Source organism: Lygodium microphyllum, chromosome 3 (assembly GCF_053477565.2).
Source record: "Lygodium microphyllum isolate KBCC chromosome 3, Lygodium_microphyllum_v1.1.10, whole genome shotgun sequence".
Taxonomy (NCBI): Eukaryota; Viridiplantae; Streptophyta; class Polypodiopsida; order Schizaeales; family Lygodiaceae; genus Lygodium; species Lygodium microphyllum.
In genome coordinates, this window is record NC_141137.1 from 12,392,782 (window position 1) to 12,454,305 (window position 61,524).

General features: G+C 40.5%; 1 protein-coding gene across 3 annotated transcripts; it reads left to right on the forward strand.

Annotated features, from left to right (window-relative positions):
- Positions 1-23,115: 23,115 nt before the first annotated feature.
- Positions 23,116-42,091, forward strand: LOC148038055 (amino acid transporter AVT6A-like). 3 transcript variants are annotated; one of them, XR_015688924.1, is made up of 6 exons: positions 23,118-24,053; positions 24,147-24,302; positions 26,256-26,465; positions 26,559-27,024; positions 41,223-41,415; positions 41,678-42,091. XR_015688924.1 is itself a non-coding variant. In XM_087668417.1 (5 exons), the coding sequence occupies exons 1-5, from the start codon at positions 23,663-23,665 to the stop codon at positions 41,338-41,340; spliced, it is 1,077 nt and encodes a 358-aa protein (XP_087524543.1). In that variant the 5' UTR covers positions 23,116-23,662; the 3' UTR covers positions 41,341-41,569. The 3 variants fall into 3 exon arrangements, 2 of the variants coding, with proteins under 2 accessions (XP_087524543.1, XP_087524529.1); XM_087668417.1 differs by lacking the exon at positions 41,678-42,091 and having other exon boundaries at positions 23,116-23,843; positions 24,201-24,302; positions 41,223-41,569; XM_087668403.1 differs by lacking the exon at positions 41,678-42,091 and having other exon boundaries at positions 41,223-41,569.
- Positions 42,092-61,524: the final 19,433 nt, after the last annotated feature.

Here is a 61,524-nt window from a genome sequence, read left to right on the forward strand (position 1 = left end):
TTCTTGCTCTTGCTCTCCCACCATAGCTCTCGAGTCCAACCTTCGATCCATCACTCCCTTTCAAAAGTTCTTTCTAACTCATCAATATAATAATTACTATGTGGTAGTGGAGCAAAAGCTAGTCATGTAGTCGAAGGTACATGAACTAGCATAGGCATAGGGGTAGAAAAATGGGTGTAGACATAGGAGCTAATGAAGGTACATAAGATGTGGGAAAAACACCTAGTAGGCATAGGAGGTGTAGGCATGGCAAGAGAAGGTACAAGAGTGGGTGTAGGTAAAAAGACTAGAGCTACAAATGGAGTAGAAGAAGGCAAGGTAGCAAGAGTGATAGTAGGTGATATAATGCCATTTTGTAGTCGTGACTTCCACATCTATCACTTCACCAATGTGGTGATAGTGTCTTTTGCATCTTGCTAGTCAGTCTTCAAGCCCATAGGTTGTAGCTTGTCCTCCAAAATATCTCCTAGCTGTGCTTGCAGCATGGGATCGGCCCACCTGTAAGAATAACTCCACCTTTTTAGGCTCTAAGGCCGCTCGTTCTACAACATCTGTCTCATTGAATTTGGACTCAAACTCCCGAAGAATCTCAATTGCAACCAAACCCTTGTTTGGCTTATGGACCCACTCGTGGAAGTTGCACCTTGTATCCATCCCAAGATCTTCCAAAACATATTCTTCTTTTGACGCCTTCTTGAAAGTAGCCTAGATAGGACTCACAACATACAATTTATTAATGCGCGGCTTCAAGGAAGAGGTAACCAACCCCACAAAAAACTGGCTCATCATATGAGTAGGCACACTGAAGAATTCCATATTTGACTCATAAAGCTTCAAGTTGCTTGTAACATTGTAGCCATCAAAAGCTTTTGCTAGCTTTTGATTGCCTCCATGGCCCTTAGAGCAACAACTTCATAATGTGCATTGGCTCGCAACTGCATCTATTATACCATATGCTACTAATTGTGTTGTTGTTGTTGCTCCATAAGTGTACAAAGAAGTTGCTTCTTCTCTTCAGATACAGAAGAACATGAAAAAGAAGTTGAGTCTTCCATCTTGCTGAATATGATTTTTGATGCCGAGAAGTTCTTAAAAATAGCCAAAAATTATGAATATCCAGGGAAAAATAGGCTTCGTCGAAGGTGGCGGTGGCAATCGGTACGATTTAAAGTGGCAATGCCCCAGAAATGCTTAAAAGAGCCACTAGACGGCGGTCAAAGAATTTTCATAATTTTTTTGCGTGCGAGACAAGACCTTGGGAGATGCCCAACAGTGGAGGACTTCAAGATGGATGCCCAGGAATTTTCAGATCAAGAATTGGACACCAGACGTGGAAGAGGGAGTGCCCGGGAGGCCAAGCCCAAATTGGCAATAGGTGGAAATGGACTTTAGGAGAGCCTAAAGGGTGTGACCCTTTGGGGCTCCCCTTGGGAGCCCAAAATTTGGAAAACACGAGATGTAGAGAGAGGGCGCCATCATCACGAATGGAGGGAGAGATGGATTCTGGGCCTGTGAACAACCCCCCAACTGATCTCATGGCTGATCTTCTTCCTATCTTCGCTCTCCATCGCCGGTTTTTGCTCCTCCATTGGTTGCCTAGTTGTGGAGAACAAAAACCAGTCTTTCTCTCTCCTCCCTCTCTATCCTGCATAGAGGCTAGTCATGTGCAAGAAATCAAGAAGAAGAGGGGCTGAAGAATGCTTGTCCAGCTGTGATCGGATTGCTTCAAGATGAAGTGGAGGCTAAGTATAGAGGTTCAGTATTGAAGAATGGTTGCTGGTTGGTCTGTGGGCTGCTCGAAATAATCATTAAAAAACCCGCAACATGCAAGACACGCGGTATGCTTCAAATTTACAAAGAAATTTGATTGTTTTTGTTGTTTCATGGTCCAAATGTTGTTCATATGCGATGAAATTTTGTTTAAACCTTGTTTGCATCATGGTTGAGGGCTGGAATTACAAAAATACAGAACTCGTAATGATTTAGAGCCGTTTTTAATTCTTTAAAACCCGTAAAATATCATTTTTAATGGAAATTAGTGGTTTTTTTAAATTTTGAGTTGGAGAAAAGGGATGGAAATGCAATAAAATCAGAGAAAATGTTAAGTTTCAGTCAAAATGATAAGCCGATACAAATAAATCAGAAAATTCCTATTTTTCATGAATAATAAATAGCAAAAATAGCAAAAAATAGGAGAAGTTGGGGTTTTCGACTCAAAAAATATGGAAAAATAAGATTTATGTGCGTGAATGTTTGACAAGGTTGAAGCATGAGGTCAAGCCTCAATTTGGCCTTGTCTTTGTGTTATAATATATATTTATCATTTTTTATATACAAAAATAATACAAAACAACCATTTACACCTATGCACCACAGCAACGCCTAAACGGTAAGGGGGAGGGGGAGGGATGAAGTTTGTGCAACGATCTAATAGCTGAAAAGATACAAATTCTGATTTCCCTCTTTGTGCATAGCATTTAGGGATCGTTCCATAATTAAATATAGGCGACTAATAGCACGAAAGTTCCGGTGCTAGTCCCTAAAGCAGCGCAATACGTAACGCTTAGTTAAAATTCATGAAAGGGCTGTTTTCCGCACCCCACATGGCTAGTTTTTTAATCATAAAATGGTTGTGCACAATTGTCATACACCTTGCATCAAGCATGCCATGTGGTATCTCCTGGAATGCATTGCACTTGTTTGCTAAACTTTGACCAACGCTGAGAGGACAAGAAACCCAAGCCGTAGGTTTAGATGGGTGCTTCCGTTGGGGAAAGTTTTGTGAGGCAAATCAAAATCTCTTGGAACGCTGAATTATGAAAGAGTGGATTTTGTGCATTATGTTTTACATGTTGAAGTGATGCATCTTAGGGCTAATCCCCGAGGTATAGGAGAGTTACAGTGGAGTCGCGGCAATCAACCGAGAGGTACTTCCCTATGTGTGTATTACGAGGCATTATGCCTATATATTATGGGATCTCCCTCCAAGGAGAAGGGAAGGTAAACGTTGGACTACATATTGGATACGAATGCAAAATCGTCATAAGCACTTAGTGCAAAGTGAGTTTTAGATACTCCTAGCCCGCCAAGCCGTGTGGTGGGGTTGTCTCTCGTATGCATGAGGTTCGACTAGTACCATAGCCAGTGCCAGTCCATTTTAGGTCCCATCAGTGGTGCATCTGCCAGGAGCCGCCAACAAGTGGTGGTTCTCAAATCTAGGGTTTTTAGGGACCAAATAGTTGTTTTATGTCCTCTGACAAGGACCGTCAAGCCGAAATACAGAAAGCAGAACATGCTGAGAGGACTAGACGGCGGTTGGAGATCGTAAGTCGTGATTCTCCTCAAAGAAGCAACCCGTTGCACATAAATGGCAGTGGTTCTAGTAACTTAGGTGTTACGAGTAGCTGTTTAAGTGCAAGTGGAAGTCTTGGTACTTCCCTATTTCCAGTTAATCAACCCACAACAAGTGGGGGTGTGGTGTTGCCTACACAAACTCCTATTGTCCATCCGGTTGTAGCCATGGCACAACCTATCATGATTCCAGCAGTATACCGGATTTACCGGCATTAGGAGCACCGTTGCCCATTTTCCATGAGTTAGCAGAAGAAGATAGAGAACTCCATATTAAGGAGTTTCAAACGCTCATGTTCAACTATCGAATCCAAGGTGAAGGACACCTACTGATGTTCTTTAACATGACGTTAAAAGGAAGAGCGACAGTGTGGTACCACGGTCTAGAAGCTGGAACCATAACTAGTAGTGCCCGATTCTTTACGGCTTTCCGTAGAGAGTTTATCCCTGAGAAGGGTGGATAATATTGGTTGCGTGGTCTGAACGTAACACGCCAAGAGCCAAATGAGAATGTCCAGGCAGATGCCAAGAAACTAAAGCAAGTTCTTCGCAAACTTAACGCTTATATTCCCATTCCAGCGGGCTGCACAGTTGCAATATTTCCTACATGGATTGGATTTTAATATCCAAGTGCAACTGAGTAGTGTTTCTTTGGCCGATATTGACACTGCCATTACCCAAGCAGAAGGAGTAGAGTTGCGCTTACAAGCGGGTTATGCAACAAGGATAAATTGGAATGGTAATAATTTGGCCTTGACCAATGGGAGTCAAGGGGACCCCATGTTAAATACGGGTGACAAAGGGAGTATTATGTCGAATCTGCCTATGTTACCAGCTCCTCCTAGCATGACTATGCCTATGGCTAGTCAGGCAGCCTCACTAAATAGTAGTGGGAACCAAACAATGAATCCTAATGTTGTCCCAATTGGTCAACGGCTAATTCCTAATCAAGTGGTTAGGCCCATGGGGCAATAGACTGATGATTGTGGCTATGAGTCGAGTACTTCTAATTTCCTTGGTGAAGTTGAGGACATAATGAAGCACTACACTGATATGATCTCTGAACAGTATCAACAAATAGCTGTGGATGTCAATTTTCTCAAGAAGCAATAGAATTTGATAGGGAGCCGACGCCCTGAAGAGGGTGGCCCCTCAAGATTCAATTGTAAGTGGTGTGGGGGCCAACATTTCCCTAGGAATTTCCCGAATGTCAAATGTGATATTTGCGGGAAGTCTGGCCACTTAGCTGCTACCTGTTGGAGTAAGATCAATTCTCTCCAACCAGGTCTAGTTAACCACCGTGCACAAGGGAATAATCTCCAGCAAGATGATGGACCAAGGCAAATACTACAAAGAGGAAAGGCTGTTGTAGAGGAGTTACCTCATGGTAGTAGAGTCAACCTTATTGAGGCTGTACGTGTCAATGATGCTGAAACTTTTAATCTACGAGCCATAACAAGAGGCCAAAAGATTAAAGAGGGTGATAAAGGAATTGTAAAACCTGTCGAGGGAAACCCTAAACAAGATGTTAGGGAAAAGTGAGTCTTGAATCCTGATAAGGAAGGTGGACCGTCAAGACCTGTTGGTAGTAAAGCCAATCTTGATGAGGATAAAGGATTGCCAAGAAAGAAGGTAAAGGCTAAAAAAGAGGCACCAAAGTAGATGAAAAGACCAAAGGAGAGAATGGTGTGACGCGAGAAGAGAACTTTGGCTAATTATCACGACTTTGATCTAGCAAGTTCCCTTTGCGAAGTCAAACCAGACGTGAATTTCCTGCAATTGATTAAACTTTCTCCAGGAGTACGCAAGGAATTCAAGAAAATCTTGCATATAGGGTATATAGTAGAACCTTTGGGCATTGCTAGAGTGGGAAAATATTGGTTCGATCATGCTGAAAAGCATTGCCCTAGGGTTCCAGCATATGTGAATGGAATATTGGTAGAGCACGCTATCATGGACACTGGATCCTCCATCAATATCATAAGTTCAGACTTGATGGAGAGGTTAGGTCTAGAGATCCAAAAAGACAGCTCTACACTTCTTAGGATGGCTGATGATAGTCTAAGACAACTAAAAGGCTGCATTACTAAGGTCCACGTTACAGTTGCAAGCGTGGAATGCTATCTGGACTTTAGGGTGATAAGGTTTGTAGGACGTCCTAGCTATCGAGTCTTGCTAGGTAGGCCATGGATTCTACGAACAGACTGTCAAGTCGATATACCCACTGATCGAGTGATTCTGGGTCGAGGTGCCCATCATGTAATAGTGGATACTTACCCTAAGTCTCCTCAAAGTGAGAGAGCTCCACTATCCTCTACTAAACTAGAAACAGTAGATGATCCATCTGGTAGTGAGATGTCATCAAGCGATGGATCTAAGGAAGGGTCCACTATAGAGGATATTTATCAGATAACCTTGAATGAGCCGATAGAGCCTCATGATCCAATAAGAGATGTGGACATTATTGAGTTGGATCTTGGTACGCTAAATGATTCACAGCCAATTAAATTAGGGTCCATGCTCAGTTCAAAAGAAAGAGAGGATTATGTGTCCTTAATTCGAGAGTTCCGCGATATCTTTGCTTGGAGCTATGACAAACTTCGGGGTATTCCTCCCACTCTAGCTGTGAATACTATTCCTGTAAAGGAAGGTACCCACCCTATACGTCAGAAAGTAAGGCATATGCCTTTTGAATTAAGGGACGGGTTGTACGAGGAACTACAAAAGTTGCGAACAGCGGGTTTGATCAAGAAGAATAATAATAATCAAATCCGTCTTTGTGTAGATTTTAGAGAGTTGAATAAGCGGATTGTTAAATATTACTACCTGTTGCCGTTTATTGACCAAATTTTGGATCAACTAGCGGGTAGGGAAATCTATTCGTTTATAGACTGCTTTGCAAGGTATAACCAAATGGCGATCGTTGAGCAAGACAAGCTAAAAATGAGGTTTGTTATAGTCTTCGGTACCTTTGCGTACCATGTGATGGCATTTGGGTTGTGTAATGCACCTGGTTCGTGGCAAAGAACAGCCGAGAAGACCTTTGGTGACATCTCCCCAGAGGAGCTGAAAGTATTCATTGACAATCTGGGGGCAGCCATCGTAAGGGATAGACAGTTGATCATTTTGCGGAAGTGTTTTGAGCATTGCAGACAGTTTTGCATAGCTCTTAACCCACGGAAGTGCGTCTTCAAAGTCCCTTATGGGCTCTTGTTAGGCCATGTGGTTAGTTCTGTAGGGATTGCAACTAATCCTGAAAAGATCAAGGTCATAGTCGCCATGAGTCTGCCACGTACTCCAAAGGAAGTGCATAGCTTTCTGTCATCGGTAGGGTATTATCGGAGGTTTATCAATGCCTTGGCAGAAGAACATTGCCACTGACAAACCTTTTGTCTTTTAATTGTCAGTTTACATGGAGTGATGCTTGCAAAGTGTCTTTTGATTATGTGAAGCAGGAGCTTGCCAAAGCACCTGTTTTAAAAGCACCAAAAAGAGGCGAAATGTTCTATATATTTTCAACAGCAACCATGTATAGTATCAGCTGCTATTTGGCCCAAATTTGGGAGGAAAAGTGGTACCATCCGATAGCTTTTGCTAGTCGAAAGTTGGGCATATCGAAAATTAACTACGCCTATATGGAGAAGTTGTGCCTTGCAATGGTATTTGTGACCAAAAATTTCAGGCACTATATTCTTTATGAAAGGGTGGTTTTTTATACGAAGGTGAAAGGGCTTCGATTGTTGTTGAATAAGTTACAGCTGCCCGATCATTTAGCAAAGTGGTTAATCACTTTGCAGGAATTTGATTATGAGATTAAGAGCAAGCCACCGAAGCATCAGGGCATTGGAGAGTGTCTTGTGGATTTCGGAGAACCAAAAGAGGTCTTGGCTGAAGGAAGTGACATGGAGACTTTGTTCAAGATTGATACGGCATTTATTCCATCTTGTATGCTGCTATAATGCACTATCTTTCTACGGGAGAGACTAGAGCTACTTTATCAAAATCGGGGAAGAGGAAAACTAAATAGCAAGCATTGAAATTTTCCTTGATTGCAAGCACATTATATCGGCAGGGTATTGATGATATCTATTGCCGATGTGTGATGCCTGACGAGGTTCCCTTTATTTTGGAAGAGTGCCATGACTCCGCTTGTGGAGGACACTTTGCTCGGCGGTTAAGGGCACAGAAAGCTTTAAGAGCTGGATATTGGTGGCCGTCCATCTTCCAAGATTCCTTTGAGTATGTTAAGAGATGTGATACCTGTCAAAGGCATGACAGCAGAGAGAATAGGAAGCGTCCACTTATGCCTATCATGGCTATCCTTCCATTTGAGAAGTGGGGCATTGACTTTGTGGGTCCTATCACCCCGTCATCTACTACTCAGAAGAGGTACATTATAGTAGCAACTGATTATTTTACAAAGTGGTTAGAAGCACGGGTGACGAGGCAGGATAATGCAAAAGAGATTGCCAGTTTCCTACTTGAGCAAATCATCTGCCGATTTGGTCTGCCAAAGGAAATAGTATCGGACCGCGAAACTCACTTTTTAAATAAAGTGATTAAGAGTCTGACTAAAGCTTGGAAAACCAAGCATAACAAGATGACCCCCTATAATTCGCAAGAAAATGGACAAGTCGAAAGTACCGATAAGTAGCTTGTGGGTATCCTATCCAAGATAGTATCCGAAATGAAGCGGGACTGGGATACAAAATTAAATGTGGCGATTTGGGCGTATAATACGATGTTTAAACGAGCCACTGGCCACACCCCATTCAAATTAGTTTACGGGGAGGAGTGTGTCTTGCCCTCAGAAATTGAGTTTCCGACCATAAGATCTGCAATCAATCATTCTCTAGGTGATGAAGATGCCCTATTTGAGCGGTTTATGACTATAGCCCACTTGGACGAGCTCGAATTGCAGAGTTTGTTGCACCAAGAGGTAGCTAAATGTCAGATGAAGCAATTGCATAATTTGAAAGTGAAGAAATATACTTTTAAAAAGGGGCAGTTAGTCCTATATTACGATGTGCGTAGGGAGCTATTTCTAGGAAAGTTGGAACCTCGATGGGATGGCCCTTACAAGATAGTTCGGATAGGTAAAAATAATTATTCTATTAGCTAATCTACAAGGAGTGGAATTTAAGAATAAGGTTAATCTTAATAAGATTAAACTTTATTATTTCTAAATATGCTAACGCGCTAAATGCATTGCAAGTCCATGTTGGGGCTGATTTGAGACCTGCAGGAGAGCTTAATTTGGTTGATGGGGTCGTTAATTCCTTATTTGGAGCACCCATATTGTAAACGCCCCGAACAACGTAGTATGCTTAACAATTATGATATTCGCTTGTTTTCGAGATTTAATATAAAAGAGAATGAACACGTAAAGCTGAAAATGAAAATTACTCACAAAATTACAGCCATGAAAATGTAAAAGTAATGGAGACAAGATTGAGGGTTGAAGATGCCCCCCCCCCCCCCCCCCCCCCGAAGGAATGTATTTCTGCTCAACCCAAGTCCCTTAGGGAAGAGCTCAGTTACAATCAACCTGAGAGTGAGAAGAAGTAATTCTCACTCTCACAAGATCATGCAAAGATGTACAAACACACATGCATTATCTATTATGCAATGATAAGAACTGATTTCTTTACAGCATGAGAGAAGAAAAAGGGGAATTAAGCCTTTCTCCATCGTTGATCAGCAGTACATGGATAGGGCTTGCTTCTTGTAGCTAAAATGGAAGAAAGAGCTCGAGAAGGAGGTGCTGTAATGAATTTACAAGCTTGCTGTCTTGTAAAACAGCAGTGATAGAAGAGGGAATATGGAGGAATTTGATAATGGAGAAGTGGGGGATGATGATGGGGATGGATGGGGCCAGTTTCTGGCTATCTGTGGGTGCTGTACATGAGTTTACAGCAAAGAAAAATGATGTTGAATGAAGAAAAACGAGCTCTTATTTATAGGAGAGGGGAGAGCTAGTACAAAAGGGGAAAGTGGAGTAGCAGAAGACAAGTGTCCAGCCACATGTCATGAGATGTGACAAGTGGTGGGACACTTGGAAACTTGTGTGACAAGTGTCTTGACACTTGTCTCTTCTCTATGGCCTTCCTTTTTGGGTTGAATACTGTCAAGAATAGAAACAACCAAATTTAGTAAGCACAGTCAGAGTACAGAACTTACTATTTTTAGAATGACATCCTTATTTTTTAGGACTAGCATTTTTAGGCTAATTCGAGGCTCCTAAATTTTTAGGGACCTCCTAAAATTTAGGGACCCCCCCAATATGGGTGTCATATGAAAGCTTTTTTCGTGTACATCGCAAAAATGGTATTCGAATCTTCATGTGACTTTCCTATGCAAAGAGATGTGCATTTCAAGCTTTCAGCCCACACATGCACATTATACAAGCATTTCATGATCATGCCATCTTGTTGATTGTAACTGTTTGTTCTGGTGGATCTAGCCCACACTTCAAGGCATCAATCCTTTCTGTGTGCGAGTCTAACCCTGATATGCGTGAGTTCTAGTCACAGGTGCCCAATCGGGTCATATAGGTGGAAGTGTGAACTATCTTTTCTCTAACCCACCGCGTGGGTCCACCATAACCTGTGACCACTCATCAGTGGCCAGCTCCAATGCACTTTTCTTTATATCTAATTAGTGCAAAGGAAATAAATTTAATAAATCATTATATAGACAAATTAATGAAAAAGGATACAAATTCTGTTTCTATAGAGTTGTGACACATATCTCGAGCAAAGATATCATAAGGGGGGGCTTATTTGGTGGAGCAAGGGATATAAAGTGATTGAGCAAGAAGACGGTACCTTTGTGTGGGAAATTAAAGTTTTAGGCCATCACTACCTACAAATCTTAACAAGCATCCCTGTTGAGTTTAATGAAGAAGGTGCGATGGAGCCATCAGTTCATCCGCTAAATATGGTGAACTTTGACTATCATAATTACGAATAGGGGAGTTCTTGATGGCTAGCTGTCTAAACCCATTATGGACGTATACATTATACTTTGATGGAGCGTCCACCCAGGGGCCCTAATAGGAAAGGAAGTGTTGGAGTAGTTATCTGCGATCCCCGACGTAGAGTTGCAATGAAATTAGTTGCTTATCTCGGGGTAGGATTTACTAACAACATGGCGAAGTATAAAGCTCTGATTATGGGATTGAATATTGCTAAGAAAGGTGGCATTAGGCGATTGTTAATAAAAGGGGATTCCCAGTTGATCTTGAATAAGCTAGATGGCACATATACAGTCCGGAATCTTCTCCTTCGTATGTATCATCGAACTGCTATAACCCTACTTGATGAATTTGAGAGCATATCTCTTTAGCTGATTCCATGTTATTGGAATTAGTTTGCGGATTCTTTAGCTAATTTTGCTTATGAAGAGGACCTCTTTTTCAACTGTTGTCCTAGTCCGAATGTCATTATTGATAATGAGACAGGACCTAGTCGCTTGTGGGGAATGTTATCAGACTACGCGTTATATGGCAAGCGATGGTTGAAATGGGTAATACAAAGAGTAGCCGAGACCCATCTTCCATTGTTATCTTGGACCCATAGGTTGATCAGACGACATATTATGCGTATGTCTCTTGCTATATATGTAGGAGGTATGGGCCATAACTTGATGCATTTAGTTTAGGGCTGCGAGCCCTATTTTCCCCTTGGAATGGAGTGTATTTGCGTATATTTACTTTTTTTCCAAGGAGGGATCTCTATGAGCTAGTTGTTTGTTTCATTAGGCCAAGAGGACCTGCTGCTTTAAGTAGTTAATGTCTGATTTCTTTAGGCCAAGAGGGCCCGTTGTTTTCAGGTTTTAATAATCTATCTCTTTAGGCCAACAGGGCTAGTTAGTTTGCAGTGAAATGCACTATTTCTTTAGGCCAAGAGGGCCCTATCTTTGTTTGGTGTAGGTACATTTAATGTTTTGTTATTTTAGTGATTGCGCCATACAAGTTGACGAAGTCATTGGAGGGAGTTGCTGTGAAGAAGCTTCTTGTGGCCATTCCAGGTGGTTTCGTCCCCTTTTCGAGTTTTTCCCTTAAGCAATTAATGATATATGTGCGGGTGAGGGTTACTTTCTTTTGTTTGTTGGGGACCAGCAAAATCAAGGCATGAAGTCCTAAGTTTAGGTTAGGTATGTCTAGGGGAGGTCTGAGTAGTCATTGCCTCCTGCAAGGCATTGTCAAGCATCGAAAGACCTGTTTTAGATGGGAGTTCTAGTGGCCCTATTCTGCTGACCTGCTAGGCAGCCGTTCTAGGAGTTCTTGTTAGTTATGAGGCAGTTAGAGAAGTCTATTAAAATAATGATGGAAAGAGATAAAAACCCTAAAGATTTGAAAGACAATATATGAATATATGGAGGTGTGTAAAAAGGGATTTTACCCCTATAAAAATAGAAAAGGAAAGAAAGCAAAATCCTTGAGCTGTTGTTCATCACCATGCGAAGGCTTGGTAGGTTCCTGGGGATGAGACAAGATCTGAGACTGATGCCTTGCCCTTCCTTGGGGTGACATCTTGCCATAAAACAAAGAATAACAGAAGGTTGGAGCGAAAATAAAAGTGAGCATTAGAAAAGGATTCAGTGTCGCCTTGCGAGGGCTTGGTAGGTTCTTGGGTACCGAGATCGGACCTGAGGCCGATGCCCTGTTCTCCTTGGGTCACTACACTCAATCCCCTCCTTTTTACACGCCCGAGTATGGAAATTGAGAGGTTAAAAGAGTAATGTGCTAAAAGAAAATATTTTTTTATCAGGCTATAGGAGTCCTCGCCTAGTAGGAGCTCCTGGTTGAGTTGTCCTTAGTCAGGTAGGCAGTTTAGACCACCACTTAGGACGATCTCTTTGATAGTTCTTTTTAGCTTGGCTGTGTTGGAGCAGCTGGTTAGTGACTAGCATCAGGCCTTCTATCAGATTATGCTGGGCCTACTCCTCATGGATTTCATGCCTTGGTTTTGTCAGGAGGTAGGATATGAGTTGTGATGTGTTGTGTTGTGTATTTTTTGTATAAGCTTGATGCTCCTTTTTATTGTTTATGTGCAGATAGATCTATTCATGGAATTCGACGGGCTGAGTCGCCCTATCCCGTGGTCACCAATGACAAATGATTTTTTATGTCAAGAAGTGCTTAAAAATAGTAAAAATTTACAAATATCTGGGGAAAATAGGCTTCGTCGAAAGCAGCAGTGGCAATCAGTACAATTTTAAGCGGTAATGCCCGAGAAATGCTTAAAAGAGCCATTAGACGGAGGTTAAAGAATTTTCATATTTTTTTTGTATGCGAGACAAGACCCTGGGAGATACTTAGCAGTGGAGGACTTCAAGACGGACGCCCAAGAATTTTCAGATCAAGAATCGAACACCGGACGTGAAAGAGGGAGTGCCCGGGAGGCTAAGCCCAAATTGGCAATAGGTGGAAATGGACTTTAGGAGCCCAAAGGGTGTGACCCTTTGGGGCTCCCCTTGGGAGCCCAAAATTTGGAAAAACGTGGGGGGGGAGGGGGGGTTTGCGTTTTTTTTCACGAGATGCAGAGAGAGGGTGCCATCATCACAAATGGAGGGAGAGATGAATTCTGGGCCTGTGAACAACCCCCCAACTGATCTCATGGCTGATTTTCTTCCTATCTTCGCTCTCCATCGCCGGTTTTCGCTCCTCCATTGGCTACCTGGTTGTGGAGAACAAAAACTAGTCTTTCTCTCTCCTCCCTCTCTCTCTTGCATAGAGGCTATTCATGTGCAAGAAATCAAGAAGAAGAGGGGCTGAAAAATGCTTGTCACGGATTGCTTCAAGATAATGTGGAGGCTAAGGAAAGAGGTTCAGCACTAAAGAATGGTTGCTGGTCAGTCCGTGGGCTTCTCAGAATAATCATTAAAAAACCCGCAACACGCAAGACACGCAGACAATTTTACAAAGAAATTTGATTGTTTTTGTTGTTTCATGGTCCAAATGTTGTTCATATGCGATGAAATTTTGTTTGAACTTAGTTTGGATCATGCTTGAGAGCTAGAATTACAAAAATACAGAATCTGTAATGGTTTATAGTTTTTATTAATTCTTTAAAACCCGTAAAATATCATTTTTAATGAAAATTAGTGGTTTTTTTTAATTTTGAGTTGGAGAAAAGGGATGGAAATGGAATAAAATTAGAGAAAACGTTAAGTTTCAGTCAAAATGATAAGCCAATACAAATAAATCAGAAAATTCCTATTTTCTATGAATAATGAATAGAAAAATAACAAAAAATAGGGAAAGTTAGAGTTTTCGCGCTCAAAAAATATGAAAAAATAAGATTTATGTGTGTGAATGTTTGGCAAGTTTGAAGCATGAGTTCAAGCCTCAATTTGACCTTGTCTTGGTGTTATAATTTGTGTTTATCGCTTTTTATATACAAAAATAATACCAAACAACCATTTACACCTATGCACCGCAGCAACACCTAAATGGTAAGGGGAGGGATGAAGTTTGTGCAACGATCTAATTGCTGAAAAGATACAAATTCTGATTTCCCTCTTTGTGCATAGCATTTAGGGATCGTTTCATAATTAAATATAGGCGACTAGTAGCATGGAAGTTCTAGTGCTTGTCCCTAAAGCAGCATAGCATGTAACACTTAGTTAAAATTTATGAAAGGACTGTTTTTCGCACCCCACATGGCTGGTTTTTTAATTATAAAATGGTTGTGCACAATTATCATACACCTTGCATCAAGCATGCCATGTGGTATCTCCTGGAATGCATTGCACTTGTTTGCTAAACTTTGACCAATGTTGAGAGAACAGGAAACCCAAGCCGTAGGTTTAGACAAGTGCTTCCGTTGGGGAAAGTTTCGTGAGGCAAATCAAAATCTCCTGGAACACTGAATTATGAAAGAGTGGAGTTTGTGCGTTATGTTTTACATGTTGGAGCGACGCATCTTGGGGCCAATCCCCGAGGTGTAGGAGAGTTGCAGTGGAGTCGCGACAATCACCCGAGAGGTGCTTCCCTATGTGTGTATTACGATGCATTATGCCTATATGTTATGGGATCTCCCTATGAGGAGAAGGGACTCCATATTGGATACAAACGCAAAATCCTCATAAGCATTTAGTGCAAAGTGAGTTTTAAACGCTCCTGGCCCGCGAGGCCGTGTGGTGGGGTTGTCTGCCTTATGCATGAGGTTCGGCTAGTGCCATAGCCAATGCCGGCCCATTTTAGGTCCCATCACTTGCCAATGCCCCCCCATATACGGGTTGTGGATTTCACATCAAGTTCACTAGTGATATCAAAGGACATTTCATTGGAGAATAATGCCTTATTCTGTTTTAGTGTCTTTTTATCGGGAACCACAGTCTACTCAAGGTCACTATCTTGAGAATCTAGCAGGCATAAGCATGAGTTGTTGTAGTTGATGTTTTTCTTCCTCCTTATAATGATGATGGCAACTCCTCCCTTTGAATTTTTGCCTCCTTGCTTTTCATCAGGAAGCCACGGTCTACTCAAGGTAACTATCGTGAGCATGGAGTAGACATAAGCATGAGTTGTTGTAGTTGATGTTTTTCTTCCTCCCTATAATGATGATGGCGACCCCTCCTTTGAATTTGTGCCTCCTTGCTTGTCGGTTGATTTTTCCTTCATGTTAACCATTTTTCCTACCTTTCTATTAATGTTATAGGCCACCTCCTCTAAAGTAGATGTTGAAGACAAGTCTTCCAATACCATTAATTGTAATGCCAGGCTCTGACTTTCAATCTCTGAAATTTTATCTCACGCACATCCTAAAGTTGAAGTAGATGGAAGACAATGAACAATACCTTATGATCTGTGCCAAACATTCTCTAGCTGTTATAATATTTGAGATACACACTTGACTTTCTTATATACTTAAAATATATGGTGAATATTATGCTAGCGCAGAGAGAGAATAGATGAGAGAAAAGAAAGATGTAGATATACATACATACATACATACATACATATATGTGTGTGTGTGTGTGTGTGTGTGTGTGTGTGTGTGTGTGTGTGTGTGTGTGTGTGTGTGTGTGTGTGTGTGTGTGTGTGTGTGTATGTATATACATATATATATATATATGTATGTATATACATATATATATATATATATATATGTATGTATATACATATATATATATATATATGTATGTATATACATATATATATAGAAATTGACAACACACTAGGGACTGGAAGATGGGCCATTCCCCCCCCTTGTGGAGTTATATTATTGACAAGAAGCAAGCTTCTCCATTACACATAAACCAATTCTTACTTGTAGATCTTGGAGACAAGATCATAGTTCCTTTCACAGTATATAACCGGCTAACACTTGCACAACTTGGAAGTTGGCACCTTTTGATCCTTCTTGAGTCTCCTTCTCTCCTACACAATATGTGTAGGGCTCTCCTCTTGGCACTTGATTTCAGCAGAGCTTCCACAGCACTTGCACCTTCTCTTTTCCTCTTGGAACTTGATTTCAATAGAACTTCCGCAGCACTTGCACCCTCTTATCTCCTCTTGGAACTTGATTTCAATGAAGCTTCTGCAACACTTGATTTTAGCATAGCTTCCGCAACACTTGCACCCTCTCATCTCCTCTTGGAACTTGATTTCAACGAAGCTTCTGCAACACTTGATTTTAGCATAGCTTCCATAGCACTTGATTTCAACAGAGCTTCTGTAGCACTTGCACCTTCTCTTCTCCTCGTGGATGCATGCAAAGTGATGCTTCCTTTACCTCTCTCACACCCAAGGAGAGCCTCCTCTTTTATAGGCTTTCAAGAGCTTCTCTTCTTGGAGAGAGACTTGAGTTGATCTTCATGCAAGATGTGGTTGTCTAGGACCTACTCTATAGCACCAATTTCGAGATATCTTTCTATGTGTTGCTTGGATGAAAAAACTTCCAACACGAAAATTGTAGATCTCATTGTTTTCGATAACCCTTAAAGGCCGTTTTTAGAGATCATCTTTCTATGGCAAGATATTTTAAAAATGGATTCATGGTGTCTTTTAAAAAAAAAACAACTTCTCAAACTTGTACTCTTAACTTGTGGTCTATGCAACCACCTTAAGGAGAGTTCATTAAATTGCCTTGGGCCTCAACCTTAATATTGACTTCCATACAAAAGCTTGTGTCATTTTAGACCTTAGAAAGAGAAAATCACTTTTCTCCTCACTTCTAGAGGATCATGTCTCTCGTCTTTCTTAGTGAGAAAATTACCTCTCTCGTCTTTCTTAATGAAAGAAAAGACCTTAAACCTTGACTTGTAAGGGAGAGGATGACCCCAACAATGCTAATGCACTTCCTCTTCTTAGAACTTAATCCATCTTCATTTATGTGTAACTCCTTGGTTCTTGTGTACACACTTACACTTGGCAAATACTTCTTTCCCCTATCATAACTTGTACTGCATGTACTAGATATCCCCATCACAGTGCTCTGATCACCCCATTAAGTGATGCACTAGGAATATTGGTCTCTAAATGGTCTCATGGCCATGCTAGATGATCATCAACACTTAAAGAAAAGTGAGTCATTAATTTATTGGCATAAATTTATTAAATAGAGAATGCGTAATAAGCAATCAATTTAGTGACACTGGCAATAATGAGAAGCTATATTTCCCCCCTCCCTTTACTCCACAGAAGCTTGATTTTCGACCTCTAATTCCTTCCCAGTTGTTGCATGGTGACCCATTCAAGCTTTTTTTACCTTCTTTTTCTCTTATCCTTAGCTTTATCTCCTCTTCAGCAGAACAAAAAAAACTCCCTTAAAGTAATGTACTTTTTCTCTCCCTCAAGCTCGTACACACAAAACATATTTTCATTCAACACCTTAGCCAAAAGAATCCACTCCCATGGGTCACAACCTACTCCTTGCTCAAGTGCATGAACACATTATGAGCATGTGGATAGGAACCACGTAAGTTGCAATTCATAATTCCCACTATTGACCCTCCATCTCAAATGAAACATCTCCTATGTATTCATTTCCTCCTCCACACAAGCCATTCGTGGACTTTCCTTCTCTAAGCCCGTGGTCTTATTCATACGTATTAAGCCAACCTATACACCTTACTTTGCTGAATATAACATCTCTCCATCAATGCTCTTTTATCATGGGTTATTGGAAGTAGACATACAATGGCATGACATCGTTGAATCAAGATGTTATTGCAATAAAATAAAAACTATAAAAGTGTACTTATAATGATTTTCTTAACTTTTATTTGATGAGTTTGTTAGGATAATGTCATTTAGGAAAAAAAAATGCATATTCTTATTTCAAGGAAATTTAAAAAAAGTGACTAATTGTGTTTACCTTGATGTAAGAAATCAATTCATGAGTTATAAATAACATTTAGGCTTACGTATTTAAAATTTAAATAGGTTAGACTTTAATATCCTTTATTTGTAAAAAGATAGGATAAGACAAACTATTATTTAAAAACAATAAATTTTTAAATATTAATTGAATCTAGGAACCATTTATTTAGACACACAAAGTATTGATAGTAATAATAGTTATATTAAGTGTGAAGAGACACACATTTGACTTTAGCATTTATATTTAGGGTTATTTTTTTGGAAAAGAGATTATATTTAATATTATACATCATATTTTTCAATATGATTTTAAGATTAAACATATTACACTTATATATTTATATTATATAAACTTTATTTATTTTGCGTCCTCAGGTTTTAGTTTAACATCATTGTATAGAAGTTCCCATAGACATTATTTACCTCATGTTACTATAACCCTATGCCTTCTAGGGCTATTGAATTATTCTTATTGAAATTTCTTATGTAATTATACAACATTATTGAGTAAGACTCTCTTTTAGCCCAACTGTAGGATATCATTATTAAAGTTTGCCAATCCTTTGTAGCTTTTAGACAATTTAGGATGAACTTGTATTGAAAAGAGGAGGTTAAAATCCATTGAATGACATCCAAAAATCAAATTAACACCAAGGTATTATGGCCCATTCCATATTGTTCATAAGATTAATAAGAATGTATTTAGATTAGGCATCTTTCCTCATTGGCAAATTCATAATTCTTTTCATGTTAGTTTGCAAAAACCATTTAAGGAAACACCTCTAGTTGCTCCTATTGTTGATGACCCTCCTTTATTAGAGGAAGATACTAAAATTCTAGCTCTTAAAGTAATCCTTAACCATGACCTAACTACAACTAGAACATAAAATCGATATTATATGTATCTAGTTAAGTAAAGAAATCATTTTGTGGAAGAATCTCAATGAATTCAAAAATTAGTGCTAACTTCGACTTATGACAATCTAATAAATGCATATATCTCATAGACTTTGCATTAAAAATCCCAAGGCACAAATTTGCATCACAAGGAAGTTTGTGTTGTGGTGAGCAGATTATCGAACACAGTTATGTAGAATTATTATTTTGGGATGTGCATCTTAATGCTTGAAAATTATATGCTTCATAGCATGGAAATATTATTGGAAATTATATGCTACACAACATGGAAGTATTATATTTTTGTAGGCACTCATAAGTGCAATGACTTTGTATACACACGTGCATAATGAATCTATTTTGGATGTATAATTTCTTAAAAGAGTTAAACTATTATTTTTCAATCTAAAAAGCTATTTTGAATAGGATGTGTTAGATTTATTTTCCAAAAAGCAAGTTGTGTAAGAAAAGGAAAAGCAAGAAAACAAAAAGATGCCTTGATATATTTTGAGTACAAAATTTTAATTCAAATTTATAAATACATGCATGGGGGAGGTACTCACCCATGTGTATGGGGAGATTCTACCCAATCTTATGTAGTGCATATCTTCTCTATTTCTCTTCTATCTTGCAATTTGTTTTTCTTTCAATATTCAAGTTAATAATTTGTTATTGTATGGTGACAAATGCCAACAAAGGATGAGTAGGTAGCTTACATATTGATGGAATCAAGATACTTGATACATTGGTGCAATGCATGCCAAAGCACCGCACTTGGTTAAAATAGTGATAGGTAAATTCTACTTTATTTTGGTCTTTCACAAAAATTAGAGTCATTTCATGGATGTCACCTAGGATCTCTCAAATATGATATAGTATAGGTGCATCTTGTTTAAGAGGTAAACTCATTGGATATACATCTGTATTATTGTTTGTCTATATTTTCTAATATATGTAGCATTGTAATCACAAACAATGTGTATTTAATCAAAAGTAAGGTGTTTATTATATTTAATCATGGGCCTTGGTCTCTCTCATTAGTGTTTTGGTAGTGTGGAGATTGTTGGAAAAAAGTTGTTCACAAAGTGGACAAGACTTATAGCACAACAACTTGGGTCTTGTTCCCACAAAGCCTAGGTTTGAAACTATGTTGGGAACTCATTCTCAAACCCACAGGTTCCCATGGCTTTTGGGTTTGCAATCACAATGGGCAATGGAAGATGGCATAGCCCATAGTGGTTACCAATCAAATTAATGCCATTAAACGAACCAACCAATTTGTTATAAAACACAAATCTAGAGCATGGCAAGAGCTATGGAGGATGAAAGATGAAGACAAGACTCATGTTGACATAGGCAAAGAGAGACCAATTGTTGCACAAGTGAATTAGGTTCCAAGATAGATTAGCTTGGACTCATAAAGACAATCTTGTGTAATGGACTGACACTAACAAGGCACTAAGTGAAAGTACAAAGCATCATGATATTGTATTCATTCCATAGTCAAGTACGATGCTTTATAGAAGTTGGGTTGTTCCACTCTCCTCACTGTGCATATGGGATTAAAGACATCTCTTCCTGGAGCATACATCATTTGTTATTTCTCAACACCCCCCCTCAAATGATGAGTTCCTACACTTGCTGGCTTTTGCCCCCCCTTCAGACTAGCTCATAGGCAACCTAATCAAGTTAAAGCTTGAAACTTTACATCTTTGGTAAGGGTTTTTACAGAGCAAATCCACTAAGGAAAAAAGCATATGAAATATACAATGAAAATTCTTTTAGAATAATCTGCCAGAGTTGTTAATGGTAGCAGAAGCATCATCATCATCATCTTCTTCTTTATTCATGAATTGATTTTGGTGGTGATCATTATACATCTATTGTGCTCTTTTCTTGCGAAAACATTCACTGGCTATATGGCTAGTCTTACCACAATAATGACATGTCATCCAATTTTTGTTATCAATGTTGAATCCTCGGCCTCTTCCTTTGGGTCCAATAGCTCCTTTGGTGTACAAGAGATTTTCCCTATATGATGGAATACCATCTTTTGCATTCTTGTTCTTCTGTTTGTTCTCTTTATCAAGAAGAGAGTACTCAATATCTTTAAGTGAGAGACTTGGAACATCACTTAGGGTGGACACTAGATTCTCATATGGATCCTTATTTACACTTGCAAGTAGTACAACTATTGCTTCATCGTCATCAATACTCTTCTTAAGAGTTGCAAGCTAGGTTTCTAGGCTCTTGAACTTGTTAATGTGTATAGTCATGGAAGCACTATCTTTTATATCCAGTTTATAAAACTTCATGAGTAATTTTACATTTGAATTCTTTGCTTAGGTACCAAACATCCTATCAAGTTTCTCCCAAGCGGTTCTAGCATCTCTAATGCCAGAGATATGATGTAGCACATCATCACTTAGTCCCTAGGCAATGATGTCTAGTGCCTTGTTATTGATTTTCTTCCATTCTTTGGTTTTTGATGGAGTTACTGCAAGGATCTCGCTTTCCGAAATTTCTTCCCTGTCATCTACATCACCTTCATCATTTTCAAAGAGATCCCGAGGTCTTTCCTCATGAGGTGGTACATGGTCTTTTCTTTCCAGGCATGGAAACCTTCTCCATTAAACTTTGCTATTTGCTCAAGCTCTGCCATGTTGATAAGCTTCAATTATTCAGCAAAAGAGTTGTATTTCAATATGTCGAGAGACATAAGTGCAAGGTAATGTGAAGACACACTCTGTAGTATCAAGAGATACTATGTTTGGTCTTTAAGCTTGAATCTTCTTCCTTCTTGATGGTGATTATTTGATGCTTGTCTTTTCCTTCAACTTGAGTCCCCTCCTTGTTCATAAAATCACTAAGTAAACACTTAGATTGAAGTGACAGTACTTGCCTTGCCAAATGGAGGAAGCATGGGGCAAAGAAAGAAGCCGCAATGTTGATGCTATTGCTTGAGGTCTTACAAGACTTCAAAAAAAAAATCTTCAAAATATCCCAAGTCTTGTTGAAACTTCCAAATTCAATGCAATTAGAGTGGCTGGAGAGAGGATATGAAGAAAATGAAGTAATATGTAAGCTTTAAGAAAGCTAGCTATGGAGGTCTTCAGTTTAGGGTTTCTGGCCCGTCTGATTTCGTGGCTGCAATAGAGCATAGACTTGATTATTTAGAACAAGATTTGGTGAGAATAAAGCTTAGGTGTTGGGCTTCATTTACCCCATGAGTAGTGACGAATTCATGCAGCGCAGGAGGAGAACAAACAGTACAACCAGAGGAGGCACAGGTTCTGGACAGTGATGGCGAATTTTTGCAATGCCGGCTCCTACAATGCGCAATGTTGATGTTTGACGTGACGAGGAGGAGCGCCTGAAGCTGGAGAACAACTCTCTTGAAGAGAACAAGTTGAGATAGGCTATGGTTGAGGAGATCCAAGAGCTCAACCAAAGGTGGGTGCAGGTTGGCTATGGTAGACACAATGTCAAGCTGAAGGTGAAGTTGGAAATGGAGTCATGAGTCGGATGTGAGCTGAATAGAGATGACCAAAGGTGAAGAGAGACTAGGAGAGCAGTGTATGGAGCTATGCCATGCTCAGTTGAGCCCTAATACCATGTTAAAAAACACAGATCCAGAGCATGGCAGGAGCTATGGAGGATGAAATATGAAGACAAGACTCATGTTGACATATACAAAGAGAGACCACCTGTTGCACAAGTGAATTAGGTTCCAAGATAGATTAGCATGGACTCATAAAGACAATCTTGTGTAATAGATTGACACTGACAATGCACTAAGTGAAAGTACAAAGCATCATGGTATTGTATTCATTCCATAGTCAAGTACAATGCTTATTAGAAGTTGGGTTGCTCCACTCTTCTCACTGTGCATATGGGATTCATGACATCTCTTCCTGGTGCATACATCATTTGTTATTTCTCAACACAATCTCGTCAACCTTTTCGTGCTTGAAAAGTGTTGAATTTTTAATTGGATTGACTTGTCAATCAATGCACTAAATCCTTTTTGGGTGGTGAACCAAGGTTAGCACCCAAAGCTTAGGGGTAATAGGTCCTTTGAGATGTAGCAGAGTTGCCACAAATCATGATTCTTTGTCGCTCTCATTAATGGTGGTAGAGTGAACCTTGTTTTGAGAAATTTGTTCGCAAAGCACCATTTTGGCAAGCCCTATAGCATGCCAAATTGAGGATAATGGAGTTTCCATGAATTGACAGAGGGGATTGTGTGAATATGTGACAAGATAACGATTGTCGATCGCACGACTTTCCTAACAATGGGGGGGTTTCATGAGAAAGGTACTATGAAATGGCCTCATTCATGCTCCTTGGGTAACAACTCAAAGTTCTATCGTAAGGGAAGGTTCACTTATGGGCTGAAATTTTGAATCATTAGAGCCACAACTCCCACAAAAGCAAGTTCTTGGTGGTGGGCCCTGGGGCATGTGGATGTGGAAAAAGCTCCCTTGGACTCGGCTTTTGTAAAGGTGGGCTGAAAAAGCGCACGTGTGTGGGAGAGGCCAATGGTGAGACGGAGTCTCCACTCACACTCTCCACGTCGCCACGAGGTTCTTGGCAGTTGCCACGCGATTCGTCCTCTGCTCGAACCATGCAGTGAAAATCCATCGGCCCAGGTTACCTTGCTGCTGCTGCTGGAACTTTCTTCTCCTTGTTGGTGGCGGTCTGGCAAGTACCAGGTGAAAACTGTCGGCCGCATCAGAGAAAATGCAACTTTGACGTGAAATCCAGTCCACAAGGTAATCCCAGTGCAATCGTCAGCGTTCCTTTTCCCAGACGACACGACATCTCGCTCGCACTCATCCATTCTGGATATACGTCTCTCTACGAAACTCTCTGCAAGAGAGCCAATTTCACTCAGATGGTACACTATCGGTTAACGAACACGCCGAACGGGGGAGATCGCAGTAGGGTTCTCAACCCAGTGCACCACGAATTTGCTGCTGCAAAAGAACGTAGAAGTCTGAGAAAAGACAAGATTGGCCATGGTGAAAGTGGATAGCCTCTGAGTTAAGTTTATTGCGTGATAAGCTGGTAGTAAAAATGGCCCCAGTCCAGGCGTTATCAAGTACAGACTCGGAATTATTACGACCTTTGAAGGACTTTCAGGATCAGCCCCATGATGGCTACACTGCTGCCTCTTTCTCAAGCGGTGTTTTTAGTTTGTCCACTAGCATTGTCGGAGCAGGCATCATGGGACTACCTGCTATCATGAAAACAATCGGTATAGTTCCTGGTCTTATTCTGATTCTTTTTGTTGGGTATCTGACCAATGTCTCAATTGATTTTATGCTCAAGTACACAAACGCTGCAAAAGCTATTTCATATGGTGGTCTCATGGCTGATTCCTTTGGACAAACTGGCCGGATTCTTTTGCACATTTGTATCATAATTAACAACTTTGGACTCCTTGTTGTATACCTTATAATAATTGGTACGTGTTTATGCACTATGCAACTTAAAATTCATTTCCAATTTCTGAGTTGTTGCTCTCTTGTGATCAAAACTGCTTTTGTTTCTGTTGTAGCTGATGTGTTATCTGGCTCCACTTCATCATCTGTGCATCATACTGGTGTGTTAGAGGAATGGGCAGGGAGTCAGACATGGTGGAACCGCAGGAGTGTTGTGATGCTTTTCACAACAGTTTTTATTCTTGTTCCTTTGGTGTCGTTTCGTCATGTTGGTACGCTACTTCATCCCTGATTGTTTTCCCCTTGTGTAACTCTTTAGTTTTCAGATGTTATCATCGTTCTTAGAATATATTTAATAGTTGGAACAATCAACCAATGAATTGCAAGTTAAGCTATATTGGCAAAAACCAGCACGTGCTCACATCTTTGCAGGTGTTTGCAATGCAAGAACCCAATATCTAGACCTCACCCATAAGGGTATACTTGCAATGATAGTCCCTTGATCCCACACAGAGCATAGTAAACTCGAGCCAACCCAAGTGCATACTCCTCCACTCCAACCATGGACACAAGTAGTACTCTCCCAATTCTAATGGCCTGGGAGAAGGAGAGCTTATGGTCTTGAAGAAGAAGGATGTTGATCATGCAAGGGCCAGCTGCAAATCTTACCGAACAATCAGCTTCTTGGGACCCCATCTTTTGCTGAAGTGGAAGTTGTTCATGTTCCAAGATGCTAGGTGTATGCTCATGGGGCTACTTTAGGGTTTGCCGAGCATGCTTACACTTAGTGTGTGTGAAGATGAAGAAGATGGAAGATTGGGGGCCATGCAATGGCGCTTGCCTTTTGGTTAGAGGGTGATTTCCACTACCCCATAGTGGTCTGTGGGTATAGAAGGGGAGTCATGTTCATGTCCTGAACGACAGAGTGCATCTCGCGGGGGGGGGGGGGGGGGGGGTTTGTGGAGGGACTGCTGCTGCGGGGGCCATGTTGATGGGAGGCTGCAACCTGAGGTGCCCTCTCTTAGCTGGGGCTGCTGACCAGGCTAGCCCTTGCCATGATGGCACTGGACTTTGGTGAAGCCATTAATTTTGTGTGGTTTTCTTTATAGAAATTATGGCAGTATTACCTCAGTTACTAAGCCTATAAAAGTGCCCTTTTCTACAGCAGAGCAGGGCAGGGGAGGAGGCATTGGGGCAATAGCAGTTGCTGGCAGGTGGGGGGTGAAGAAGTGGGTAGGGAATGGTGGGCAGGCAGAGTAGGGAGGGGCTGGAGACAGGTGGGGAGCAGTCGATAACAGGGGCAGCAGGCAGGGGTAGCAGGTGTGGCAGGGTTTTACCCCTCTTTTGGAGTTGACTGTTGCCCACAACTTGTTGATTGGTTTGGAAGTGTTGATGTTGTGTTGCTGGTAATGCAGCTGTCACTTTGTCCTTCCTTGGAGGGGCCCGACTGCTTAGTGATGATTTGGTGCTCTATTTGTGATTTTATTGTGGATGACTGTCTCTTCTTTCCATCTATCTTATAGTCTAATAGATTAAAATTTAAGCAGAAAAATCAAATTGTAGTTGTCGTATGTCTACTGCAGATTTCAAATGGGCAATAATTCACAAAACATTGTTGTGGTTATGCTTTGCCAAGAATAACCCAAATGCCTACAATCTGAATGCACCAAGTTTTAGGTTTTTCTTGCACATTTTAGCATATATGTTGCACATTAATAGAGTGAGATGGTAAAATACCATTGATGTTTCAGAAATTAATTGTTTCAACAAGCATTCTATAGGATGTGTATCTTTGAGGCCCCCATCACATCCAAACACAGGTTTTACAAGTGCCAACTAGACGATCAAGGTTTCACATATTTGCTTTTTGTACAATTTATGGCAAAGGTAGCTCCTTTAACTAAATTATGTGACTGGGGACTAGTCTGTGACATTGACACAAGTTTGCTTTTGTAAGTTAGATATCTAAGTTGAAGCTCTATTTTATGACTTGGCTGGGACTTTTGTTGTCCACATGTGATTGTGGAATGTGCAAATTTGGCTCCTTGTTCAGTCTGTTTTGGTATATGCTAGGGCCTTTGTGAAGTGCCCTCTAAAAACTTAGTGTTATTCTGTCTATTATTCTACTCAATGACAGTACCATTTCTGGAAAATATTCATCTGCATCAAGTTAAGTCGGTTCAAACTAAAGTCTAATACTGGCCGTATGGTCTTACTGATTTCAGATTCGTTGAGACTTTCATCAGCCTTGTCAGTTGCACTAGCTGTTGTATTTGTTATTGCCACAGCTGCTGTTGCTGTTTTCAAGCTGATTAATGGCACCATAGTCTTGCCAGATTTAGTCCCACAGTTTGACGGTGGTGCTTTTACCACAATCTTCAGTTGCTTCTCTGCGGTTCCAGTTGTAGTGACAGCATATATTTGCCATCATTGTGGTATACTTCTATGTTTTGGGTATTGCAAAAATTGTATGTTGCTCTTGCATTATACATGAAAATTTAACGTGACTTTGTCTTGTGTTTTTGCAGTTCATCCAATACTCAATGAGTTAGAAAAGGCGTCTGATTCTCGGCCTGTAATTCAGGCATCCCTCATTTTATGCACAACCATATATTTGGCAACAAGTCTCTTTGGTTATCTCTTATTTGGTGATGATACTTTGAGTGATATACTATCAAATTTTGATGTAGACCTTGGAATCCCTTATAGTTCTGTATTTTCAGATATCATTAGAGTGGGTTACGCCATTCATCTTATGCTGGTTTTCCCTTTGCTACACTTCTCACTCCGCCTTAATCTTGATGGGCTTATTTTCCCAAGAGCTATACCGATTTCAAGAGATTCAAGACGATTTTTTATCCTGACTGCATGCCTCATTGTGCTGTCTTATCTCGGTGCATCATTTGTTCCGGATATCTGGGACGCCTTTCAAATTACAGGATCTACTTCAGCAATCTGCATTGGTTATATATTTCCTGGAATGCTTGTGCTGAGGTGAAGTTTCTTCTTGGCCATCCAGATTAAGTTTCTAAATTTTACAGCCGGGTGTTTTGTTTATAAGGTGCTACATGTTAAACTCGTTTTCTGATTTCTGTTCATACCCTGTGTTGGCAATGATCGGAGCAAAGAAAGATACACAACCTAAGACCCAACTGAGTTTGTGTAGCAAGTTCTTTAAGATGTACATGTCAGAAATGTGATAATGGTAGGTGATGAAAGGTACTTTGAATTATTTTAGTTCAGGATCAATTTTAAATACAATATGCTGTGCCATTGAAAGTCACCAATTAGAATTAACTTACATTGAAAGTTTCAGCCGGTGGCCGCTTTTAAATGCCTATCAGTTCCCTTCTGTTTTAACAAGCAGCCCCATTGTTATGTGATGTGTGGTGGATTGATGCATTTAGAAACACACGTATTGCCATTTGCAGCTCTTCTTCTCTCCTCTTGGCAGCCCATGCCAAGCTTCTGAGGAAGATCTTGATCAGTTTACTGCTGTTTTTCTCTCTTTTGGCCATGGAGGATGCAGAATATGGCATCAGCCATTCTTCTTCTCTTAGCTTGGGGAATCAATTGGGCAGCTCCATGACTCCAACGATAACAAGTATTGCTGCTCATTTTTGATATAAATATAATCAAAACAGGTTATTACAGCAGAATAGACCAAGATTCTCTCTTGTTCTCAAAGATCTCAAGCTTTGTGCACTTTTTGTAAGAGTTTGTCGCGAAGAAAGCGATTTTCAAATAGTTTAGCTGTGAGAAAATCTTTATTTGTGAGTATAACATTGTGGGATTGCATGGGGATTATGCAAGGCAGCTGTCAAAGCAAATCTCTGGGAATTCGGGCTTAACGTTGGTTGTTGTTTCTAGGGTAAGAGTTTGTCGTGAAGAGAGTGATTTATTGCATGGGGATTATGCAAGGCAGTTGTCAAAGCAAATATCTGGGAATTTGGGCTTAATGTTGGCTGTTGTTTCTAGGGTAAGAGTTTGTTGCGAAGAAAGCGATTTCAAATAGTTTAGCTGCGAGAAAATCTTTATTTGTGAGGGTAACACTGTGGGATTGCATGGGGATTATGCAACGCAGTTGTCAAAGCAAATCTTTGGGAATTTGGGCTTAATGTTGGCTGTTGTTTCTAGGGTTTCATAGGCTGAAGTTTTCATTTGGATTTCAAAATAGTTAAAAGTTGGTCAGAGACCAATAATAAAGGTGACAAAGTCATTGAGCACTGGTGGATCAGTTGTGTTGTGAGAAATTGCTGGAAATCCAGTCATCTGCATATAATTTGGAGCATTCTTTAGTAATCTTAAGTAATACCAAAAGGGAATTTGTTTGGTATATAGGAGTGGTCATTTTTTATGACTATCTAGAGTTTGGTGCTAAATCCTAACCCTAATCTTAGAGATATTATAGTGATAGAGATCATTAGAGGTTTGGTATATAGGAGTGGTCATTTTTAATGACTATTTAGAGTTTGGTGCTAAATCCTAACCCTAATCTTAGAGATATTACAATGATAGAGATCGTTAGAGGTTTGGTATATAGGAGCGGTCATTTTTTATGACTATTTAGAGTTTGGTGCTAAATCCTAACCCTAATCTTAGAGATATTATAGTGATAGAGATTGTTAGAGGCTTGTAAAATTTAACCTAGCTAATGGCTACAACATTGATGCAAAAAGAATTGGGACATTCATATTTTATTCATTATCCTTTCTAGTGAAAACTCATTGTCTTACAACAAGTTGGTGGATGTTCTAGGTTGTTGACTTAAAGAGGTTGTAGAGAGAGGGAGATTTAAGTTAGCTGCAAGTGGAAGGGGATTTTATATAAGCCTTATGTGGTGGTAGAATGATACTTTATCTTGGAATGGTGGAAGGTTGTCTTAATTGGCCAGACATGCAATGTATAAAGATTGATGAATGGATAATATATTTAGACACATTCACTTAGGTTATCTTTGTCTTGTATTGAGTGCGACTTTTGGACTTGGTGTGATCATTGTGCTATTCATTAGTTGATTTGCATATAATTGGTTGCTCCTCAATTGACTTGTTATTTTGGCACATGATTTTTTTTGTTTTGAAATTTAGTTTTTAGTAGGTTATTATTGATATCTAGGTGTATCTTGACATTGAAATACCACACATCCATTTAAGATTTTTTGCCATTTGTGGGTCATGCAGAAGACTTGGACTAGTTTCCACACCTAACTTAGTTGTGAGTAGCCAAATGGGGATGTTAGGGGGTTATGCTGTGCTTTGGACAAGGGTGATAAGCGACTGAAAAGATGAAGAGAACTCCCAAGAGAATAACTCAAAAGGCACGAGATCCTTTTTTCCCTCCCAGCCTTGCCTAGTTATTGCTAGCAACTCTCATCGTAATCTGGTTGCCAGCCGTTATTTGTTGGTGAGTCCTACTATTCCTGGACACCCAATTGACACAAATAAGGATACTCACCCTGTTTCTAAACCACCTTATAAGTTAAGTGAAACGCAGCACCAAGAAGTTGAAAGACAAATTAAGGATAACCTTGATAAAGGGTTTATACAACCCAATAATTCACCTTGGGCTTCGCCAATTTTATTAGTAAAGAAAAAAGATGGTTCTATGCGACTTTGTGTTGATTATAGAGCACTTAATAAAATAACGGTGAAGAATAAATTTCCTATGCCCAGAATGGAAGATCTTTTTGATCAATTACGAGGGGCAAAATTCTTTACAAAGATAGATTTAAGATCAGGCTATCACCAAGTAAGAATTAAGGCACGATATCCTTTTTTTCCTCCCAGCCTTGCCTAGTTATTTGCTAGCAACTCTCATCGTAATCCGATTGCCAGCCGTCATTTGTTGGTGAGTCCTACTATTCCTGGACTCTCTTTAATTCTAGGCTCCCCTAAACCCCATTCGGGCGCCCAAGGCCCCGGAGGGTCATCCCTCGTGTCTGTTTCCCGTAATTTACCTTATTAATATAATAAAAGGATTTAAACAAATTTATGTTTTTAAATTTTGGTACCCATGTTAACTTAAATTGGCAGCCAAGTTGGAAATTCGAGATGAGATACGTTCTATAGGTGAGGCTACTATGGTGTGCCATGGCCTGTGGTCATGGAGTTAGTCATCCCTATAATTGGAAAGCCCCCTCGACTAAAGCAACCAAATACCATGATAGTAGTGCAAGAGTCCAAGATCAGTAATATTATTAGATCGTGCTGTGAATTGGCCTTTAAAGCTACAATGAGTGACTCATTCAGCTTTGTCAACAGCATGTCGACATAAACAATATGAACAATAGATTTGGTTATCCTTTCGAACATAAGGCGCACTCTCAGCTAGTAAGTTGCAAAAAACAAGAGTAATCAAGTGAGCATGAGTCATCTCGTAGCACATCTAAGGTGGTTGCTTCAAACCTTTCAAGGCTTTATGCAAACAATAGACCTTGCCTTGGAACCCTTTTGAAACAAAGCTTGGAGCTTGTATTACATAAATCTCTTCATGTAACTCCTCATTCAAAATGGTAGTCTTTGCATCCAATTGATGCACATGCCAATGCTCGGCATATCCTTTGGTAATAAGCCTTGCCTTGTAGTTGACTTGCAGTTGAGCTTATAGACCCCTTTTGTGCCTATGGCACGCTTGCTTGGAGGCGAGCCACCTAGCGTCGATGTGCCATTCCTATCAATGGAATCCAATTCTAACTACATGGTTGCCATCCAATGCTTACTATCTAAAGCCTTCTCAAAAGAAAATATGCTCTTCATTGCATGCTATAGCAGCAAGTGCTTGTGCAAGAAAATTACTCTGTGCTTGACGAATGGCTGTTTTTGTTCTATTGAGAACGGAATGGATTGTTTGTTGTTACGGCTTCTCTTCCCTTTCTTCTCTTGATTTACTTATCTTCTTTTTATCTCTTCCCATGGTGTGGTGCAAAACTATGTCGAGGGCACTATGATGCTGTGAGAGCTTTGATGCATGAGTTAAAGGTATGGTGAAGACGTGATGAGGCGATTAGATAGGTGCTTTGATACCACTGTTGCATTTGGCGCAAACTTCAAAGCTCTTATATTGTAGACACAAAACACCATGAGAGTGTTAAGAAGACTGCTAGGGTTTGCACTGAGGACACACAGAGTGTACGACCACGACATAAACACAGACACAAACATAGACACAGAGGGCAAAACTCAAATCCTAAACACAAAACTCAAAACTCAAACACAAACAGAAGAAGGGAGAGAGAGAACACAACTCTGAAGTGAATGAATGCTGTAAATGAATGTAAGAGTGTACAGTGTGCTCAAGGGCAGAGCAATGTCGGAGTGTGACGTCCACCGAAGACGGATCCCAAGTCTGTGACCACCAGTCGGAGTGTAGGAGTGTTGAATAGTGAATGGTAGCAGGCTGGTCACCAAAACGCAGTAGTCTAGAGGTTGGAAACTGGTAAACGCAGCAGTGTACCACCGATCGGGGGCTGGAAACTGTGCACAGTTTGCTGTAAACAGCAGGTTGAAACAATGTCTGGGAGTGTGAAGGCATGCAATGCTGAAAACGCAGGCTGGTTGACCCTAGAGATGATGGACAGCAAGCTGAACAGCAGTCTGGGACAGTTTGGAGTAGTCACCAGCAGCTGAGAGCTGTTGCCTACAGCAATGGACAGGCTGAAGATGACGTGGCTGTAGTCGATGATGGTTGGACAGTAGATGGAGGCGGGCTGCAGGCTGGAAACTAGGCACCAACAGCAGCAGAGGGTGTGTGGGCTGGTGTAACCTGCAAACAAGGATCATTGTTGAATGGGGGTAGCTTGTCTATTTATAGATGTGGAAGGGCGCCCCAAAAATTAGGGTTTCCACTAAACTTTCTCGAACCGCTCCCCGTTTTAGGGTTTCCACCGAACTCTCTCGAACCGCTCCCCGTTTTAGGGTTTTACTCTAAAAGAGCATTTTTAGTGTATTTTGGGGCTGTTTAAGAGGCTAATCAGCAAGTAATGCATATTTTAGTTCAACAGAGAGAGTGAACAATCTCCAAGATACTAAAGCAACATTCCCCAGAGGGTGGCTACATGGGGAAAGAGCCTTCCTAGCATGAAGGCCAAAAGTGCCCATGTGTAAGAGACCATCACACCAGAACGATCAAGAGAAACATGATAAGTGTTGTTGAGCCACTAATATTAGGGTTTGCATTGACACTCAGTTAATGTGCAATAACCCTTTGTTAGTTCTTAAAACAACCCCTAAAATCAATTAATGCTGAAGTACTAAAAATAAATAGCTTTTTTGACACATTTGTCAAATGCACCGAAATCATCTACAAATAGAGTTTATGCTTGTGTATCCATGATCCATCATCATCACCACAACTAGCTTTTAGCATTCAGCCCTCTCTCATAGTATTGCCCACATTGCTTTCGGATGACATCACCAATTAGTGGAGGTTCATTCAGCTGTTGCTTGTTAGTGGTGTACATTTCATGGGTGTTAGGCTTTTTATGAGGCTTTTTATTGGGCGCCTTTATGGGCAGTTGGGCAGTCCATTTAGGGCTAGGTCATTTATTTTGGGTCTCACCCTAGAGTCTATATATACTCCACTCCATTCTTGTTGCATTGGATCACATCCACCTGGAGAGAGGGAGTTTGGAGGTATTGTTGCTCACCACATTTTCAATTTATTATTCATTCTTCTCAGTGTTCAGTAGTGGATTACCTGTTTTCTAGCCTCAGCCTGTTGGTTATCCAATGTTTTCAGCTATTCTCACTCCATTTGAGATGTTTTTGACTTTGGTAAGACCTCTTCAGCTGTTGTCTACCTGTCTTGACACTTAATTGAGCTTACCAAAATGTAGGTGTGTTGTAGGATGAGTATCTGATGATCGAAAACAGTGGAGCAGCAGCCTGTAAATAGACCAAAATAAATACAACAAAATAACCAGTGGACCAGCATAAATATGTGCAGTAAATGCAGTTGGGACAGCAAAAATGGCACTCTCTCAAAAATGAAATGCACATAGGCTGTAGGTCCTATCACCCACAATAACCACCATGGCACCTAGGATATGTACTCTGTTAAGAGGTGCTACATGCAAAATGCAAGTGTGTTCATGTAATTAGATCAACAAAAAAAACACAAATATTACCATATGCACAGGCAGTCCAGCCACAAAACATGGAGAGAGGGAGTCTATCCATGCTCTGTTGTGACTGCACATTTAGCCCATGCCATTTTACCATTCATGAGTCTTGGTATATGGATTCCATTTCCTGAGTCTAATCTCTTTGAGTACTTGTGTTCTTGCTGTTCTTTTCTGTTCATTGTGTTCATTGTAGTTTCTATCAGCCTTACTTCTGTTGCTCCACACTTTTTTGACATGGTATTAGAGTATGTGCCTCTTGGTTTTGGTGCTGCCAGCTTTGTTTGGTCGCTGTTTTCAGATTGATCACACATATACTGCTCCAGAAGTTTGTGTTTGCTGCTAGTCTCATTGGGCAGGTCTAAGTAATGGTGCAGACAATGGGCGATAGTTTTCTAGCCCCAAGTGGCCTATTGCAGCCCTGCATTTTTGCTGCCAGCCTTGCGTTTTACTAATCAGCCTGCCAGTTTTGCCAAATTTGCTGCCACTTTGATTGATTTGCTGCTGCTTTTGGCTTTTCAGCTGACATTTTGCTGTTCTGCAATTGATTTTTAGCTTTTTTCCCCCCCATTTTTGTCACTACACTCTCTTCACATCTGTTCCTTTGTATTTTTGCATAGTATTGCTTCAATAATTGGACTTGCAGTATTGGGTTGTGCTTCAACAAGTGCATATCTCTGTCAACTCCCTTGCCTTATTTCATCTTCTCTACATTTCACCTATGTAGCACCTCCATATTGCTCTACTGATGACAAGCTTAAGGGACTTGACTATCTTACTGAGAGTGCTGTTATGAAAGCTTGGTTTGTGCAAAAAGCGCTTGTGGTATGTCATCTTAGGAGCCGTCTTATGTTTCTAGATGTCCTCTCCTATTCTAGATGATTGGAATGAAGATAACTATGAGGAAGCAGTTCTTACTTAGGATATAGATGATTCCTATGCATACTTTGCTATTCTTTGATTCGTTTCTAGAGAAACCCTTCTAGTGGTTACCTTTAGTAGGACATCTATAGAAGTATGGGAGAAGTTATAGTTTATGTACGAGGCTTCATCAACCATGTGACTTGTGGCCCTTGGACCTCTATGGTCAACTTCAGACTATTAGCTCGAGACAAATGATATGATTTCAATCATTCCTTCTTTGGATGACACAAATATAGGATTAGCTTCAACACACAGAGTTTGCCCTTCATGAAGCCATATTGTGGGGACTATTCTCTTCAAGCTCCCTCCTGAGTTTGATGGTATGGTCAATGCCTTATGAGGTCAGACTTTCATTGTATGTTGCTTGAGCATGAGGCTTCTTTGCATTTACAAGGGAGGTTAGGTGCGAGTGTGGATTCTCATTAGCCTCTATCTTTGATTGTTGTGCATCTCCCTTCAGGTTGTAGACTTGGTCATTGGGATGGTATGCTGAAGGATTAGAGGAGTATTACAAGAAGGTTTTTGAAGTAGAGAATTACTCGGACATGCTTCTTTTGATTGACTTTGTTCCCTCCATCTTAAGATTTCATGATATTCTTCTTGAGAGAGAATAATAATCTCTCTTTGAGATATTGCCTTGTGTATTGGAAGAAGTGCTTAGAGCTTGCAACGAGGGGAAATCAGGGCTGAAGAAATAGGCTCTGAAGGGGTTTGCTTTAGTGAGATGGTTAACACATCGCAAAGAGTGTTCTCCCATGTGAAGAGTACAAACAATAGGACAACACGATAAACACAATATGATAAGTGAAGATGAGTGTATAGGAATGTAGATGATACAAATGGGCCCTTTAACCTACAAGCACCAACAGTTACTAAGAGTTGATGATGTTGTGGGGGAAGTGGAGGGAGCGAATGCAGTTTTTGGTTGGTCTATCCGTGAACTGATCTAACATACTTGCATATCTATCCTCAACATAAGACGGGGTTCACTCTTGTGCTTGTTTGGTCTCTTTGACCACGAACGCCCCATGTATCTCTCTCAAACCCTTCTCTATTCTATCTTCATTTACTCCTAAGTCACCCCCATGTACTAACCAAGATGATGAGCTTAAAGGGCATGATTGCTCTACTTGGAGTGTTGTTATGGTGTGTTCTCAACAACCTTCTTTGTTACCATCCGGTTGGTTGCATGATAATTTTGTGTTAATGCATGCCTTAATTTTAGTGGCTCAATAGGCAATACATGTATGGACATGTGCATGACAACAAAGCATGTATCATAGTGGTTGGGAGTGCTAGGTTAGTGTGGTACATTTTGGACATTAATTGGAGGTTTGGACCAGCAGTCCTTGGCCTTAGCATTATGCTGCATGCCACATAGTAATGACACCTTCCGTTGGACTAAATTGAGTGGTTTCGTACCGAAGCAGCTCAATTTTGACACTAACACGATTAACTACTTGACTGATGGAGGCACATTACATGGTTTAAGGGGAACATCCCTTCTTTACTAAGCCCACAGGCTAGTAATGGGGAGTGGAGCTGGCCTTCTAAACACCTGGCCAAGCATCATTGTATGGCACCTACCTTTGCCTCTTCCTTGTCTTTGACCACACTGAATAGGAATTTGTTCGGCAAGCCCTAAAATCTCCCCATGGGTATACAACTAGTATCCTAGAATGTGAATAGCATTCGCTTTAGTGGAACATTGGGTTCTAGAAAGTTGGTTGTCTGGTAGGAGCTGTAGGTTGCCCTAAGCTCTCATTCTTTTAGGCCAATACAATTGGGAAGTTGCTCCTTTACCCTATTGGGGGTATTCAATCGACATCCAATGAGAGAGTGTAGTTTGTACTTCAATTAGAGTTGAGTTTACGGTATCATCGAACCATCATTGCAAGGTGGAACTTGTGGGTAAGGTTGGATATTGGTGGTTCTTGTATTAGAATTAAAGATTGAAGGTGGCAAGTTTGGCTAGATGTGATGTATGGCTTGCCTAAGATGGGTTTTTGGATTTTTGGAGGCGATTTTAGCAATCTAAAAACCCAAGAGGATCATAACAACAAAGGGATGGACTTCTAGGGTATTGCAAATGGAGGGTAGGAGGCTTCAAAGGATTTCTTTTTCTTTTGTAGTGGGTACTAAGGATGTTTGGAGGGACTCGATCTTTTGTAGGCATAGGGTTCATTGGACTTTTTTTGAAGCTATAGGCAACTAGAATGCAATATCTTGGAGTGATTGGATTGGATCTATGTGGAAATGGGGCATCTCTCAAGGGGGATAGATTGGGCATTCACGCATAAGCCTCGGGCCTTGAGTTGCACTCGCGTGAGATCTTGGACTTGACCTATGAGCATGGGGAGATGCACAGATAAATCAAGCAGTTGTGAGCTAGCAATCGTGCTTAAGAGGGAGGGGTTCTAGAGGAGGTGACACATGCCCTAGGGAGCTGAGCAGATATGCAAGGCGGCTCTATGAGCAAGGTAATAGACTATAGTGTTGAGAGGAGGAGAGGCTTTCCGCTATGACTTGGTAGCCATCCAGGGATTGATACAAGTTTTGAAGATTCTTATGGAGATTGGATGCGTGCTGAAGTTGCCTTAGCAAGCATAGATGTTAGGAGGACATAATTGTCCTTTTGCACTTTACTGGCCTTCTAGGTGTAGAAAGGAGATAGTAAGTGCAAAGAGTTCTTCAAGGTTCATCGATCCAAGCATATAGGGGTATCAAATTTGTAGTCTTCAGAATTAGTATAGGAGAGTTATGTCTTTCCAAAGGAGGTGATTTGACTAGCCATTGACTTCTATAGACAAATTTTTCAGTAGGGCATGGTCTTGGATTGAGTGCTCCGATGGAGAAACCCGGGGTTGTCCCATCTAAGGTCATGGAGAAGATAGGGCGATCCCTCCTTACATCATTCACATTTAATGTGAATGATGTAAGGACACTAGCTAGTTCTTGGGAAGGGACAAATGAATAATTAATTAAATTCTAAAAATTTATTAATTAATGCTCAATTTTTTTTTTTGAAGGTTGCCACTCGGCAAACTTTCCTTTGCATGCTGAGAGAGGGTTGGACATTTTAGGGTTATTGGATTAGCTTTGAAATGGGCAATAGTTGATTGCACAATGCGACAAGACAGGGAAAATGGAATCTAAGAGTGGCTGGTCATTTATGACAGCTATTGTATTGAGGATTGAAGGAAATCAATCTATGCATATCTCAGTGCACTTTAAACTTTGGTAATACAAATTAAAGAAATACTGCAAGGGGCACCAGTTGTTGGGGTCAATTAGGTGTTGGCTGTCCAAGATTAAGTGGTAAAGTGTGCATTTTCAGTTTTGTGAATTTATTTGTGATAAATCAGGTCATTTACCATCCTTGCCAAGGAAAGAAGGCTGGTTTTCACCTTATCTAGGATCACAGCATCCTGGAGGATATCTTTACATTCTTTTAACTTTAAGATTGCAGATTGGGCCCAACGTAGTGGAAAAAGGATTGTAGTGCTTCTCTTAGATTTTGAGAAAGCCTAGGATAGGGTTGATTGGGACTTTGAAGAGGGTATCATGCCCAATTAGGCTTTCCTTGACAGTGGATCAACAAGGTCTTAGCACTCTACAAGTCTGTTAGGAGCAAAGTGATCACAGGAGGGTACAAAAGATGTGGAGTTCCATTTGGAGCAGTCAGTCAGACAAGGCTGCCCTCTGTCTCCATACCTCTTCTTGTTCATTGCAGAGGCGATTTCTTACTTCCTTTGCCTGAGAGTCAGTGGGTTGAGGGGTTTTTGGCCCGAGGAGAAAAAGGCAAAGATGCTGGACTTAAGAGCATGCAGGTGAGACAACCTTATTTCTTGAGGATAATGAGTCGATGTTGGGGGGCAAGATTGGTAGTGGATGTGTTTAACATAGTTGGAATATCAAACAGCATAAATCAGTCAGTTTTCTTACAAATCCTGACTTTGGCAAGCTCACTTGGGTTTAGATGGGTGAGCAGAGGGCGTACAGTCAAACAGTTTGTGCTAGTGGGACTTCGATATTACAACAGCCCAACAGTTTGTGCTAGTGGGACTTGATATCTATTGGAGCACACTGCCTTCCTAGTTTGCTATGAGTGTAGCAGAGCTTGCAGAAGATATTAGAGTAGAGGCTCCCATGTTACCAGGAGGAGATCGATGATTTGGAAAGATATTTCTATGGATGCAGACTTGGAGATCCTTTAGCAGGCACTAGGAATTATGAGGGGAGTAGGGGCTAGTTGGATGGAGATTCATACAATGATCCCATACAAGCGGCTTGACCTTTAGAGTGGAGGGAGGGAGGGAGGCAAGTTAGCATTGGATACAGGATAGCAGGATGAAGCTTTCCTTGACCTCCATTGAAGGCGGATCCAAATCATATCACTCCAATGGAAGTTGTGGTAGCTTGACCTATATATTACTTGGTGAGATTGATGAGTTGGGCTAGGATCTAGGAGAGTGGGATTAGCTTGCCTCATCTGTTTCCTGTCCTACACAGCACGGACTTAATGCAGGATGATATGGATTGGGCTCCTCATGTAGCAGACATCAGATGCACTTTCTAGAGATGCATGTGGGATAGCTGGTGGCGAGGAGGATCTTGTTTGTCCTTTGGTTAGTGACCCATGGGGGTCTAGCATTCGATAGTTGGTTGGCTTAAATGCAATAGGATGGGCCTTGCTAGCATTGCCCACAATAGTCCCTAGAGACTGTGAGGCACTGTCTTTGGTAATGTGAGGCTGCATAGTTGTTGGAGAGGAGAGTGGAGGATTCTTTGTTGAGTAGAGCCCAGCCTTAGGTGTGTCATCGGGAAGCTTTTTGCTGGGACTTAGTTGGCTAGGGATGTTACCTGCTCTACAAGTGGAGATGTGTGACAGTCTTCATCATTGAAGTTGGTTCCTGTGTAGTGGGCCTAGAGGTGCTACCTGGCTGGTAGGTGTTGGAGCCTACTTGTGTTGCAATCAAGGTGGGGGAGCTTATTGGTAACCTCACTGGGTGGCATGTTTGGAAGGCTTGATGCGAGCTGATCTCTAATTTTGAGAGCCTTTCATCATTCACTCCCTAAGTCACCCTAGAGGGCCGCTCCAGGGGAGACTCTAGGTATTGAGGGGAGCTTCTGCAACAATTCCTCGACACTCAGGCTTTCCATAGCATCCTAAGGGATGAAAAACCCGTTTAGTATTATACTCCACCATGGCTTCTTTGTTCATCCCCCTTAGATGGCCTTGAGAGGCCTTGTAAATATATGATTTGTTTTGCACCTAGCAAAACTAGACTGTTGGCCACCTGCACTTCATTTGTCAGCCCTTTTCATGAAAAAAAAATACATGTCCAAGGGCGGAGATCTTCTCTCTTCCTTAAAGATCTCAACCTTTAGAACACTTTTTAGATACTTTTGCCACAAAGAAAGCGAGTCTTGGATAGTTTTGTCATGGGAAATGCCTTAGATTGTGAGAGTTTTGCAAGGCTGAGCCAAGGATGACAGTGGATAGAGATTTGAGCATTTGCCCCTTGTGTTTTGGGGACTAATTAGCTACTGGTTCATGACCGATTTTGTGAGAGGTTGCAGGCTGACCTACTTTTTTGGTCAATCGCAACTGGATTGGGACTAGTGCACCCACAAATTTCAAGCTTGGAACAAGACCCCAGCAATGGTTGGGCGCAAATGTAGTCCATAAAGGCTAGTTCTCCATCAAATTAAAGAAAGACCGAATTATTGGGCTCAATGAGGGGTGCCAAGTTTTGGGGGCCAATTGGTGACTTTGTGCCAAGTAGGAGCACACTGGCTCTCGTTTGTGAGCATTTTATTTGATTTTTTTATTGTTAAGACTGTGATTAGTGTTTGCAAATTGAGGGTTTATTGACCTTTGAGCTATCAAAAGCCAGTTTCAAGGTGAATGTAACGGAGGCCTTTAATGAAGTTCCACCTGCAAGAGATCTAACCTAATCAAACATTTGACTTCCTAGGCTATAAGCAAGCTGAGATAATCCGCAGGACATTGGCATTCTTAGTTGAAGATTCAAAGCCTTTATTATTGAGAGTACTGTTTGTTGTAGACCTTTCTTGTTCAAAGGGCCCTTTTCTAATGCCCAAGGACCATTCAGAATCTTTAGGATTCGCTGAAGCATCTCATGTGATTTGATTTTCATGCTCAAATGAGGATTGAATGCGACCCTTTCTAAGACTTGAGCCTCTGTGGCATAAACTGACAATTTTGAGGAGGTAGTCATGATCAGCCATCTTTACACTACAATATGATGTACAATAAGAATTGCAAGGAGGTAGTGCTTCACATTCAAATATTCAAGGTTTGCATCTCGGGTGATTAAACACGTCAATGGTATGAGTACCTTCCATATTTAGTTTGTGGTTATGGATTATGCATCTCTTATGGCAGCTCTAGTTTGGCATGCATGCAGGATATTTAGCCTTTGTTCATATAAGGTGCATTTGAAACTTTAGCTTGTATTTCGCATCTTGGATGATGGCAATTTTAGATCTTACCAAGCCATAGAGTGGTCTAACATCTAAATGAACTGTTTGTTGAGATATTTCTGATGTATGCATTTATGGTGCTGTATGGAAATAGAAAGGCCAATGTGAACTATGGCTAAGAGTGTGGAAGGATCAGAATGCATGTGTGGATGGATGGGAAGGACGAGCTGTCAATCAAAGGTGACCAAATGCAGCGTGCTACCTGTATGAATTTGCCTGTTTGACGAGGCACTAATAATGCAGCGCTGTTATCTACTTGCTTTCTTGACATACTCGTGGCTCAGTTTGTGTACAACCCACCTTAGCTTCATTCTTCACTTTTTGGGTCCTCTGTGGCTCGAAGTTACACGACTTCCATCGTCTCTCTCTTGACATTTAATAAGTTCACTTAAAAAGAAGAAATGCAAAGTCTTGTGCAAGAGTCTAGACGGTGGAAACAAATATTTCAGTTTTAATGGAAAGAGTTGCTTCAGTTCTCAAAATATGGTTACTTTTATTGCAAAGAGAGTGTTTCTTCAATTCTCAGATTGACAATTGAGTTGGTTGTATCAGAAAGACAAGGATTGATGCTTGGTAGATTAGAGCAACTGTTAGATGTCCATCGATATATTTTACTCATCATTTCCTGAACACACAGGGATTCACACAACATAGCGTCAAGAGGAGAGAAATGGATGGCATGGTTTATGGTGATATTAGCAGCTGGGTCAAGTGCCATTGCGTTGACTGGGGATATATATGATATATTCTTTTGAGCTTTGTTCTGGACTATTCTGCCAATTCTTCAGAGGGTCTGACAGGTCAAATAGGACCCGAACACGCGGTGTCTGGTGAGCAGAACACACTGTTCCTGCTCTAGAGAAGTGATTGGTGCCTGATGTTTCTCATTCTTACTGCCGCTGGTCACCACTGCCAATTGCTCATGTTCAGCCAATTGTCGAATTTATTTTGTTTTCTTATGACGTAGTGAAATGTCTCTCCATCGATTTGCCTTGATTTAGAATTCAGGGTTTCTATTGATACTTCGCTGTGTCATTATTATCGCACAAACTGCTTTACAAGAAAGTACTCGCTGATGACATCGTATTTCAGAGATCGTGATTGTGCCCCTGTGCGATGTTCCATCGAGAGGATGCCCATCTTCAGCAAGGATCCTGTTACGATGCCCAAAAGATTCGAAGGCGTAAACGCGCAGCATCGTTGTGAGCACAGACAAGCAAGCATGCACCGTTCGGTTTATGTATTGAACACCTTGCGTCTTCTATATTTCTCTTAGCATTGTCCTATGGATGCCCTTGATTAATTCTTGACCCTTGATTTGGAAAGCTTGGCATTTTAGAGCACACCAAAACAATTTTAGGGGATGTCTCATCCTTTTATCACCAAAGCAATTGTAGTTAGAGCTACTCCCCATTGAGCCAATCTTGCCCTCTCTTCTTTGAGGGATTGGCCTAGAACTGAAAAGAAAAGGTCAACCCTTATGAAAGCATCTATGCCATATCTTGAGAAGAATATTGAGAAGTCTTGAGATGAAGGGAATAGAGATATATATGCTAGCTTTCCAATCCAAATTTTATGTGAACTTTGACATATCAACCCATTATTCTAATTTCTAGTCTAGTGGGAGGTTTGCAATGATCCAAAGTTCCCATATGAAAGAGGACACAAACATTAGGCACAATATTCATTATTTTTGTTAAAAACATGCATCATGCTAAGGGCACAAGGTGCCATGGAGATTGATCCAAACTAGTATATGCATGTACAAGAAGAGGTGTTTTAGAGGTAGGACCATATCCCTTTAGATGAGCCTTGGTATTCACCTATCAAAAGGGAAAGCTAGGAAGTGGGAATAATAACAAGATGAAAAAACTAGTGATGTGAACCAAGTAGTCCCCAATTAGCCATGATGACATAATATCCCTAAGAAGAATAGATTTTGCAAGCATTGCCAAAAGGTAGACCATTCTAAAGATGAGTGTTGCTCAAAGGCCAGAAGCACACAACCCAAACGCCTATTGAAACCTTTGTTCCATCTTGTAATGGTAACCTTATTGAGTGCAAGCATAATGGTTGCGATACTCTTGCCAACAAAATATGGGTGATTGTCATGAGTCTAGTGGATACTAGTGGACAGTGTAGCTTTAGGATAGCCAGCATAGTCCATAATCACGTTCCTCTTGAAGTGATGCCTTATTGGTATGTTGGATTATCAATGGCCTTAATCCACATGTTCATCTTGCAACCTATGAGAACCCACAAGATAAGAGCTTGATGGATATATTTGAGTTGACTCTTAATGAGTCTCAACAAGTAGAGGCCTACACCACCCTTCCATCTAGCTATGCAATTGATTGGATCATGGACAATGGAGTTGCAAATCAAATGGCAGCAATTCAAGATATCAATCATCTTGTAATGGCGTATAGTTGGAGGTGTTGGATGTGGTAACAACTCATGGGCCAATTGGGCCATGGGATGATTTAATTTAGACCCAAACCTTGCTTTGGTAGACAATATTTTTATGTTCCCCTTGTGTGTGTGTCTCTTCTTTCTAGACACTAGTTTTGCTTCTTTGAGATGTCTTTTTCACCAATACTTGTATTGAGATTATTGAGAAAACTATTGGTCTAATGGTAGCTCAAGGTAAAATACAACCTAATGGCCTATATCTAATGTCACAATTTTTTTCTTAGGCTAAAAGCTCTGAGTTTATAGGATCCATGGCTTAGCTCTAGCTACAGCTTATTAGAGTACCTTTGGCATTGTTTATTGATGCACATTAACTATGACTCTCTCTCTGTCAAAATTTTCTAGACTCAAGTTGGTTGATGGCCTTCCATGCCTTAAACTAGCTTGTCAGTGTGTTGACTGTGTTAGTAAGGAAAACAATAAGAAATCCCTTTGCCACACCTTAAGAAATCAAGTTGAGGTTGATTCACCTCGATCTAGTGGAACAAATTCTATTGAGAGTGTTATAGGTTAAACAAAAAGATCCAAGCCAAGGTTAATCGAATTATTTGAAAAAAAAAATCAACGGAATAAATTAAGTCAATGAACATCCCAAACTAGAAGTTTGAAACATATTGTTTGATTATGTTTAGCCTACACTCTAGATTGTGGTTATGCTCTCCCTACTCATTAATGGGACATTGATAGACACTTGTTTATCCATGAGTATTCATACTTGAAAGATTCATACGATTTGTCTCTCATTTGGATCTCTCTACTTCTCATTCTCACTCTCTATCCATACCTACTGCTTTCATATACGTGAAAAAAAAGAAAGCAAAGAAAAAAAAGCAAGATATGCAAGTTTGCATTCATCGCTACATCTTTCTCTTTTTGTAGTTTACTATTGAGGGAGAAGCTCTGATGCTCATACGGTCCAAGCATGCTCCTCTAAGCAAGCTCCTTGGCACTACAAGAGGAGGAGGAGGAGGACGCGTGTTAGGATAAATGGCAATGGCCTATAGCTAGGGAGACATTGCTTGTGTATATACACAATGTACAATCATGTATAAGTGAAGATATGGATAAGGGTACTAGTCATTTTATATCCACATAACTCTCTTGACATGACAAACCCCCTATGACAAGCTCCAAATACTTAGTATCACTTGCAAGGAGAGGGGTGTGATTGGATTAATGACTATGAGCCTAGATCAAGTTTACAAACACCCCTCGTAAGAGTTGGAGTATGAGGGTACAAGATTTACATTCTTGTTCAAGTTCAAAAGCAAGGAAAATCAAGTTGAGCTTTGGGCAAGGATAGAGTCTTGTGAGCAAGGAGAGGAGTAGAGTATTGAGAGTTGTGCTAGGGAGTTTGAGATGTTTTGGGAGACATGAAACTCAACTTTGGGTGAAGCCCAGTCATCCCTAAACATGTTGAAGATGATTTACTTTGTGGAGAGGTTGAGAGAATAGTGGAGCTAAGAGGTCCACAAACCCTAAAGTGCTGAGTTTGGCAAAGTACCAAGAAAGAAAGGCTATGAGGAAAGAGTTGAGATTGACTAGATAACTAGTAGAACTACAAAAGAAACCAATTGTACTAAGAAATAAAACCAATCTATATTTGTTGAGAAAAAAAGTGTTGGTTACATCCCCTCAATCCTTCACCTCCACCACAAAATACACCCATGTTGAAAAGAAGATAGAGAAGAAGAAAGAGAGAAAGAAGGTGGATAAGGGCTTCATCTTGTCTTATTCTTCTCTCTCATAATCTCACAACCCCACACAACTTCAAACTCAAAACATTTATTGAGAATCAAAAGAAGAAGAAGAAAAGCAAAAGAAGACATAGAGCTTCACTATCCTTAGTCCTTTACTCAATCACAAACTCTCATTCACTCTTTGCCTCACTCTCATCAGTGGTGACAAGAGATGATACAATAGAAGAAGTGAATGAGCACTCAATAATTGCACTGATAGAGCTTTTGTAGCATGGATGCACACTATATATGATTAGGTTTATAGACCAATAGGATTAGGGCTAGGATTAGGCCCCTTATGAATTAGGATTTGCATATCTTTTTGGGCATTCTATACACTTTTTGGGCTTTTGCTTTTACCTTAGCCTAATTAAACCTAGCTTAGACTATCGAAATCAGATTTTCATGTGTACGACTCACAAAATAATTGTAAGTGCATCAAATACAACTAAGTGAAATAATACAATGTGCATGGGTGTGAGCCTAGCTATCACAAAATAATACAACCAAAATAGTGATGTGTCCATGAAGTAATACAAGTGCCCAAAATAATGTATTATATATCTATAAGAAATAATAATCTTATAAAAAAGAAATCCAATACTTGCATGTTCATTTTTCTTTTACTTTGCCCTTGACATTTCCTATTAACATTACCCTTCTCCTCTTAGATAAGTGCCAATCCCATGGTACGCATCAAAGTAGATATGGAGTCTTGGGATGTACAATGAAGTAGCTTTGAAGAAATGGTGGTCTTGATGGAGGAGTAATGTATATTGCTGACAAAGTTGTTGATGAAGAAGAAGATATTCCTACTGAGGTCGAAGATGATTCTTATACTAGTAGATGGTGATTGTTGTTATTGTTGATGATGAAAAAACCTATAGAAGTTGGTGTTGTTGCTTGAGATATTCTTGATTGTTAGTCCTTCAAATGGATAGAGCTTGAATGGTCATGGAAAAGTAAATTAGAAATTATAGAATTGTTGGGGGTTAAAGGCCACGTGTGCCTAGCCACCTACATTTAGTTGTACTTATTGCCTACACAAAAATACACGACAGGTGGTAGTTGATTGTCTCATTGTCTCTTTATTCTTTACATGATAATAGAATAAGGAAAGGCAAGTCACACATTGTGATTGTTGGAGTTTCCACATATCTTCTTGCTCTCTCTTTCTTGAACATCCATAGCTCTTGCTTTTCCCTTGCTTCCGCTTGCGCTTCCATTCTTGCTCCACCTTTCAATTGGTGTTAGAGTGGTATTCAATGTTCATGGGAGCTTATATAATCAAGGAATCAAGCTTTTTCTTTGATATTAATCAGGGAAGATTTGAGAGATCCTGGAGAGAGAAAATATTTAAAGAAATAAAAAATACATTGGAGTTTTTATAAAAGTTTATATTTTGATACATAAACATATATAAAAATTTTAAAAGGCATTATCATAATATTCTTGTGGCTTGCATCAAACCTAGAAATTATGCCGACGTAAACATGATCATTGATTTAATAAGGATCCTACCTTGTCTTGATAGAAGTGAAAGTGAATATTTAATTTTAAAATTTTGGACATCTTATTATCTCTCTCCATTCTCATTCTCTCTTTTTCTTCTTATTCTTCTTATTGGTTACTTACTCATTCTTCAACCTTTTGAATTCACATAGTATTCTTATTCAGAGTTGCAAATCACATATTTAGCTATGGATTAATCATCCAATGATCCTTGTAACACTGGTAAAAGGGCTCTCTATCACCTTCATACTGAGCTTGAACGTGAGTATGAGCTAATCAAGAAAATAATAAAACAAAACACTGTTTCAAACATGTGTTTTGATTTGAAGGGTAAAAAAATATTGATCTTTGGTTGGATTGAAGGTTATACCAAATGTAAGTGAGAGAGATGTTTCAAAAGCATCTCAATTTTATTATCCTTTCTCATATTCTTGAGAAGAAGAAGTTTAAAAAAGTAAAGAGGGAGTGCTTGGATTCTTTTATCAGGCATCATTCTTTGGATTTTAAGCTCATACAGAAGACTTTGGATAGTATTGGTATCATTTGGAATGCATATATACAAATTTTCTAAGTAATTGGAGTCCAAAGAGAAACACCAAGAAAATAGGGAATCTACTATAAGAAAATCTATCTTGTATCATCAACAAGTATGTTTTTTATAATTTAATCAACCATAAGAAGGAAAAAACACCAATCTTCTCAAATCTTTATGCAGCATCATATAACAATTCTTTTATGGATTTATCACAATAAAACTTCAATATATTCTTCATATTCTTCATCAAAAGAACAAGAGAACATAAATAAATACTTCACTTTGAATGAAATCATCACATAGTATTTCATCTTCAATAGCTTCATAGTCTCTCTCTTGATCTCTCTCATAGATAAATTGTTTTGCGTGAAAAATTGGCTCTCTCACACACTCTCACATACACATGCTCTCTCTCAATAGTACATTAGAATAATAAAGAATAATAATCCATAATCCCTCTTTGGTCATGGATACCCCTCCAAAGAGGTATGTTTGATATGAAGGGTCACCAGAGCCATTATAGTGTCCTTTCGTAGCTCAACAATATCAGTGCCACTGTCACTTTAAACTTCACTTGAGTCTTTAGCAGCTACTTCTTCTGCTTCTTTGAGCTATTTTGAACTTGTATTCATTTCTTTTCAAGATTAGAGAACTTTCCTAAGCTACATTCACCATATCATATCTCCATTGAAAAATATCATGAGCTTCTCAAACCTATTTAACATTGTCCAAAACACTTTCAAACCAATAAGTCATCATTCAAAGCATACAAAAATCACCAAAAAATCAAATAAAAAACACAATCATATGAATCCTCAACATATCCCCACACTTAGTCAAGGAGCGTCATTGCGATCTTAGAAAAAGAGAATAGAAGTTCAAAATATAGCTCACCTTGATCTTCCATAGCAACTTTAAGAAACACCATGCAAGCACAACCCTAACTTATTACTTGCATCTCCAATAAAGAATTATGAGGAAAGGAAAATACCTTTATCCATTAACACAGCTTAGAAATAGAAAATCATAACAAACTTTAAAGGATATAGGATATTGCTTTTGCAATAAGCATCCATCCATTAAACAGAATCATGAACCACCATCAATTAACTTCTCGATTAGCTCCATCTTCCTCTTCAACTCTATGTAAGAAGGATGAAATGCCACATATACATCATTGAATATACACAGAACTCACACAGATGTAAGACAATGTAGTTTAAATGGCACATGCTCCCAAAAAATGGAGAGCAAATAGAAAGATTTTCATTAAAAAGATCAGTACAACCCTAAGAGAGTATCCACATGCTATGTAGGATATGAAGATATTGTTTCTTGAACTTCATACTCATCTTGAGATGTTCTAGACTCTTATACTCATCCATAAAATGTAGAGGCACATTCTAGAAAAAAGGGTAAACAACACATTCTTTCCAATAGGATAATAAACCTAGTAGAAAACACTTGTGCAAAATAATACAAAACATCCATCTTAGCAATAGTCACATTCTTATTAGGATTAAATGTCAAGTTATATCCATTTGAGCAATAGTCACATTCTTATTAGGATTAAATGTCAAGTTCGGAATACTCTTTCAAGCATTTAGATGAGACTATTGATGCATAAAAGTAAGATACCAACAAAAATTATATGCCAAGCATACTGAGATATCCTCAAAACGAGCATATGCCATGTAGCAAATTGAAGATGAGAATAAGAACATTATGTATAAGTAGAAGTATCCTAGGACCCATGAATGATTGGCCAATTAAACATTGGTCGTATCAAAGAATCATTCAATGTCCACTGCCGACGATGAAGGATGTCATTGTCATTCCCAGGAGTATCCATCACTAATTGTGGAGGAAGGTTAATATAGCCAGAATGGAGATGGTAAGGAAATAAGAGGGGAACAATGAAGAATGGGTAAGATAAATCATAAAATGAAGATAATTAAAGGAATAATGATGAGGGGAAAGAAGGGAAAGAAAGTAAAAACTTTTGAAGGGATTCTGATGGAAAAATAAAGAGAATAGATGGGACAACAGGAGTAGGTTCAATAGGAGTAGACAAAGACGTAAGATCAGAAATAAATGGGAAAGTAGGATAAATTGGAATTTGAGGGAAAAATGTAGGTGTAAAAGATAAAAGAGGGATACTATCTGGATTAGTAAGAATGGAAATATACAAGGGTAATTGATAAGAAATTAGGGAATATGATAGGATATCATGAGGATCATATGGGTAGATGGAACATCGAAAATCAAAAGTTGAAAATAAATCCTCAATGAACAAGGGATTGTTAACATATGGTTCAATACTTGGGATCACAATGGCTAGATATTTGACTTATGAAAGACACTCCATCGACAATGAGGATCCAAAACATCATCCTCCAAAGGAGGATGCCAAGCATAGCCTCTACACCATAATGTCCGCTGATGATAATTTTTAAGGCCATTGACCAACGTCATCTCAACAAAATGTACATACATGACTACCTATGAAATCATATCTCCTACATAAACATTCATGTCCTCCTCATTGGGGATGTACATATCTCCTTAAAGATACATAAAATATAATAATTGGGCCTCATGAGAGATTAACTCATCAACAAATCTATCAAATAGTGCTTTGAGTAAATCTGTAGAGCACATGTTTTGCCATCTATCCTCTGGAGATTCTAAGTCCACATTACTCAAGGAAATGTACAATGCAAAGAGTTATCGATGGTACTTAATCTAGAAGGATGGTGGAGGTGACACCAATTCAGAATAGTGGACAAAATCTTCCTAAACATAATTCATACGTTGCTGAAGGTGCTCTACCTTGGCAGAGAATCCATCATATAGTTTAGCTTTCTATTGCAATTGATCTAGTTCTTGCTTAGAAGATAGTAAAGAATACATCATCAGGGCTAGAGGAGGAATAGAAAGAGTAGCAACTTTCTTGTTGAGTTCTTCGATAAGCTTCTTCTACCACTCTATAGTTTCTTGGGAATGTTGCAACTGGCCCTCATATATACCAAGCTTATGAGCTGATTCTATCATTTACTCAAGAGCTGCATTTTTCTCCTTGGTTAAGGATACGTTCTCTTCTTCTACAGTAGCCACTTTGGTTTTCTAACTCCTTAATTGTGGCTTTTTGGGAATCCATCAAAGTTGCAGTTGCAGCCATTTGTTTATGGATATCACTCAAAGCAACCTTCTTAGAAGCTAAAATCTTCAAAGGCTTGCCAAGCTGACTGGTCAAAGAGTCCACTTTGTCTTGCAATGAGGTGCACACTTTTGTATAGATTGTTTGAAGACAAGAGGTCATGGAGGTCTCCAAAGTAGACTAAACACCAAATACTAGCTGCTATGAAAGCATAGATCCAGAAAGCACTGTTTGCAAGGAAGGAGGAATTTGCGCATCTAGTTGTCCTTCTCGTTGTGTTGCAAAGAGGTTGGTACAAGATAGAAATGAAGGAAGGGAGCTACCAGACATCTCAAGTATCCAAATTTGTACCACAAGGGTTGGAACTAGAAGAGGATCAGAAGGACCTTGTGTACGGTGCTTCTGTCAAATGATTTTGATAGGGGATAAATCTTCTAAATATGAATTAGCTTGCATAGGAGGAGAAGGAACAGAAGAAGGAGACTGTTGTAGAAGTGGAACATGATCATACGCATGAATGACACATGGGGGAGGTGCTAATTGAATGATCTTCTGTAGAAAAACCCCATAGGAAACAATACTGAGTTGACCCTTCATTACACGTTGAGAATACCGATCCATTTTAGCCAAAAAAAGGTTTTCCAATTAAGCTTAACCCCCTCAAGGATTCTAACAAATGCAGTGAATAGTTCTCGGAATAAATACTTGGATGCAGGCTTGTTCGCAATCTTAGAGGAATTGGCGTAATTGCTTCCATAAGGGAGAGGAAACATATGCCGCTGATACTCTTGAATTGGTGATAACCTTATTTGCTACCAAAGGAATAGAGGTCTCCTTTTGCAAAAAGGCAAGGATCTCTGCAGTGTATAATAAATGATTACCACTAGGCATAGGGGAAGCTACAAAAGGCTGGAACAAGGCCTCATTGACAATAGGCAAGGGATAAACAGAACTGACCGCCATAAGCCCAAAAGCTTCTTTCAAGTCTCTAGAAAAGAGTAACATAGCTTTGCATCCACTGGAGGGAATTTCATGGCCACAAAGAGATGAAGACCAGCCTTGCGAATACAATCAATATTGAAAAGGAGAGAGTAATCATGGATTGGTAGTGGTACATGTTGAATTAGAAGCAAAGGTGTGGAAGAAGATGCCATTTAGATCACACAAGATTGCCCACACAAACACAAAACCAAGAAAAGGAGAAAGTATTCATGCAAAACCCACATATACCACCATTGAGACAGATAACAAGGGGGGGAGAGGGGAGACAACAAAAAACGGATTGGACCAGACCAAACGTCCCCAAGAAATCCACATCCTACCAAAAATTCAACATGATCTATGCACATATGCGATCAAAAGCATCATGCTAGCAAACATATTGGCACCTGAAAACCCTGTAGGCAAACACTCAAAAGAAAAGAAAGTGCCACACATACCGTATCCCAGACATGGTCTAAAAATCACGACTAAAGCATAGACTCAGATCATCAAAATAAATACAGATGGATAAGACCGATGTCTTTGACTAAGAAACCCCAATCCCCATAAGCGTATGGCGGTATACTTATGGTGCGGTGAAGTGGATGGGTGAAAACTACACGACTCATTTTTATTAGATGATAAATTAATCACAATGTATTATTCAATTATCCCATTAATGCATGGTAAGTCGTACTACTCATATTCCAACATCTACTTACATTGACTAGATTGGAATGGACTAGGGGTTTCTACAAATGTAATTCATTTTTAAAAATTAGATGATTTGTGATGACGCAAAGCGCATGCATGCATGACTTCAGAGAGTTCATTATTAGTTACAAATTAAATGTGTGTATAGCATGAGTGCACGTGCACCATGGATGGATTTTAATTTACAAAATTAAGTGGGTTATGGTGCTATGCGCGCATGTAATGGTGGGGTTCCTTTGATAAATTAACAATCTATTCCTTTTAATTAAATTTATAAGGTACATTCTATTTGTTTGGTGGATGCAACGGTTGATTGATTTTTAATTATAATTATATGTGTGTTATCATGCATATGAAAGGGAGGAAAAGAAAAAGAACTTGGCAATGTGTGGACATCTGCAAGGTCTGATACACAAAATCCCACGTCCAAACAATCCGTAGAATAGAAAAATCCACGTACAAAAACAATAGGTTGACTAGGTGATAGTCAGCCTCCTGTAAGGACAAAAACCCAATACTAATACCATGGTTTTAAAAAAATAAGAAGAAGGGAGATAAGGAAGGGTTTGTCACTTGAGTGATCATACATCGAGTTTTTTTTCTCTTCATGTTTTTTCTTCTTTTGTGTATTTTAAAAAAACATATTTGTGTTTTTCTATTTTTCTATTTTATTTTATGTGGTGTTTGAATCCTTAGAATTTTGGGAATTGTATATTGGACTGTGTTCAAAATTTGGTATTCAGTTGTCGTGCCACATTTGATGTGAATGAGACTTGAAGCATTTTTATTAGTCTGTTTGATTATTTGTTTTCGAATGGTTTTATTATTTGTTTTTCTTGCTCTTTTTTAAAAATAAATAAATTTGAGTAACCAAATGGCTACATAAACATTGGGAATGTGATAAAGAAATTTTATGAATTTAAACAATCATTTTTAAAATTTTCTCAAAATTTTTAAGTATTTTCTCATTTTAAAAGTTATTTTTTAAATACAAGAAATATTTTCTAATGTGTTTTAAAAAAATTTAATGTATTTGTGGTTGTTCATAATCATTAATGTTTTTGAAATTTCTTGAATTTTTTATTTTTATTGATTTTTTCTCATTTTTAAAGGATTTTATTGAGGTTTCATGAAATTTTCAAGGTTTTATTATTATTATTATTTTCCATTTTTAAGGTGTGAAGTATTAAAATAATTAGGGTTAGAACAAGGAGGTACTCGATCGCGATTGCATGTGAACAGCAACTCCGTGTGGCACCAACAAAACAAGATGCACGTCCTTACATGTGAACAAGGGCTTACAACACACGTACGTACGAACATGATCAAAACACACATGCATCCACACACAAATAAGAGCAAGCATGATCAATACCCCATTGCGCGTGATAGGGGCTTGCAAGGGGGCGTTCTCACGGTGATGGAACTCGAACCACGATCAAGGATACGGGGTATAATATGTATGGTGGAATTTTGGGGGGAAAAGGAATATAGGTGGGAATGGGGACTACAAAAGGGGGGGGGGGGGGGGGGGGTGGACAAGTTTGGGGGTGGGGGTTAAAAGGTAGGGTGGGTGGTGGGTTGCAAGCGGGGGGGGGAGGTAGGAGGTGGGTAGGACGAAGGTGCATGCATGGAGGAGTAAGCGGCTGAGATGAAAGCGTTGGGCATGCAATGGAGGTGGTGCCCCCAATAGGTGGTATTGCAGCCCGAGGGAGAGGGGGAGGAGGAAGAGAAAAAGGAGGAGGAGGAGAAGGGCATGAGGGAGAAGGAATTGGGGACTGGGGGCTGGGTGAGAACGAGGAGAGGATGGAAGGGGAGGGAGGAGGGAAAAGGGGAAAGAGGAAGGAGTGAGAGAGGGAGTGAAAAATAAAATATTGGATGGAAAAATTAATTCAGAGGGATATATGCATTGGATGAACACATCGAAAAAAGTGAAATTGGATAGGACGATAGGAGGAACGACATGGACAATGCATCAGGCATATTCGACAGCAAATAGGGGATTCACATGAAAAAAGATGAAAAATAGACTACAAAAAGCACACAAATTAATTCTGCAAAATCCGTCAGTCGGAATGAAATGCGAAAAGAAGAAAATTTGTTCACAATGAGGAGTTGCACATCCTTGTCATGTTAGAACATAGTTTCGATGAGAATAGAAGCTACTCGCATGGAAAAAAAGAAAAGAAAAACACAAATATAATAACAAATTAATAACAAAAACTTTGCACAAATCTATTGAAGAACGTCAAGGCTTCAGAGGTGCGGTTTTTGTGCCTTGCACAAATCGACTGTGTGAAGATGGCAGACAACTATCGTCTCTCTTGTCGACAAACCTGTCCCCTATGTAGCTCCCACAAAGTAGGAACCTCGTATGCACACATCCTGCTCACCTATCCCACATTGACTGATGAGCGTAGTAGGCATACTTCGGGTATTACAAGCAAAGCTCACGACCTTTTGTCGTGGGGGAGTACCTTAGAGGATGAAGCTATGCTACTCCTTGGTGGGGAGGTTGGGGTGGTGTATTTATCCAATTGGGTGAGTACTCCTCCGCACTTGAGAAATGTTGTTCCAGGGCATTGCCTCATAGCAACATTCCTCGGTGAGGCGATGTTGAGGTACTTGGGACCATTGTATGCATGTTCCCTTCTTAAACGGATAGGGAAATGACAATATCCTCCCTTTGTGAACTTGTGGGCAAGCTCATACTCATACCAATGATGGCACTGCCTCACCCAAGCAAGCAAATGCTGTTGGGAGGTAGTGTTTGCTTGGGTGTGATGGGACACCACTTTTGAGCTAATGGCCAATCTTGGGGCATGGTATCCCTTTAAGGGAATCCGTTGGGATTGGCAGTTTTAGCTAGTGAGAGTCTAGCACTACCCAAACCCTTGAACCAGGGTGCTAGGTGCCTACCCACGCTCCACTCTTTGGGGGAGTCTTCCAAGAATCTTACTCCTGAAGGAAGTAGCAAAATCATAAGCTAGTGGTATATGGTTCTACCTTTGAGTTTGATTAGGCACCCGACTCAAAAAATAATAATAATAATAAAATCAAAAAATCAAAATGGAATGCAACAAGAAGGAAAAATGTTTGAATAGACAATTTGGAGAGGGCTATCTCTGGTGGCAAATGGGGTGGTTCGCATAGAAAAAATGATAAAAAATGCATAAGAAAACACAATTAAAAATTAATAACAAAAAATTGGATGGTCGAAATGGAAAGGACTAAAAAAGAAAGATGTTAGGGGAAACTAATAGCTTGAGGCTATCCAAATGAAATGCTATTTCGATAACAAAAGAGTGTGTTCATATGGAAAAAATAAAAAAATCATATAAAAATAAACTCACAAACATGCAAAAATAAATAATAACCAATTCTTGTATCGAAAAGAGGGGCTCTAAAAAGAAAAAGTGTTCGGGAAAAGGGAAGGATTAGGGGTATCACATCAAACTGCAATTTTGGCACAAAAAATGACATGCTTGTATGAAAACACATTAGAGTCACATAAAATTCTTCAAAAATTAACTCAGGAATTGTGGCTCGGAAGTAAGGGTTATACAAAGGAAAAGTGGCAGGGACAAATAGGATTGTAGGAGCAGATTGTAGTTTCGGTGAATGTAGAATGCATTCACATGGAGGATCAATAAAATGATAAAACAACCGACGATAGGGCAAGAAAAGAGCGTCGGAATGGGTTAGAATAGGGAGGGTAGGTGAGGAAGGGAACTTAATAGAGCATAAGAAAAATAAGGTATCAATGTAAGGATCAATTGACAAGGTGTTTCATGAATGTATGCAAACCAAGATGTGTAGGGACAAGGTGTTTCATGAATGTATGCAAACCAAGGTGTTTCATGAATGTATGCAAACCAAGATGCGTAGGGACATGTCCCCACACTTAAGTTATGAATAAATCAGATTGACTAAACAACAAGGGCCTAACACGTGACCACAACCCATACCCATATGTCCCCACACTTATAACAGGCTAAAATAGGGAAAGAATGACAAAAAATGAAATTTTGGGTTAAATGTTAGTAAGGGAAGCAAGATTAAGATGAGTGCAAGCCTGGGCAGGGTGATAAGGGGCCAAGAGTGGTGAAAAAGGCCACATTGTGCATTGCAGGGTTTCAAGAGAGCAGGAGAGAGGGAGAAAGCTTCATTGACTGGAGATCTAGCCATCCAAGAGCAATTTGCCTAGCCCAGGTAATCCCACACCTTCCACTACATGAGTAGGTTGGATCTGGAGGTGCTCGGTAGGTAGGAAGCCCTCAATTGCTCGGTGCGACGAATTCTTTGAAGTTCGGTAAAAATCGCGTCGCGCTCGGCCCATCCGAGTGACGACGATTCTGGGCCAAGTCCCAGAATCGGCACTCAGCCCACTACCGCTCGGACCACTTGATTCGGACCACTCGACTCGAACACATCAAAATTCGGCCCTTGGCCCACTCAACTCAGACACCCACCACTCGGCCCGTCCAAATCACCATTCGGACCAACTTTGAAATTCGGCCCTCGGCCCTGCCGACTTGGCCCACTTGATTCGGCCCTTGGCCTACTCGACCCTCAGACAGGCTGAATCGGGCATTCGGCCTCTGCAATTCGGACCTGTTGGGCCGAATTTGGATTTGTCCAAATTTTAACCTATAGACCCTAAAACTAACCAAGAGACCATATAGAGCGGAAACCATATAATAGATCGATCACTGGGCTGAAATCTAGAGCAAGTAGTTTAAAACTTGGTTCCTCAAATCACGCATGGCATTTACTGTAATGGCCCTACAAGCCGGGGGGGGACTCCCCCCCCCCCCCCCCCCCCCTCGAACCCCCGCAGAGGGGGCTCCTCTGCACCTCCCCCAAGTAGGTTGGAGAGAAAACGTGCGCCGTAACAGGTTCTCCAAATTGGACCCTAGTGTAGTAATGGCTCTACACAAGCATGGATTCTCACTTGCAAAAGAGCAACCAAAATCCCATACCCGAACAGAGTCAAACATGAGACCCTAGAACCTCAATGGGCCAATCTAGCCAATAAGGGCAAAAAGGCCACACCGTAAAAGCACATACATGTTGCATTCTAACTGCATCTGGTCAAAGTGGAAAGCAACAACATCAAGCTACAACAGCGAGGATGACTAGATATGACCATCCTAACGATAGATGCACCTTGAATAGCACTGCACAGATGATCCAAGACATCAGTGGAGAATCCACATCTAGTCGTGCAGTTGGGGACCCAAGGGAATTTGTCAGAAGGCTTAAATTTATAAGCCAAGACCCGGAAGATGAAGACATAGTACCACCTGCTTATCTCTTAGGGTCAAACTCACCGCAAAAAGAGAGCACACTATCAATGCTCTAATTGATGAAGGGGCAGATTTTAATATATTGACCTATGAGGCATGGACCCTACTGGGCCAACCAGAACTCACATCGACTAATGCAACTCTTAGTCCTTACGGGGGACACCCACAAGCACTTATAGGGAAGTGCAAAATCCTTGCGACAATTGAAACGGAAAGCTTGCCTATCCTATTTCATGTTCCTCCAAAATAGTGCTAATTACGAGAAGGAAACCCTCCTAGGAAGACCCTTCAAAAGGGTGACCAAGTGTGAGGCCGACTATGTAGCACAGAGGATACACCTGACACTACCGGGTGTGAGGATAGTCACAACCTTTAGCAAGGGTGACCTCATCGAACCTCAAGGGAAAGGCAAGGAAGGTGTTGACATAACAGTCAAGCCTACTAATGAGAGCAAGGACTTGTTGGAAGAATTGATACAAGCACAGGTCGAACAACGAGAACCAGTGAGTGAGGCCATTCCTAAAATAAGAAGGCCAGGAGACAATGCCAAGGACGGGCTTTGGACTTACAAATATCGTAGAAGACCCCAAAAGAAGCCCAAGCCTTATAGACGAAGGCATCGATGGAGAGTCAACACAACACCGCAATGGATATCCAAAGTGTTGCTATGTGCTCAAGGATATTATGTAGGAAACCGATGGATTTGGGTGCCAAAACCCCTTGCTAAACCTTCTATGTCGTCTGAAGGCCAGATCGTATCAAGAGCAAAGAAAAGTAGGAGGAGATCTAAAGGAAAAACCAAGTCTCGAGTTAAAAACAGTGGAGTGACCGAGCCCCTCACGATCGAAATCAAGAAACCAAACGGGACCACTCAAAGGGTAGATCCTCAGCCTAGCATGCTTGACAAGCAAATATCAGATGTAATCCTTGAGGATATACAAAAGCCACTAGTACCCAAAAAGCCCTTGATTTTCTAAGAGAATAACAGGCATCATAGGCACAACATTTCTCATGGCAAGGTTAAATGCTCAACAAAGCAAATAGCAAAATCATCCAACAGCCATGAGCAAATCTCACAGCCAGTGTCAAAGCCACTTAGGAGTCCCAAGTCTCCTACACCCTCTTCCCCTAAACAGACATAGGAAGCACAACAGTCGTCAAGTGCGGCTACTCAATCCCAATCTCTACCTACATTTGAGCTTTCAAATGTCCAAGAGGCAGGACGTGACACCACCCTTAGCTCTCAACCTAAGGATATGCCTGTGCAATCTACCATGGCTAGCTCAATTGATGCTTGATCTACACAAGTGAATGCTCTAAGGGCAACAAAAGACATGACCACTTCTAATCGACCTAAGGACTTGACACCGCAATCCACCAATAGTAGCAAGTTCACTGAACTAGCTGCTACTACTTCCAATCAAGGATCACAGCAGTCACAGCCCTTGGCCATGACAATGCCCCTTATGGAATGTGCCCCTAGTAGTTTACCTGTGGAGGAGGTGTCACAGCCAACTTCCTTGACAACTCCAGCAAAATGCCTAAAGCCTAGGCTGGAGGAGTTAAACAAAAGGGAATTGGTTGAAGAGCTAGACTCTCCAAAAAGGGAGGTAGTTGTACCCTCACAACCTAGCAAGGCTATTTAGCAGGCCATGACTATGTTCCATGAGGACACACTAGAGAAAGAGAATGCTAAGGCCCAACCAAGCACATCAACGATTGACCTAGTCCAAGGTCCTGAGTCGTTGAGAGATGCACTTTCACTGACCAAGAAAAAGAGGAGGAAACAACAAAAACAACAGCAGTTACAAGTGGTTGTGGACCCCAAGAACATTGAGATCAAGAGCGTTGGAGAGCTTAGGAATAAAGCTTCGAGTCCATCCACCAATGAACCCATTGATGTCTCTCCTAATAGCAGTGAAACCTCAGACACATCCATGTGTTCTGAAAAATCAAAGCAACCGTTACCATCAACGGTTGCTTGCAACACTCAATCCATCGACAACAGAACTCACAGTGACCAATCAAGAGTGGATACAACACTGTCACGACAGGGTGACAAATGTATACCAGTCACATCCGAGGAGAACCATGACAAAATAGCAGCAGAACCTCAGGAAAAATGCACAAACCCCAAGAGCATAAGCAATCCTAGCGTTGACCAATCTTGCTCATCTAGGCCTGAGCCCCCAACTATGCTAAAGCCAAGGGAAACTCCCAGACCCTTGCATGAGATAGCAACAAACCAAGCCCTCATTGAACATAGAAGTGTCGCATAATGCTTAACTGAGTTGGATGCTAAGCTCAAAGTGTTCGCACGTGCCTATGTCCTTGTGGACATGGGTGCATTTCCTAAGGAGCAGCTTGAAGAATACTTGCCATTTCCCCTATCATGGGAAGAGTAAGAACATCTTGACGAGCACTATGACAAGCTCCTGCATGAACGCATGCGACTCACCTCTGACAAGGAAGTCGATAAACTACACTTAACTGTAACATTCAATGATGTGCTCTGCCAACCAAATCTCTTAGAAATAGAGCAACTAAAGCGACAATCGGAGGGTCGAAGTCAATTTGAAAAACGTTGGTTTGAAAACCACGTTGCAATGGCCAAAGTAGGAGCCCAAATTATGACAGTCTCAGAGGAACGGTTGGCCTAATGACGGTCTCAAAGAGACCCAATCTATGTGGCGCCGACTTCCTTTCGAGTACTGAATGCCATTCGAGGTATGGACTTAGTCAAAACTAGCCAAGAGAACTCTCTGACTGATAAGATTCTCATTGAGGAGGAGCTACATGTTGCAAGTAGACTTGGACAAGGTACCATGATACTTGACGTTGCAAAATACCCGATGTTATTAAGAAGGCTGCCACGGATACTGGATGCGTGTGCCACACTTTAGTACAATCCTGAGTTCTACAATTGGTTTTTATCCTCATGAAGTGACTTGGATTACATAATATGTACATAAATAAACAATAAAATTTGTGACCCTGTATAGATAATATCAACACACACAAGCAATGATAGTCAAGTGTAGGGAGAAGAGTTGGGTTTGACAAGCTGAGCTCCTCAAGTCCTCCTCTCACCACACATTTAGAAGTCATGTGACCACTCCCGCCTCCAAGTGGAGGGCATGCAACCCTCATTACCGCCATAGGAAGCCCTGACCAATATCTCTGATGGTGTAGACGAGGCACCATCCCTTTCTATGCACCTTTCCCCTTTCCGGTCTATCCTTTCGAGGACCTGCCCTACTTCATGACAACCAGTCCACGCAACTTAGCATAAGCCAAGATCTGCTAATGGCTGGAGGCAAAACGAACATCATCATGGGGGCCATCCCTCTACAACAAACACTACATGCCTCACCTCTCCCCTCCTCGTCATATGTGCTTGATAACCCACTGTATAATCCCTTCCATGCGAATAGTTTTATCCTGCCTTAGGGTCTAATCCTTGGTTCGCACTTTGCAGGTCCCCCTACGGTAGCAGTCATGGACCACATAATGCAACTGGCATGCAAGGAAGCTCTTCGCCGTCGAAAAGAGCATAAGGCACTAGCGTCCCCACCAGAACGCTACGTGCCTACTCTAAAGAGGTATGCACCGAAAAGAGGCCCCAAACGACACCGCCCAGGACACGGGCTGAAAACGGTACCAGGTGCTCGAAAGAGGAGAGGGTAGCTCGAGACAAGTAGGAATTTGATGCATTGTTTAAAAGCATTATGGAAACAGTTGCAGCCAGGGACTACACCATCCGGGTCCCAGCCGACATCTTCCCCACCCAGCCTCACAGAAGCCTCTCACCGGCACAGCCTCAGTCGCCCGACCACCGAGAATCGCCCCGCCTCGTGCAAATAGAGTAGCCCTTATGATATATAAGCAGCTTAACAAAGGCCATCCTGCCATAACTTTTTGTCTTAAAATGGTTAAAGAAGCAGGCTCCCCACCTGTATACACTTTCCTTACCTATTGCTAATACATGCCACATCTTTAACAAGCACCGAAATATGCATCGCAATCAGCATTATAGGATTTTGATAAAGTAATATCTTGACATGATTGCATCTGTTCGTTGTACTTGATGCATGTGACTTGTATATATTCTCATGAAGTGACAAGTGGATACAGGACAATGCAGGTCTTCGTGCGAACATGTTCAATGTCCAAGTCACCGCAAGACCACCAACCTCACAAAGAGCCATGACAAAGCCACACTGCCGAAAGCGAAAATCACCCTTGCGAGTGTCCACATCGCATGGCCCAAAGCATAATCTTAACCACTTCCTCTTTCTGGGTTACACTCTACGCTAGGCACTCACGGCAGCTGTCACCTCAATTGTACCCACATTGCACATTCCAAAGATGGTTGCAATATCTCAAGTGTATCTCCCCATCTCAACAACTACTTCTCTAACAACAAGGCTAGGGCACAATCATCACTGTAATATCCATTTCCTCAGCCTTCAAAGCTTGACATTTCCCAACCCATTGAAAGGCCAATAGCCTCAACA

What these genes read in the sequence shown, in the direction of transcription:
- LOC148038055 (XM_087668403.1), top strand. Translation starts at nt 23,663, where the DNA reads ATGGCCCCAGTCCAGGCGTTATCAAGTACAGACTCGGAATTATTACGA. An exon ending in GGTGTCGTTTCGTCATGTTG is followed by an intron (nt 24,303 to 26,255) that starts GTACGCTACTTC and finishes TACTGATTTCAG; the next exon opens with ATTCGTTGAGACTTTCATCA. An exon ending in CCTGGAATGCTTGTGCTGAG is followed by an intron (nt 27,025 to 41,222) that starts GTGAAGTTTCTT and finishes CTGAACACACAG; the next exon opens with GGATTCACACAACATAGCGT.